General features: G+C 44.1%; 8 protein-coding genes and 1 pseudogene across 10 annotated transcripts in view; 5 read left to right on the top strand and 4 right to left on the bottom strand.

Annotated features, from left to right (window-relative positions):
• Positions 1 to 933: 933 nt before the first annotated feature.
• Positions 934 to 1,407, bottom strand: LOC101771099 (U-box domain-containing protein 8-like). Its single transcript, XM_022829673.1, has one exon. It carries the CDS (start codon positions 1,405 to 1,407, stop codon positions 934 to 936), a length of 474 nt encoding a protein of 157 aa, XP_022685408.1.
• Positions 1,408 to 9,433: 8,026 nt separating this feature from the next.
• Positions 9,434 to 12,143, top strand: LOC101759585 (putative receptor-like protein kinase At4g00960). Its single transcript, XM_014805791.2, has 7 exons — positions 9,434 to 10,197; positions 10,343 to 10,465; positions 10,623 to 10,744; positions 10,837 to 11,047; positions 11,154 to 11,397; positions 11,474 to 11,633; positions 11,741 to 12,143. The coding sequence occupies exons 1-7, from the start codon at positions 9,441 to 9,443 to the stop codon at positions 12,086 to 12,088; spliced, it is 1,965 nt and encodes a 654-aa protein (XP_014661277.2). The 5' UTR covers positions 9,434 to 9,440; the 3' UTR covers positions 12,089 to 12,143.
• Positions 12,144 to 16,136: 3,993 nt separating this feature from the next.
• LOC101770705 lies at positions 16,137 to 18,120 on the top strand (annotated as a pseudogene).
• A 6,779-nt stretch (positions 18,121 to 24,899) lies between these two features.
• On the top strand, positions 24,900 to 27,572 carry LOC101759180. The gene is made up of 4 exons (XM_004982463.2): positions 24,900 to 25,056; positions 25,346 to 25,416; positions 26,958 to 27,047; positions 27,277 to 27,572. The coding sequence occupies exons 1-4, from the start codon at positions 24,966 to 24,968 to the stop codon at positions 27,298 to 27,300; spliced, it is 276 nt and encodes a 91-aa protein (XP_004982520.1). The 5' UTR covers positions 24,900 to 24,965; the 3' UTR covers positions 27,301 to 27,572.
• Positions 27,573 to 30,139: 2,567 nt separating this feature from the next.
• LOC101758499 (formimidoyltransferase-cyclodeaminase) lies at positions 30,140 to 32,370 on the top strand. Its single transcript, XM_004982462.4, has 3 exons — positions 30,140 to 30,491; positions 31,141 to 31,582; positions 31,660 to 32,370. The coding sequence occupies exons 1-3, from the start codon at positions 30,468 to 30,470 to the stop codon at positions 32,169 to 32,171; spliced, it is 978 nt and encodes a 325-aa protein (XP_004982519.1). The 5' UTR covers positions 30,140 to 30,467; the 3' UTR covers positions 32,172 to 32,370.
• Positions 32,371 to 32,780: 410 nt separating this feature from the next.
• LOC101758085 (formimidoyltransferase-cyclodeaminase) lies at positions 32,781 to 35,227 on the top strand. The gene is given in 5 exon segments (XM_014804581.2): positions 32,781 to 33,361; positions 34,085 to 34,529; positions 34,609 to 34,926; positions 34,929 to 35,051; positions 35,054 to 35,227. Coding segments are annotated over 5 exon segments (957 nt in total). The 5' UTR covers positions 32,781 to 33,340; the 3' UTR covers positions 35,104 to 35,227.
• A 2,226-nt stretch (positions 35,228 to 37,453) lies between these two features.
• Positions 37,454 to 41,027, bottom strand: LOC101757276 (secretory carrier-associated membrane protein 4). The gene is made up of 13 exons (XM_004982459.4): positions 40,747 to 41,027; positions 40,048 to 40,113; positions 39,834 to 39,944; positions 39,658 to 39,720; positions 39,450 to 39,483; positions 39,223 to 39,345; positions 39,009 to 39,071; positions 38,753 to 38,846; positions 38,589 to 38,634; positions 38,429 to 38,496; positions 38,244 to 38,292; positions 37,983 to 38,048; positions 37,454 to 37,895 (listed from the first exon to the last, which is right to left on the bottom strand). Exons 1-13 carry the CDS (start codon positions 40,813 to 40,815, stop codon positions 37,809 to 37,811), a joined length of 939 nt encoding a protein of 312 aa, XP_004982516.1. The 5' UTR covers positions 40,816 to 41,027; the 3' UTR covers positions 37,454 to 37,808.
• Positions 41,028 to 41,307: 280 nt separating this feature from the next.
• On the bottom strand, positions 41,308 to 49,906 carry LOC101757675 (secretory carrier-associated membrane protein 4). Of its 3 annotated transcripts, XR_002675885.1 has the most exons (15): positions 49,561 to 49,906; positions 48,970 to 49,069; positions 47,197 to 47,432; positions 44,519 to 44,608; positions 43,923 to 43,985; positions 43,742 to 43,775; positions 43,533 to 43,655; positions 43,369 to 43,431; positions 43,179 to 43,272; positions 42,877 to 42,922; positions 42,712 to 42,776; positions 42,378 to 42,426; positions 42,076 to 42,169; positions 41,919 to 41,984; positions 41,743 to 41,798 (listed from the first exon to the last, which is right to left on the bottom strand). XR_002675885.1 is itself a non-coding variant. In XM_022823204.1 (14 exons), the coding sequence occupies exons 3-14, from the start codon at positions 47,260 to 47,262 to the stop codon at positions 41,718 to 41,720; spliced, it is 840 nt and encodes a 279-aa protein (XP_022678939.1). In that variant the 5' UTR covers positions 47,263 to 47,432; positions 48,970 to 49,069; positions 49,561 to 49,906; the 3' UTR covers positions 41,308 to 41,717. The 3 variants fall into 3 exon arrangements, 2 of the variants coding, with proteins under 2 accessions (XP_022678939.1, XP_022678941.1); XM_022823204.1 differs by lacking the exon at positions 42,076 to 42,169 and having other exon boundaries at positions 41,308 to 41,798; XM_022823206.1 differs by lacking the exons at positions 42,076 to 42,169; positions 47,197 to 47,432 and having other exon boundaries at positions 41,308 to 41,798.
• A 4,287-nt stretch (positions 49,907 to 54,193) lies between these two features.
• The window catches only part of LOC101770299, a 903-nt gene continuing 193 nt past the window's right edge, over positions 54,194 to 54,903 (bottom strand). Inside the window, exon 2 of the mRNA XM_014805790.1 lies at positions 54,194 to 54,880. Coding sequence (XP_014661276.1) covers positions 54,194 to 54,880 — 687 coding nt within the window. The remainder of the gene's footprint in view (positions 54,881 to 54,903) is intronic.

Here is a 54,903-nt window from a genome sequence, read left to right as displayed (position 1 = left end):
GCGGGCGAGGAGGCGGGGACGGGAGGAGCACGCGGGGAGGGAGGGAGAGAGTGCGGGGGAGGAGAGAGTGGCGGATGAGGGCGATGGAAAGATGCGGAGGCGGAGGAAGTGGCGGTGGCTCCGTGGGGCAGAGCAGAGGTGGTGGGGCTGACGACGCGGCGCCGGCGGCGGCGGGCGGAGGAGGCAGGGCCGGGAGGAGCACGCGGGGAGGGAGGGAGGGAGTGCGGGGAGGATAGAGGTGCGGATGAGGGTGAGGGGCAGGTGCGGGGGAGGATAGGGCGACAGGCAGGGGCGTGCCTAGGGTCGTGTGCGAGGGGAGGGGTATGGGGTGTCCAGGTTCACTTTTAGCTCCTTTTAGGGCCTCTTTGGGGGCTAAATTTTAGCTCCAAAATTTTAGCTATTCTACACTTTTAGCCTACATGTTTGGATCCCAAGAGCTAATTTTTGGGCTAAAAGTGCAGAGCTAAAAATTAGCCCTTGGATCTAAACAGGCCCTAAGGCTCCGTTTGGATACACAGTGTTAAAGTTTAGCACTGCAATTTTAGCACACTTTTAGTACTTGAGCATTCAAACATGTGTGCTAAAAGTGTTGTGCATCCAAACATGTGTGCTAAAAGTGTTGTGCTAAACTTTAGCACTCCATTTTCTTTAGCACACCCAAGGGGTGTTAAACTTTGCTAAACCCGCTGTCCCTTGTGCACTTTAGTCCACCGTTGCCCCCTCTTTCTCTCTCTTCTTCGCTGCCCCTCTTCTCCCTCCCGCATCTCATTTGCCCGCAGGTCCTCCCGCTGGCCATCTCCTGCCGCCGGCCATCCCCGCCCGCAGGTCCTTCCCTCCTGCCCACGGTCCACCCTTCGGAGGTGGCGAATGTGGGCTACCCCTGGGCGGTGGGGTTGGAGGTGGAGATGGACCCCTGGGCGGTGGTGGTGGAGTTCACGGCAAGGGAGCCAGGATCCTCACGGAGTCCACGCGCGCGTCGGCGCTCGCCCCGCCCTTCGCGAAGAAGAGGAGCGCCGGCACCGCGGAATCGAGGTCCACGGCGACGGCGGACGCGACGGACGCCCGCTTCCCCTTCTCCGGCGCGATCTTGGCCATGAGCGAGCGCACGACCTTCTCCGCGCCGCCGTCCGCGGCCGCGAGCTGCGACAGCACCTGCTCGGGTGATGGCGAAGGCGGTAGTGTGACCGCGTGCAGGTGGATGAGGCAGCGCAGGAGCAGGTTCGGGACCAGGTCCGTCGACGCTAGCGGCAGCCGCGTGGCGGGGCAGGTGCGGTGGCCGGAATCGAGCCACCACTGCATGGAGGCGCGGTCGTACGTGGCGCTGGTGGGGAGGCTGATCGGTGACCGCATCACCTCCAGGGAGATTGGGCAACGGAATGCGGCTGGCATGGGCGGCGCCACGGCCATATGAGCGGCTCAGGCGGCCGGATCCGACGCCTTGATGACTGCGTCCATGGCGAGGGATGAGAGCTGTTGGGTGGGACGGGGGAGGTGAGAGAGAGAGAGGCAGGCGTGGCAGAGAGAGTAGCGCAGGGAAAGGGTAGTGCTTCCATGAGGGAAGGAGGGGCATTGTTGTCATTTGGCATTAAAGGTGCTAAAGTTTAGCACACCATCCAAATACCCCAATGTGCTAAAATTTAGCCTTCCATTTGAGGGTGCTAAACTTTAGCACTGTGTATCCAAACAGGTCATAATTTTGACATCATATATGTAAAGTTGTAAACCTTAGCAATTAATATAAGGTGATGTTTGGATGCGAGGTATAAAAATAAGGGTCACATCGGATGTTTGGACGCTAATTAGGAGGACTAAATATGAGCTAATTATAAAACTAACTGCAGAACCCCTATACTAATTCGCGAGACGAATCTATTATGCCTAATTAATCCATAATTAGCAAATGGTCACTGTAGCACCACATTGTCAAATCATGGACTAATTAGGCTTAATAGATTCATCTCGCGAATTAAACTCCATCTGTGCAATTAATTTTGTAAAGACTATATTTAATACTTCTAATTAGTATCCAAACATCCAATGTAACAGGTACTAAACTAGTTTAGGAAGTTTGCAGCTAGCTAGCTGGTCAGAAGAACTCAAGAAAGTTTACATGGAAGCAGTTAGCCAATCGGTAACCTTGTCATAGTACTTTTCCTTTGCTTGCCCTACCCTACGCCCCTACGGATATCTAGGGCATAAAGCCCGTTGGAAGTTGGGGCGGATGCCTTGAACCACCACTTCCAGGGAATTTCCCAAATGAGCAACCAGCTGACAAAGTTGAATAACCTATTCTCTCTCTCAAGTCTTGACCTTTCAGGAGCCCGTCTCTTTCGTAGCTAGAAGCCTAGAACTGGAATATGGGCATCATCATCAACGAAGCCGGCAGACACCGTCTGTTTGCGATGTCCAATTCAAGTTTTGCAACTCCGGTTTCTAGGGTCGATCGCTGTGCTGAATTCTTCGATCTTACGTGATCGATCAGTTCTGCTGTTAAGATCCACATGGCAATTACAGACAAGCAGCTGTTTATCCTGTAAGTCAGAGCCTACCAACTCTGACCTGCCCGTCGGATCGGAGGTTTTCCAGGCAGTTTCTCTGTTTCATATTTTTCAAGTGGCCGAAGGTTCTGTAGTTTAGTTAAAAACTTCTTTTTTAAAGGTGAAAACGAATTAGTAGCAACAAGAAAATAAATCATCGGCTATTTAGTAACTAGTTCATCAACCCGTGCTCCCGCACGGCTAATAAATTATTCAAAAATTTATAATTATTCTATATACTTTTTCATCCATACTCGTACATTTTTCACTTTGCGTCGCAACATCATACATTGTGTTTAACATAAAAATCAATATTTTTCATCGCTTCCTCCCATACATATACAAATGGTCGATACGGTGATATCATGCATATATATCTTAACTTACTATTTATATATTAACAATGACAGAAATAGGTAAATTAGAATCAGATACTGGTTTACTTTTGGAAATTTCTAAATAATGTACATGAAGATAATTAAATTAAGATTTAGGTGTTTACTTTAAGTTATTTTTAATAACAATACACATGGGTAATTTATATACAAATTTACAAGGGAATTTTAAGTTATTTTTTATAATGACATGTACGGCTAATTTAGATGAAGATTATGGGGCTATTTTAGATTATTTTTATAATGGTAGAGATGTGCAATTTGGATATAGGTTTAGGAGTTTACTTTAGAATATGTTCATAATGTATGATAGTGGTGGGTAATATTTTAGAAACATAATAGACCAATGTCTATTGATTAGTAGGGTCTATAGGATTTTTTAACTTTTTTGAAAATTTCTATGATTTAGTTTTTTCCTAGAGCGTCTAATGAAATGATGCGGAGTCTCTGATTGAAAAACAAAATAGGTCACATAACTAACAATCAAAATACCTTGAGCTCTCTCATTTGTTAAATATTCTAATACAATTCATATATAGATATATATACTTGTTATCTTCATCAGATTGTGATGAAATTTAGTTAGTAATTACTCTATAACATTTTCATCTGCATTTATAATCTTTTTTCTACTTTGCATCGTAGGTATACGCTTGAATTTGTTTAATGGATCCTAAATTTGAGCTATATTGTTAATATGGAAATTCCTTTATATATTTATAGCTTAATTATTATATTCTATACCAACAGTTTATTATTTTTTCTATACCAATAGTGTAAGAAATAGACAACTTAGAATCATATATTGGTATACTAGGGTACATTTTCACGAAGCTGATTTGGATTCAAATTTAGGGTCACCTCGTATTATTTTTAATAATGGCATATGTGGGTTAGTTAGATGCAAATTTAGAGAATTATTTTAAATTTTTTATAATGGCATAGGTGGGTAATTTAGATGAAGATTAGGGATTACTTTAATTTAGTTTATACAATGGCAGAAGTTAGTAATTTAGATATAGATTTAGGGAGTTACTTTAAGCTATTTTCATAATGGCAGAGGTGGAAAGTTTTTTAAAAGTATAATAGATTAAATGGCTATGATGATTTGAGTCTACCGAATTGATATGATTTGCTTTTTAAGAGAATTTCTAAAAGTTCTCTCTATTTTTAGAGTGTCCACATAGAATCTTAGGTGGCTTCATGTAGAGAATTTAGGAAGTGAGCCTAGCTCAACTGGTTAGGGTGGGAGATATGGTTGTGCACTCTAATCACCTAGGTTTGAGTCCCATCTAACTCGAATTTGGATACCTATTTCTTCTTCTTAATAAAAAAATCGTATAGCTCCTCTTAGGTTGATCTATTTTTTTTTTCATGTAGAGAATTCAAAAAGGAGAATCCAATGTGTAATAGGAAGATAATCTTCAAGAACTATTAAAAAGCTCTTGGTTGTTTAAGAACATGTTAAGAAGTTTCTCTATTTTATTTTCCTATAAATTTGATTAAATTTGATTTAAAACAAATCTATTGTGATATGTAAGAAAAACAGAGGGAGTATTTGTGATCAAGGAAGACCATCATCGAGCTAACTCCAATCAGTCAACGCTTGGGTCAAATGGGCCCCACATGGAGCTGAATTCAGAACAAATCAGTATATTCAGGAAAAAAATTGGATGGACCCTGGGCTCATTGCGTCCACCATGAGCTCCCTCCCTGGATGAAGGACGCATGGAGACGCGCTGCATCAGACGGTCCTGGAATCGAGCGTGGCCGTCCGTGGAGTTAGCGGCTCGTTCAGCATCGAGGACGTCCCGGCTTGGCTTCTCTTTCCGTCGGCTTGGCTTCTCTTTCCATCGGGGAAGAGTCCGCGTTTGTCCACATCGCGACTCTCTCCTACGATGCCGCCGCCACCTCGCGTGCGACCTGCGCCGCCGTCCGACCTGGCCGTGCCTCTTCCCCGAGCGCCATGGCCGCCATCTGGATCTAGCCGCGCCCGGTGCTGGCTACGCCGTGGCCGCGCCTCTTCCCCGAGCACCCTTGCTGTGTACCGGCAGCCGTGCCCGGCGCCGCCTATGCCGTCGATTCGCCCGCTGCCTATGCCATCGATTCGCCGCCGCCTGGACCTTATACCCGGGTGCCCTCTGCGACAGTCTGCTGGCCTACGTCGTCGCCGTCCGATGCCGTGCTTTTGCCAGGTACGTGGCATTGGGAATTTAGTCTGAATGTAGATCTGAATTTTTTCCAGATCTGAAGAAAAATTGGGTCTGAAATTTGTCTTTGATTCATGTTTTGCAGTAACTAGAAGATGAGATGCCGTACTCCTTTGAATATACGATTTGTAGCAACTCTGAATGTGCTGCAGTATGACTGTTATTAGTTTTTTGCTGGAACAATATGATGATGTGTAATGTCCCTGTTTGATCCGGATTTCCCAAATGATTTTTCCATGAATCATGACTGTTTTACAGAATTACAGTGAAGGGAAAATACAGTGAAGGCGTGAAGCATGGCTCCCTTCAAAAATGCTGCAGTATGGCTGCCCAGCATCACTACAAGATGTTTCTGGCCTTCTGGGGGAGCATCAGTAGACTACATGGGTTTATGGCTTATTTCGGCAAGAAGCAAGGCATCCGGAAGATAGGATGGTGAACAAGATTTTTTGATAGGAAAGAGTTGAATCCGTGTAAACAATTGTATCAGTTTAGAGTTGATCTTTTTTTTGAGACAATAGCAGTTTGACAGGAACTATGAACAATTTGGTGCCTTTCATTTATGCTGTTGAAGGATGTATCAATAAAGAGTTCATTGATACTTGTAAAATGTGATTTTTATCTGAAATATATTTGGATGTTTTGAAATCAGCAGTGGAATGGATGTCTTAAGAATCTCATTGTTTCTCTGAATGCATTGTTCTAAAAAGCTCCTATTCAGAGCAAAAGAGACTTTCTAACAGCAAAGCAACAAAGTTACATAGATTCAAAGGAGACCAAAAGAGACTTTCTAACAGCAAAGCAACAATGTTACATAGATTCATTTTTCTTGCACTCCATCAAAATGTAACTTTCTGACAGCAGTTTGCAGTGTAGCATCTTGATCAACTCCCATTAAGAGATTTGTGTATCCTCCTGGTATGTATGGAGCAACCATTGTAGAAGGATCAACAAGTAAATTGAATTGTGGCATTGTGGAGATAGCGTATCCAGCTTGCACAAAAGGAGCATCCATGGCTGAAGATGGCCCAACATTAAAATCCTGTCATAGAATAAGAAAGAGTTCAAAAATCATGTTTGTAAGGGAAATTTTTGGAAAATAGGTAAATGTCTTACAGTTAATTGGTTTGTTTCAGCATGTTCATCTCTTGTTTGGACATCATTATTTCCCTGATCTTCACCTACAATGAATATATATATATATATGATAATACAATATTTAAAACATTATAGACATAAGCAAAAGGTAGTGGCCAGGTGAGTACCTTTTTTCTGACCACCCTTCTTCTTCTTCTTTCCTGACTTCTTTTCAACAACATTTTTGAAACGTGTATTCTTTGGTCCTTTTATTACTTCAGGAATTCTAAATGATATCACACCATTTAATGGTTGCTGGACACTTTCATTTGGAATTGGAGGAACCTCGTTGGATTTTTCATGCATCTCACTTAGATAAGTATCCGCTTCCAGGTTCAAGTTATGTATGGCTTTCTGCAATTTATCAAGCAGTTCTTGTGATGGCGAACACTTCAGTGCAAGAGATGTGGCCTGTCGAGATATAAGTGCTGCCTGTGTCTTCAAATCTCCTTTCTCAGTTCTTTTTTTCTCAATATAAAATCCAGTTTTCACGTATTTTGTCCATCTAGGCAATATATATTGCGATGGCAAATTGTATACTCTATTTGTATTGAAGACTCTGAGAGCATGCTTGCACAATAGACCTGTAAGATATAGTTGCCAATTACTACATATATTACATACAGCTTACAGTGTATAAATCTAAATGTAAATAGTACACATACCTATGGATTCAAACATCCGACAAGAGCATGTAATGGTGGAATCTTCAGTGTTCAATACTACCGTTGCTCCACGGTCAGACTCCATATATTTAACAAAGAATGTCAAGTTTGTCCTCACAGCTTCCAACAAATCACAAGTCAATGTAAATTGTCTCTTAAATTCTTCCTCAAACTCCGAATACATTCGCCTTGTATATGATTCAGCTGCAGTATTCAACATTGGTAGATTTGGAATATATGGAACCGGATTCTTTCGGCGTGACTGAAAATCAGCTTCCAACTCATTTGCTCGGAGACTAACTGCAACCTTCTCACATTCTACAAGGAGTTCCGAAAGACCAAGTCTCCTACGAAATCGTTTCTTGAAAACATTATTCATACCTTCACTCCTCTGGGTTGAGTTCATGTCTGCTGTAAAAGAGTCATGATATACTGCAGCCCATTTTGTCCTCAAAGCATATAGGTTTGCCATCCAAGAGTTATTCTCAAGATTGTATTTAGCCAACAGTTCTTGCCATTTCTCTAAGAAATAAGTCTCTGACCTGTTTTCGTAAACACAATTTTTGAAATCTGTTAGTAACTTGTTACCTTTCTTATCCGCCTCATGAATTTCATGACTAAGATGTTTAGCGGCATTTAAGCAAATGTGCCACAAACAAAGACGGTGGCTTGTATTTGGAAATACATAAGCAATTGCTCCTGCCATAGCCGCGTCTTGATCTGTAAAAATTGTGCTGGGGTGCTGTCCTGACATTGCTGTTAGAAAGGTTTCAAAGAGCCAAACAAATGATTCAATAGTTTCATTAAAGAGAAGTGCACACCCAAAAATTATTGTTTGCTTGTGATGGTTGCAGCCAAGAATCGGAGCAAAAGGCATTTCAAACTTATTAGTTTTAAATGTGGTGTCAAATAACACAGCATCGCCAAAGCATTTGTAATCCATGATAGACTGACCATCTGCCCAAAAGAAATTTGCTATGCGACCATCTTCCTTGTCTACCTGAAATGCATAAAAAAATGTAGGATCCTCTAACTGTTTATTTCTCAGATATTCAGATAGTGTTTGTGCATCATTGGCTTCTAAGTACTGCCTGCGCTCGCGACCAATCTCATTATCACAATCCATCTTAGCAAATGGTATGTTCTCTTCTCCTCCATAAAACTGCTTCATGAACTCATAAACTTAGGCTGGCTTCATTCCAGCTTCTCGTATCTGCCCAATTAATTTTCTATCTGCCTCTATAACCTGTCTTTGGGACCTCAACTTGTGTGCCTTATTTGGGCTAGCAAGATAGTGATTGTGCTGTTCTATGACCTTTTGTACCTTCCAAATCCCCTCTTTGCTGATACTAAACTGGACACGAGCATCACAACCTGTCCTTGTTATGTCCTTTTGCGATGCCTCATTTTCTCGATGTCCTTGATTACTGCAAACTATAAATTTCTGACATAGACTTCCATCTCGGCGGTGCTTTGTCTTGCTCTTTCTAATACTAAACCCAACCTTGCCGGCATAGGTGTTGTACATCTCATAAGCTTGATCCTCAGATTCAAATGTCATTCCAACTGTAGGAGTGATGAAATTTTGCCCACCTTTACGAACCACCTCCTGTACATATGAATTTTCAATTAAAGGCGTGCCAAAAATAAAACAAAATGTTACATATTCTGTAAGTTTGTTAAATATTTTTTTACCTCATCAGGTACTTCATTCTCTATGGATCCAGACGTCTGTAAAATGGTGCCGATGTTCTCTACTCCCCTGGTAACCATGTTGTTCTGTCAAATATGGGCAATATATCTCAGATACCAAACAACATAGAAGAAAAAACATTTGTCAAAAAAAAATGCAGAACGATCTAAGCAGATAACTAACCTGTGTTATCTGTTCGTCTTCTCGACCACCATCACCAACGGCATCAAATTCTAGTGCACGTGAATCCTCCAAGAGAGAAGAAAATGTCATCCGATCAACAGTTGTCATTCCATCTTCTTGGCCTCTAATGTCTTCCATGCAGGCCACTGGTTCATCCATGGAAGCAACAATGGAGGAGTGCAATTGGGCTGGTTCATCCATGGAAGCAGCAGTGGAGGCGTGCAATTGGTCTAGGGCTACTGGCGGCGGCAAACTCAGGGAAGATGAAACGAACGAGTTTGACGGTCTGACTCCCCGATTTAAAGAGAAGCCAAGCCGACGGAAAGAGAAGCCAAGCCGGGACGTCCTCGATGCTGAACGAGCCGCTAACTCCACGGACGGCCATGCTCGATTCCAGGACCGTCTGATGCAGCGCGTCTCCACGCGTCCTTCATCCAGGGAGGGAGCTCATGGTGGACGCAATGAGCCCAGGGTCCATCCAATTTTTTTCCTATATTCATCACTACTTCACTAGGACGGGAAATGTAACCGTAAATTCCACGCACACCATGGCCGCCGCCCTTCTCCTCCTCCTAGCTCTCTTCGCTCACCACCCAGGGCGCAGCCACGCCTTCAACCTCATGAACTACGTCTGCAACAACAGGACCTCCTACGGCATCAACTCCACCTACCAATCCAACGTCGTCTCCCTGCTCGGATCCCTCGCCACCAACGCGTCCAGCTCCACCGTCGGCTTCGCCACCGAGACGCTCGGCGCCGCCCCCGACCAGGTGTGGGGCCTCGCGCTCTGCCGCGGCGACGTCAATGCCACCAGCTGCGCGTCCTGCCTCTCGCTCGCCCCGAACATCACCTTCGGCTTCTGCAGGGGCGTCAGGGACGCGTCCATCTACTACGATCGCTGCCTCCTCAGGTACTCGGACACGGACTTCCTCGCCGACCCGGACGCCGCCGCCGCCGCCGCCGCGCCGGTACCGTTCGGTGTCAACAAGGACATCAACATCACCTCTAACCCCGGCCAGTACGTCGGGCTCGCCGCCGACCTGATCGGCGCCCTCGCCGGCTGGGCGGCGCACAACTCCACGAGGAGGTACGCCGCCGGGGTGATCACCTCCGGCGAAGGGTTCGCCACGACGAACCGCGACCTGGTGTACAGCATCTACGGGCTGGTGCAGTGCACGCCGGACCTGGCGCCGGGGACGTGCCAGGGGTGCCTCGGCAGGCTCAGGGACAGTATGCCCCGCTTGTTCAACGGCACGTCCGGCGCGCAGTTCACCGCGGTGTGGTGTAACCTCAGGTACGAGGTGTACCCCTTCTACGACGGCAGCCCGGTGGTCAACCTTGTCGCGCCGCCGCCGCCAGCTCCGGCAAGCCAGAACAGTACGCTCTATACAGCCTGCCTAATTTTGATTTGAGAAACGAGATTAGGTTCAGAGCTCACAGCAATATCTTGATATATCCACAACAATATAATGTTCCAATTTAAGTTCAGACTGATGAATAGCTTTTCTGCACGTAACTGCAGCAAACAGGACAAAGGGTTCAGGGAACGCAGGAACAGTGATGGCCATTGTCCTTGGGGTCCTGGTTGTTGTCCTTGCGTCCGCGTTTATCATCTACATCTGGAGAAAAGGACAAGCAAAACAATGTGAGTTCTGCAAACAAATCTTTAATTGATTTGAAGTAGAAAGAGTGATGTTCTGCACTTCTGCTGCCGTCAGAACATATAACTTCAGTATTTTAAGTGGCGCAAAGGAAGGGTTCTGGAAAAAATTAGCAACAAGCATGTCCAATTGTCTATGCAGATCCCAAGGAAGATGAGGATGCCGGGTCTCTCCTCTTTGACCTGACAACATTAAGGAGGGCGACGGCAAATTTTGCTGAAGAGAATAAGCTCGGGCATGGAGGCTTTGGCGCTGTATACAAGGTCGTACAATGGCTAAAGACATTGAAACTACACGCAGTATACTACCTATTATATTACTATAAGATCCAACCGCAAATCTTACCTATTTTCAGGGGTTCTTGCCAGATGGACGGGAGATAGCTGTGAAAAGGCTGGATAAAGCTTCAGCACAAGGCCTAAAGGAGCTCAGAAACGAGCTTCTACTCGTTGCCAAGCTTCGTCACAACAATCTTGCAAAGCTCCTCGGCGTTTGCTTGAAGGGACAGGAGAAGCTACTGGTATACGAGTACCTGCCGAATCGAAGCCTGGACACCTTCCTTTTTGGTACAAACTGCAATCCATCTCTTTTAACAAAAGGATAACAAACAAACACTGAAGAAACAAACTGCAATCCACACTAATTTATGATTGCTTTGCACTTAATTTGCAGCACCTGCAGCAGAGTCAAATCCATTGTTAGACTGGGAGACAAGGTACCGTATAATATATGGGGTAGCACGAGGTCTGCTGTACCTTCACGAGGACTCGCAGATCAAGATCATACACCGCGATCTGAAGGCCAGCAACGTCCTGCTAGACGCTGACATGAACCCAAAGATCTCGGACTTTGGCCTCGCAAGGCTTTTCAATGGTGACAAGACGACTACGGTCACGAGCCAAGTTGTTGGAACACTGTAAGATGATGTTCATCTGTGTTCTTCATCACACAGCATTCCGTGATCTGAACTTCATTGTTCTCTTGTCTGCCAGAGGATACATGGCGCCCGAGTACGCAGTCCTGGGGCACCTGTCGGTGAAGTTGGACGTTTACAGCTTTGGAGTACTTGTCCTGGAGGTCGTTACGGGAAGGCGAAACACCGACACATGCTTTGAATCAGAACTTGAAGAACCTGGCAATCTGCTGAGCTACGTGAGCTTCCTAGCTCCTAATCTTTTGTTTTATGAAGTGCGATGAGCCGATGAGATCATGTTGACCACTCACCAATAAAAATGCATGCATTGTGATCTTATTACTAGGTATGGGATCACTGGTTGAAGAGAACACCACTAGAGACGATGGATCCCTCGTTGGACTGCCAAGCCCCGGAGAGCGAGGTGCTCAAGTGCATCCATATCGGGCTCCTCTGCGTGCAGGAGAACCCGGCAGACAGGCCCACCATGCTGGACATACTCATGATGCTCCACGGCCAAGAGGCAAGCTTTGCGGCACCCTCGAAGCCGGCGTTCACCTTTGCATATAGCGAGATGATGAACTCTGAAGAGCGGGATAATGTGTCTGGAGGCTCGGGTAACCAAAGGGCAGCAGCTGCCGCTGCTGTGTTCTCTGTGAATGGGATGTCTGTATCAGAGTTCCAGCCTAGATAGATAATAGATACATGGACAATTTGTAAAGCTAATCTAGACGAAATTTTGTACAAGACCAAATAAGAATAGTTTGTAATAAGTCGCTACCAAGTACAAAACCTGACAACTGTGACCAAGATGGACGTGGATTTTCTTGTTGGAATATGATCTCCGATTAATCACAAAGTATTAATTAAATTTAATCCGGGATTAATTAGAGATAAATCACGAGATAATGATCATCTAAAATATCTCAGTTTATTGCTATAGTCGGCGCAATCCTAACTTCCTACAGTGCTATAAATATTAGAGGGACTCCTAATCGCAATTAATGAGTTAATGATGTGATTAGCCACCCAAAACAGGATCTGTTCTTCCACAAGAATATATCTAATCTGAATGCTAAGGGCACTGAAAGGGGTAGAAGCTCGTACCCACGTTCAGGCCACGGATCATCAAATTGGGAGTCTTTACTCTTGATTTGGTGGTCAGATTCTTCGCTGCTACTTCTACATCGGCATCTACATCAACTTTAGAGGCAAATCATGGAGGTTCAAGGCTCTGGTTAGTCTAATCTAAATATTCCGCACTAATTAAGATTAGTGATCATGATTAGGCTAAGCTAATATCCTGTTTAAGTTAATGATAGATTAAGTTAATCCTAACACTTCTTCGTTCTGTTTTATTTTCTACACGGGTTGTTTTGAAGCAAGCATTGGTACTAAAGATTGCACTGCCGCAATTGTGGATAGATTGGCCAAAAAGTATGTTGACGTTAATTCACGGCGCGTCACGATGCATCACACACTTAGCACCTCGTGTGCACTCACCGGTCAGCGTGGTAGTAGATCCGTGTAATGCTCACCCGGAAGAAACCCCATCAAGGCGTGCACACCAAAGGGTTTTGAGGTGAGAGAAGAATAACAGTTAGGATTTGAAAAAAGTTAGGGTAGAAAGAAAACGAGAAGATAATAAAGAAAGATATACTTGTATCTCCTCGTTGATTTATTTCCTTAGGGTAAATACATTGATGTTATCTAATAGGTGGTGTCATGCAGTGACACGTAATTTTGAGACGACTTAATAAACAATATGTACAATGTGTTGTCTTTTTTAATTATCTCATAGTAATTCTATTTTCTTAATTTGTGCATAGAAAAAAAGAAATATTATGAGTTGTATGGCAATCACAACTCGTACAATGGTGGGGTAGTCGTCTCATACTCCTAAATCCTATGAGGCAGTTGTTTCGCGAAACGGCAACTTCTTTCTCTCTCCTCACCCTCTCTCCTCCACATCAGAAAAATCTTATGTGATACTGCATGAGACGACCTATAAAACTGCTGAAGTGTAGCAATCTAACTGCTGTTACGTACCTTCGCATAAGCTGGTCTTCAATTGGACCACGGCTGAGTAATTCTGACGCATATAATATCCTGCAGCCTATGAAATATATATGCTCGGCGGGAAATGGAGCACACGGCAGGACCTGACTGTTGGCGACCAAAGTATAGGGACGACTCGAGATAGTGGCCACTGGCCAAGGCGCGTCTCGCATGTGCAACAAAACGGTAGCAATTGCGCTCTCGTACGTGTTCCTGGGGTCGGGCGGGGTCAACGTCAATGGAGCAAGCTGCTACAGTGACTATCCCTCCAACTCCAAGCAAACCTTGTTCGTTCGTGTGTCATCATTTTACACCTTTGTGATCTGGAGGATCATTGTTGGGTCGGCTGATCTCATTATGACGACCTTAAAGTTCTATAGTTTATTCCGATCTTACCTAGGATCTTCTGGTAACCTTAAACAACAGCCCACCTCGAGGAGAGAGATTTCGAGAAGGAAAGAGTGAGATTAAGTTCAAAACGTAAGTGAACAACTGCGATGCGTATACGCTTGCAACGGATAACAATGATGCTCAAGTTTTTCCTATCTTGTTCGTCCTCCCTGCAGCTGCTTAATATGCGATGCTTTCAGATTTCGATGACGAGAAACCGTGTGATGCGCATGCAGAGCTTAGGTAGCCGCTCAAATAATTCTGCGCTAAACACCATACTCAATCAAGCACTTAATCATCCGGCCACATTAATCATCTCAGAGCCGAATTAAATAAACCCAGTGACTAATCCAGCTATAAACAAGCTAAATATATTGCACCATCACTAGCCAAATTACTCAAAATTCGGCCAATTAGGCCAGTCTCAATGCGAATTTAATGAGCATTAAATTTGTTGCCACATCAGCAAAATTACTGACTTGGCAAGATCATTATGAGGGGAGTTTCATCAGGAGAGCGAGGAGTTTCATCCCCATGACACTCAACTGGCACAGTTACTAAATTTCTCAGTCTTGGTAACTGTGCAACAAAACTATGCAGTGAGACTGGCCTTAAACCCGTCATCATGTCTAAGTGACTGAGGGTGTTGAATTTGATCATCAACAGTGGCATAAATGGCTGATCCTTCTCCAACAATATGATATTTTAGATAATGGATAACATCCGGCCTCTATATCGACATTTGGATATATATAGCCAAAAAATTACAAGAGTTTTTAGATTTCAATTCTCACAACCGAGGAACACAACAAACAAGAGAAATACCAAAGGCTAAGAATGAAAGCTAGAAATACTAAGTTTCAAACTTCTTCTACGTCCTTGCTTCAAACTTGCTTTGTTCTCATGCAGCAACAAATCTTCACATCACTTATCTACTTAGAAACTCTTGATGTTAGAGACGTCCTGCAGTAAAACGCTCGACTGATGCTTGTCGATCCATGTCTTGTAGGAACCAAATTGAGTCGATCTTGATCATGGCCTCAAGAATCCTCACAACACACCCGCTGAGAAGACACGTAATGGGCCTAGAGTATCGATGATAGCAATCTGGCCTGATCTTCCAAGATGACACCTCCAGCGAGGGAACGACACAAAAGGTGTAGCCGTCGCCCAGCCACATAGTCAGGGTTTTCACCTAGGAAGCTCGCTCGGCAAAGAAGAAGAGGGGGCAAAAGATTGATGCCTCCAAGGAGGTAATGCGGCGCCCGAAGGCATCGCCATCATCGACCTGCAAGCAGGTAGAGGCTTTCAGCTTAGCCCCGTTCCCCTGAGCACAGCCCAGAATGACGTGCCACTGAAACTCATCGCATCTGCGAGGACATGCCTCCCCAGCGCACGAAGGTGGAGCCGTATAGGGTATAGCACCGACCGGTGACTGCACCTGCCAATGCGCTCCCCTCGCAGCCACGCCGGCCAAGCCGTCCGATCCTACCTAGGGACGCGGTGGCTACCACCGATGGAGGACAGCCCTAGGGTCCGCGGGATGCTCAGATCCGAAGGCAATGGTACTGACGCCCAGCTCCCAAGGAACAGTGGCCACACCGACCGGGCCCACCAAGAACGCGGCACCCACCGTCAATGGTTGAGCAAGGCCCCTAGGGTTAGGATGCGTAGATCACACATCCATCATGCCGCATCCCTGGCCGCCACCGGTCACCACGCCCGCACCATGTCGTCTCTACTCCACCACTCTCCGTCGCAGCCGCACCTCGCCCGCCTCCGTTGAGCCGGTCGTTAGTGCGCCACCGCGCGCCGCTGCACCCGCCTTTGCAAGGCCGGCCACCAAGGTGCCACCACCCGCGCCAAGGAGCGATAGGGCCACCATCACGCGGTGCCGCCGTGGCCGCCAAGCACCGCCTCCCACCTAGATCTGGTGCAGCTAGCCAGGAAACTCGGCAAAAAGACCCCACCGCCATCCTCCTTGGGAGCCGCGCGAGCTTCCGGTAGGTCCCTCTGGCGACAGCGAGGGGGAGAGGAGGGGGAAGGGGGATGGCGGCGGCTAAGGTTTGGGTCGCCACCCGAGTCACCCCAGAACTCCATCAGGTTGTTCCCAACTACATGTAGATGAGCTCACATCTCATACTTAGCTATGCAAATAAACTACTTATATAGATTAGGGTTGAACCAAATTATATTAATAGTAGCAGACGAGAAAAGGAGCAGCAATTGCCCCGCACACATCATTAGGGCCGTGCGCGCTCGATCGCGTCCATCGGTGGCAAGGAAATAAAATGATGAAGCTGTACCTCCTGCTCCACAGAGTGGTGATGCACGCCACCGCCGCGCTGGTGATCCTGCTCTACATCCTGCTCTTCCTTCCGGTGAGGCTGTTGTCCATGCGGGCGTTTGTGAGGCCGCTCAGGAAGGAGGACCTCAGAGGGAAGGTCGTGCTCATCGCTGGCGCCTCCTCCGGCATCGGCGAGGTCAGTAACATCTCACCCTGGTGGTGCAAACATCTCGTAGTGATGCTTGCTGAAATTTCCTCGTAAAATACATGCATGAACAGGAGCTTGCCTACCAGTACGCCAAGGAAGGAGCGTGCCTTGCGCTGGTGGCCCGGAGGAAGCAGGCGCTCAAGAACGTCGCCGCCGCCGCCCTGGAGCGCGGCGCGCCGGACGTCTTCGTCTTCCCGGCCGACGTCACCGACCCCGACCAGTCGAGGCGCGCCGTCGAGGAGACCGTCGCTCACTTCGGCAAACGTTCGCTCATGCTAAGCCCCCTGAATGCAATCTGTAGCTTCTTGGACACACACTAACACAGCCATGTCTCTGATCACTATTTCCTTCAGTGGACCATCTGGTTGCCAATGCCGGCATCTGGTCCAGCTGCTTCTTCGATCAAGTCACCAACATTACTGCCTTCACCAAACTGATGGTACTTAACATAACTTTGCATGTGTAGATGCAACTACTGCTAATTTGCATTATTGCAATTATGCAATACCAGTTGAGATATATCTGTCCTAAGTCACGTTTAGTTTGTCCTAAGTCAAAAAAAATAACAAATATACTACTTCCTCCGTCCTATCGTTTTGCTATTTCTAAATTTATAATTTTGCTATGTATGTAGATATAGTGTATATTTAGATAAATAGCAAAAATTATGAACCTCAAAATGGCAAAACGACCTACAATTTGGGACGGAACGAGTACCAAACATATGCACTATCAAAAGATATTCCATGGTGGTTTCAATTAAACAAATTTGGTATTACATATAAATCTACTTAAAATTAAATAGTTTTGACTTAGGACAAATTAAATGTGACGGGTAAAAGAAGCAGAGGGAGTATTATAGTAAGAGGCCATGTTTTGAGCATTCGTTACGCGTTCCAGGATGTGAATTTCTGGGGCTCTGTCTACCCAACCTACTACGCTCTGCCTCACCTGAAGGCCAGCAGCGGGAAACTCGTCGTGTCTTGCTCAGCGGCAGGGACGGTGGCCACGTCGAGGATGGCCTTCTACAACGTAAGCAAAGAAACTGAGATGGATCATTGATCATCTGCCATGTGTACATGTTCGTCGTTCATTTTGGATTACTGTTAGGGGGTGTTTGGGAGGAGGGGGCTAAACTTTAGCCCTGTCACATCGGATATTCGGATACTAATTAGGAGGACTAAATATAAGCTAATTATAAAACTAAGTGCAGAACCCCTAGGCTAAATTGCGAGACGAATCTATTAAGCCTAATTAATCCATCATTGGAGAATGGTATCTGTAGCACCACATTGTCAAATCATGGACTAATTAGGCTTAATAGATTCGTCTCGCGATTTAGCCTAGGGGTTGTATAATTAGTTTTGTAATTAGTCTAGGTTTAATACTCATAATTAGTGTCCAAACATTCGAGGTGACGGGGGCTAAAATTTAACCCCCTCCTCCCAAACACCCCCTTCATCTCTACGCACGACACGACACGATGGGCAGGCCAGCAAAGCAGCGCAGCTCAGGTTCTACGAGACGCTGAGAGCCGAGCTGGGCTCGGAGGTCGATCGGCATCACCATACTCACGGCAGGGTACGTGGAGTCCGAGATAACCAAGGGCAAAGGGATGTCCCGCGCCCCGTACAAGCAGGAGGCGACCAGGGGGAGCCGGCCGCTCGGGCAGAGGATCCTGGAGGCCACCGGGGCCAAGAGGCTGTTCCCGCCGTCCTTGCTGCACCCGGTTGTCAAGACGGAGTAGCAGGAGAAAATTGAATGTGCAGCATCAAATGTGTAGCATATCTGCATATGCACATTGTATCATTCACGCGAAAATGCGTAGACTCTTTTCATCAAAAAAAAAATGCGTAGACTCGTCAAGCCGTGCATCCGTTGGTCTGTAGACTCGTCACGCGAAAATGCATATGCACATTACATTCTTCTTTTTATAAGTTTGGGTGATAAACAATCGAACAATCAATGGTACGTACTCCCTCCGTTCCAAATTGTAGATTATTTTAGTTTTTTTAAATTCATAGACATTATTATGCATTTAGATATAGTGTATGTCTAGGTGCATAATAATATCTATGAACGTAAAAAAGTCAAAACGACCTACAATTAGGAACGGAGGGAGTATTCATCATCTCCTTGCGGTTGGTCTGTCTGTTGCCTCCTCCAAATTGGTTTGCTGGATGGGTTTTGTGTGCTGCTTGTTTCGTCCTTGGAGATTAGAAATATATATACAGCACTGTGTTTATTAACCTCGAGTTGTCGTGGTGTACGTAAGATACTTGAGGACCACCCCTGTACGTCGCACCGCTCTCCTCTCAAAACTGAGACCAATTAAGATATATAGACGTAGTGCTGTTCACTGATAGAACGTGACATAGCTAATAAGCAATGAGCACTCTTAATGTCATTTGAAAATTAGTAAGACGAACGTCCCTCAAAAAACAATACAAAGGGTCTCAATAGTTTTCTTTTGAGTGAACTGAAGATGGTAGGTCAGTGCTCAGTATCTCTACTACTAGTACTTAGCACGAGATCATGGCGTGGATCATATAAAATTTTTTTGGCAATACCAAACTTGATACTTTTCACCTTGAATTAGGATACGTATCATGGATACTTTAGTCCCTGTAAGGATTGGGTCGCTTAATTATATGGATTTTTTTCATTATGACTTTTTTTATTGAATCCATGGCTTGTTAGTTGGAAGTCTTAACTTCGACACACACAACCACATCACATTCCTTGTCCTCCTTTGCTTTATTAGGACACTGATTCTTGATCCTTTGAATTTATTGGCATAACTGCACTAGGGTTGAATGACATCCTGATTGTCGACACGTGGTGTCAATGCTTCTGTATAGCGTGTTGCGCCATTTGGTTTTGGTCCATGCACTATTCAAAGGCACAAAATAGCAAAGCAATGTACTTCCTCCGTTTTAAATTGTAGATCATTTTGGCATTTCTAGATACATAGATTTTATTATGTATTTGGACATAATGGACATCTATGTGCGTAGAAAAAGCAATATATCTCAAAAAGCCAAAACCTCTTACAATTTGGGATGGAGGAAGTATATATAAATTAATAAATATGTAGCGAGTTGAAAATATGTTTTGGTTATAGGACACGGTGGGAGATCTCGTTCCATTTTGAGGGATATGGTTGTCTCGTTTTGCATTTGGTCGAGGAGATAGAACCATCCATGATAAAGGCCTATTTGGCATAGCTACCAAATAATATTTTGCATAGAGTGATTCTAAATTGATTTTGAAAATGATTCTTGGATATAAACTACGCTAGAGCTGGAAAAAAAGTAGTTCCTCCTAATTCACTCCCTGAATTAGATTCTTCCTCCTTAAATTATATTGTAGAGAATGGAATATAGAATCACTTTTAGAAACAAAATCACTCTCCTAGATAATCACTTCTCGGAGAGAATCAGAAAGCAAGATGAACTTTAATAAACAAGCAATTAGGGATTGGGATGCGGCACCTGACATCCCCTTCTCTCCCTCCTCTGCCCTACTCAAAATTGTCCTCCGCTCTACGTGGTGGCCGCGCTCGCTGACGCTTGGCCTGATCTTGCCTATGGTTGAGAGGTTCGCGTTCGTTGGCCCTAGCTATCGTCGCCCGTAGTCACTTCATTCACCTATCCTTTCCCATGTGGCTCGCTGCCCCGTCTCACCTCACCCTCACCCGTGAGACTCGCTGGTGCTACCCACCCTCGTCATCAACACTTTGATCTCCGCCTTCTCTGCTCACCCACCACTAAAAGCTAGGTGTGCGCGAAGCTACTCCTCCCATGAGGGATGGGTTGATTTGGACAGATGGAGCGTGGAATGGTTTTGTTCCCCATCTAATAACTTCCAACCGAACACCTAAATAAATTGGTATCCCATTCCATCACATACTGTAGGCCATGTGCATTGACACCCATAAACGCAAGCTGGTGAACGGTGATAATGTTACTTGAGGCTATAAATAGTTTTTCCGGTGCATGATTCAAAACCATGAAAGATCAAAGGAAATATAGCATGATACAACTGAGCTAGAACAACAAACAAAGGATTAGGCAGAAACTATTGTTGTTTTATTAGGAATTGGAGGTTTGGGAACTTATCCATGTATAATTCATATTTTTCATTGCAATTCAATATTTGTTTAGCCTTGCTAACCTAGCGATATATAATGAAACAAGTATTTATATGAAACTATGCATGAAGTTGCCACTAAGAGGATGATCCTTGCACTCTCAGGTTTTGATCGATTAACCTTGACCGAAATCTCTTTCAGGTATACTCTAGAATTAAGACCGATGCATTATGGTTTAGATTCATGGGACTCTAATTTTCTTTACGTAAATTTATTTTTATTAGTTTTTGTTGATAATGTTTTTAATTTATCGATAATATTTCTTACTTAGCGCATGCCAAGTGCTTGTAGGTTAGCATCAAGATTGAGTCCTTATCCTTATCAAGTTTTGTAATAACTATAGATGGACTGCATAGACTTGTTTTCATTGCTAACATAGTATGGCGATTGATTAGAATTCACTAGGAAATAGGGAGCTGTTTCTATTGGGGATAGGAGATACATTGATTGTTCAGCTCCACCATGACAAAGCAAGCTAAATGAATGAAAAAACTAGATTTTTAAGCCTTGTAAAGCCTGAAAATCGATTGTTCCTAGCAACTGACACCCCTAAGCACATTAAGGTTTCATGGAATCTGGATCTTTAGAATTTGAGTCGTTTTTAAGCCTTGCAAAGCCTGGAAATCGATTGTTCGTAGCAACTGACACCCCTAAGTGCATTAAGGTTTCATGGAATCTGGATCTTCAGAATTTGAGTCGTGCATAGCCAATATTAAAAATTAGGATTTTGATAGCACGTGTATCCCAAAAGAAAGGTAAATGTCCGTATATGGCTAGAAAGTCCCTATAACAAAATTTATATTGTGCTCGTAATGGGTTGGATTTAATCCTACTACATCGACTTGTTATAATGAACATCAATGTGGTTCTTAACAAATTGTTATAAGCTAACTAGTTCCAATAGTGTTTGACACTAAAAAAGCAATGACATTGAGTGTTAGCTTCATCGATGCCCGTATAAAAAATGTAAAAAATGTGTTTAATGGTTCCTCACAAGATAAAAGGTCTTTCATTGCTGGTGTACTTATAATATGTTTCTTGCTAAATTTAATATATAGTAAGTAAGGCCTCGTGTTCCAATCGGGATGAGATGCATTGGGAACGTCTGGTTAAGGATGATGGTAGAAGGATGAGTAGAAGTTGTAAGTAATGCATCGTGATTTCATCGTAGTATAAGCTAGCTTCTTCCTTAGGCCGCAGGAGTTTTCCAGTTGGCAAGACCGACCGAGCAATAATGTGCAAGACTATATAGAGACACTAGCTTGCGGACCAGACTAGATATGTCATGTGATTCTAGCATACATTGGAATGCAAAATGCATGGTTAGAATAAAGTATAAAATGGGAAAAAATTAACTTCATTGCGTATATGCAATTTATAAAAAAGATTATGCAGATTTTTTCCATCACTGCTACAAAAACATTGCTAAAACTAAAACTATCACAGATATTTATCACTACTTGATTACAACGGGAGCTAGCAGTGATAAGCTCCCTAATTATTACAAATCAGCACGAATACCTCCGAAATTAAACTATCCATGCTACTGTACTTCGTTAAGTATCAGAGTTGATGGATAAGCAGACAGAAGTTGTAAGTTGTGCATTGTGCATCGTGATTCCACCGTACCATATGCATTGGGCCGCGAGAACTTTCCGGTGGATACGTAGGACCGAGCAATGTGCAAGACTCTTTACATATACTTCTGGACAAGACTAGATATGATATCCTTTTAGCATATACTAGTCAGGTTGGCGCGCGATACGCGCCTATACGAAAGATATTAACCTGAAATAATGATAAAAAGTGAACTTATTATCTTATTATGCTCAAAGTAGCATCGCATCATGCATCGAACCAAATAAAAATATAAAATATAATCTAAAATTGAATTGTTCGCATCCAATATTAAATCGAAACAATTTTTTTATCATAATGATCATTCGAGCACTGTATAACTTTTTGCGTACGAATTCACTGACTTTTGGGCGTTAGATATAGCTAAAAGATTGACAACCGATTCCTAGTTTTGATAGAAATAAAAGATAAAATTAGCAACGAGTGAACAACTCAATCATATTTAGCGAGTTTATAATATGAAAGTATTGTCAAAAAGTAGTAAGGTTATGTTGATGCTCGCTATTGACACACTTTTACCCTTGTTCATCTTCAATAATGACATAAATTTAATACCTAAACTATTGATCACACCTAATAAATCGGTCATTTTCACATGTGCAACATATTTTGGAGGATGTTATATTTTTGCAGGAAATTGGACCTAAAAGTATATTTTTGGATAAAGCACTGAACGAGCATCGAACCAGACGAAGACGGAGGCCAACGGGCCCAGGAAGGGTCTAGGTTGATTGGCGTAGAGGAGCCTAGGCTGATCTGAGCCTTCCGACGCCCATCTTTAGCAAGCAATCCTCCGAGAAGATTTAAGGACTAAGTTTGTGAAGATATAGCAAGAATCACTTCGGGATCAAAGACGAATCAAAGAAGATCAAGCGAAGATTTGGAAAGTCATTGAAGATCAATCTTATCCCGAAGCAACCAACGTGCCAAGCCCACGTGCAAGTGAAAATAAGACTTCAAAGTACCAGAGAAGACTTGGGGATGAAACAGGACACGAGAGGGCAAAAGGAAGGCCTAGGGCGATCGGCCTGGGGGTTTCCTTCACCCCCTCGCCTTTCAATTTTTGCCATGCACTCTCTAGACTATAAATACCCCAAAAATCCATCGAGCTCCATATATAGAAGATGACATACTCAACGTGAAGCAGCAGAGAAGCAGAAAGAGCTTGAGGGACACCTCTCCGGAGAGCCGAGGGCCGTGCAGTTGCTAGGGGCTAGCGTAGGCGAACCTCTGCTGGCGTGATCACCCTACGACGAAGACTACGCTGGAGTTCTGGAGCTAGAAGTCATCAAGATCAATGTAGAATCCTAGTGGTGATCTTGTGATGTACAATCACTCATGGTGAAGTAATATCTGTGTTCATGTTCTTAGCGATCTAAATATCTTCTTTGATGGTTTTATGCTTATTCGGGTTTGCTTGGTTTTCAATCTAGGAATCGATGATAGATTGTCTAGGGTGTTGTCGTGGTGACCAGATTTGCATGTCTGATCTACTGATGAGTATGACATGTTCTTATGACCATGCCCTTAACCTGCTTGCGCTGATAGAGGTGATCATGACAAGATCTTTCTTGTGTAAGGTGGAGGGTTTCGGGAGGTGTAGATTTAAAGATGTTTTTTACTGAGATCATATCTGTGTTGCTTTGTTATCCATGCTCATAATTACAACATATGCATAGTCTAGGTTGCTCTAGATTGGTTATCTTTGCTCTATCTGTTATCTGTCTGTATATGCTTAGTAGATTGGATCTGAATCTCTCATAAACACCAAGTTAATACTAACAATGCTAGTTGAAATAGATGTTGTGCTATAAGTTTCATGGATTGATAAACCTTGGGAGTATACTCTGAAGGAAGAGCTACAACTAATCCGTACGCTTGCGGTTCACAACTTGGCGTGCTAACAGCGGTTAACAGGCTACCATAGTTGAATATAGTATACAAAGTTTAGTTATTATTTTATACATGGAAATAAATTAAATATATTTTATACTTAACTAATATTGATAATTTTTTTAAGAAAGATCATGAGACCCACTCAACAAATACCGTGGGCCTCACTGAAGAGTACGTGGGTCCCACCTGAATGTGCGTGGGTCCCACCTAGGGATGGTAATGAATCATGGTCCTTCTGTCTCCTTCACGATCCAGCACATCTATTTTTAGCTCAAAATTGTATAGTGTATTTAATAACTCCAGCTCTTATTGAGGCCGATCCTTGAATTTGCTAGGCTAAATTAGATGGCTCTTTACCATCCTAGTCCCACCTCCCACTCGAGAATACGTGGGTCCCAGGTGGAGCCAGGATGTAAGAGGAGCCTTCAAACCTACTTCTTTCGTCCCGCAAAAAGTGTCCCATTGGTTCTATCCTAAGTCCATCTTATGTTTGACCAAGTTTATATAAAAATATATCAATGTTTTTGATGTCTAAGCAAGTTTTATTAGATTCGTTATGAAATATATTTTCATAGCATACCTATTTAGTGTTACAAATATTGATACTTTTTATTGTAAACTTGATCGAACTTGATCAATCTAAATGGACATTCTTTACGGGACGAAGGGAGTAGGAGTTTCAGAATATGCATATTCCACTCAAATTCGTATACATGCTCATTAAACCAGTAACCAAATCGTAGCATACCGAAATTTGTCTTTAAAAAAAGAAGAAGAAATATACTCGGACTAGCGTACTGGATCCGTTTCGACTCCCGGCCCAGCCCAGCCCAAAATAAAATCCGGGACCCTAGACGCTAGAAGAGCCTCCTCCACTGACTTGAACCCACCACAGCAGAAGAAGCGAGACACCCGAACCTGAAACGAGTCGATTCGTCGCGATGGCATCTCGTCTCGTTGCGGCGGCGGCGTCCTCCACTTCCTCCCCCCTCGCCCGCCTAGTCTCTCGCCGCGGCCTCGCCGGTGCCGCAGGTACACCTTCCCCTTCCCCTTTCCTCCCTCCCTCCCAGATCCGGGAGTCGCATGCGCCGGTCGTTTGGATCGGGGGCCCTATTGGGCCGTTCCTGGATCCGTTTCGCCAGGTCCCTTGGCTGCGATTTGATATGGGATTCGATGCGGTTAGACTATTAGATGTCCATGCGAAGATCGTCCTGCGATTAATCGGCGCTTTTTTACTTGTTTTTTTTCTTTTTTGGGCAACATGTCGTCGCGATTGATGGTTTACCTTGCTGATGATGGGTTCATTTCGTGTGCTTGCTAGACGGCCATGGGCCTGCGAAGGTGCCCTTATGGAAGGACCCGATGAGCCCGAGCAAGTGGAAGGAAGAGCACGTGAGTTTCCCCTATGAATATCTTGTTTTAATCCGTTGCAGCTAGTGGCATTTGAGTTATTGACGTTCATCGTGCTTGGAGTAGAGGTACAATTAGTGAAAGGAGCGTATGTTTTCCTTGCACAGATTATTTCATAAAAGTTGCATTTACCTTGCGTGATGTAGCATAAATTATGTATTCTTGCTTGTGTTATGACAACATGGAGGATTATATATCGTCCTGAGCAAGCACAGTTTTCCTTGTTTGCACTTTAGGAGAGTTGGTTGTCTAATGAACTCATGAATTCTCTTGATGAGAGTCAGTCACATTATTCATGAATTCATTTGCGTGCTTACGAAAAGCTGTAGAACCCTCGGCTGGCCGGCACCAGCAGAAGTTCAGGGAACGGGATAGTGTCATCCTGAGCTTCGTTTTTATTCCAAACGGTTGTTGATCTCCCATGTAATAGCTAACAAACTGTTAACCGTGTGCGTGCGCCCAGACGGCCCGCGTTGTACTAAGTTTTTACATCATCTTCTTAATACAAAGATACGCAGCTCTCCTGCGTATTCACGAAAAAAAACGAAAAGCTGTTGAATATCCTATGGGTGAAAACTGCATAAGTTCTGGTAGTCCTGTTCCTTTTGGTCTCACAGATATTACAGGTCTTATAACTGTTTGTTGCCTTTCATCACTGTGATCGATATTTCTTTTAGCTTGCGGTATTGATTCCTGTTGATTGAAAACAAGATTTGATTCCAATATTATGTACCTTAACAAATGCATTTCATAGTGACATTCATTAAAATGACTGGCACTGCATGCACTTTCTTTAGCTATAATTCTTCATTGCAGTACTAGATTTCTTACGTGCATGTATCATTGAACTTCTTTCTAGATGACGTTGATCCATCTTGAAAGTGTCATGTTTCATGTAAAGTACTTTGTCTATGCACCTCTGGTTGATTGCAATTACCCAACATGCATGCCTCTAGCCAAATTATGTTGACTTGTAGTGTTTCGAAAGCCAGTGAATGTTTCACCTCCTCCCTGTTTTCCCTGTCCTACCACTCCACATGTATGCAAGGCTAGGCAGGTTAGCACCTAGTGATTTTTAATTACTCCTTGTTGGTGTTAACTCTAAACAATAACTGACCAAAACCAATCTATACTTGCTTACCTTTATTTAAACATATTAATATGAAGCTAGACCTCTGGTCCAATTTTGCAGTTTTGCTTTGTAAAAATAAATAAATTTTGTGCTATAGTTAATTTTAGGAACTTCATATATGCTCAGGCTCAGCCAAGCATTGTCCTTGTGCAGTTGATTTATGTCTTACAGTGGTTTTGTTATATGATATCTGCTGCATTTGATTTTCTATATGGTTCTGTAATTTTGTTTACACGGTCTGCTTCTGATTGTGTTTTTACATTACATCAATGATAGTTGAATTTTGTTATCTCCAAAAGAATATAAGTTCAGTTTAAATAGTTTTTTATTTTTTGGGCACTCGACTGCATGTCTGTTGAAATTAGTTTTCTTGCTTTCTGTCATCATGCAGTTTGTGCTAGCCAGCTTGTCTATGTGGGGTGCTGTTATTTATGGTGGTATCAAGTTTTTCACTGGGGGGAAGAAGGAAGACAAGGCAGAGGTACTTTTGAACATTTAATTGTTTATAGTAAAGCTCGAACTAGTCTCTAGGAATTAATTAGTCACTTGGTTATGGTTATGGTTATGGTTAGTGATTGAGCAGAAATAGCTTGTTGAAACTAAAGTCTTGCTTCCTGTGCTATGAAAATTAAGCTCTGTATCTCAATGCACTAACTATAGCTTTTGTTTTTATTCTAATACTGTTTCAAAAATATGATATTCCATTACAGGCGGCTCCAGCACAGGCGGCATAGTTGGTTGCACCAGAGTTGTACCACCTTTCTGCGGCCAAGCAACTATGTCAAATAAAAAGAAATGTTATGTTGTGCTTTCAAGTTGTTGACGACAAATTGTGGCAACCAGAGATTTTGATTTATGTAGGCAAGATTTGGAGAAGCTACACTTACTCTCAGCCACCATTGAATAATCTTGCGGCAGTGTAACTAAATGTTAGCGGACACTGCAGGTGTTGTACTTGTTTTTCGCAATTGATTAATTGATGTTTTAATTTCTGTTGCCACCTACATTTTTTCTTGCTCCCTCTGTACTTGAAGCATGCTCTGCACGCCATACTTCATTATTGGTTTGTCACTAAGCTATCAGTTTGAGACTTTGAGTGGTGCGCCTGCGGGCTGCGATACGGACGTCTATACGAGCAAGGACAATCGTGACATGCTTTTGCCCAATTCATCTGCAGATCGAAAAATGCGAGCTGAAAAAGGACGAGACCCAAAGTAGAATTAGATTTATTTCACAAAAAAAAAAGCAGAATTGGCGGAGTCGTGCTGTGATAGCGATCGTATTCGCAATTTGCGGGGTTTCTATTCTTGAATTTGGGTCAAAATTGTTGAAACAAAATAATTTTCATTTTCGTGTGAAGAAAATACGTGATTATATATAAGGCTTTGGCCCATTGGCGAAGCCCGAAATGCTCTGAACCGGGTGGTTATATGTTGCGCCCCGGCGGCCCATTCTTCCGTTGCAAGATGCGAAGCTCGAAATGCTCTGAGAATCGATCGGGCGGGTGGTTACATGTTGGGCCCCTTCGACCCATTCTTCTGTTGCAAGGTGCGAGGGTTTAAGCTTGTCGGTGAAAAATTGCCCTAAAAAAAAGGCTGGCCAGTGAAAAAAATGCAATTTGTATTATAAACTCCATATAAAATTGCACGCACGGGAAAGACCAAACCAGTTATCTGGGCTGCGAAGTTATTCACGGTTAGCACAGAATTTAAAAAAACTATTTTGCCGATATGCACCGGAATGGCACGTGTTCCAGGGAATTTCAGCGAATTGGTCAAAGGCCACGGGGTGACGCACGGCTCGAGACGAGACGCAGTGCAAGCCACTTTTGGCTGAAGTAGAGCTTGTTTAGATCTTAGGCTTAAGTTATCACATCAAATATTCGGATACTAATTAAAAGGAGTAAATATGATCTAATTATAAAACTAATTGCAGAAGCTCTGAGCTGATTTGTGAGACGAATCTATTAAGCTTAATTAATTCATCATTAGCAATGGTTACTGTAGCATCATATTGTCAAATCATGAATTAATTAGACTTAATAGATTCGTCTCGCGAATTAGCCTTCATCTGTAAATTAGTTTTGTAATTAAAAATATAGGTCTAATTAGTATCCAGATATCACAGTTAGGTCCTACGAAACAAACGCCCACTAAGCGTGTGCACTGATCTCGCGGTGAGCGTGACCCATATACACACACGGGCGGGCACGGCCGCCGACGAACGCGGTGTGGACCAGCGCGTGGCGTATTGGCGTGCACATGATGGTGTCCGATCCGTGTGACCGTGTCCCCCTGGAACCCTCGTGAACGTCAACGCCACTGCACGTTTCACCCAAGTTTGTACAATACGCAACACAAATATTGGGGCCTGCATCATGCGAGCTGGAGATCAAAGGATCGCGTACTCGTCGGCCCTTGGCCCTGGAGATCAAAGGACAGTGACTCAACGACAGTGATTTCCCGTTAAAAAAAAACTATTGGTAGTTGTTACCACGACGACCTGCTAGGTAAAAGGGGAAAGAAGATGGGTCACGAGAACTCCTGTTGTCCTGAACGTCAGATGCATAGTCGTGCTGCTGTACTTGGGCGTGGAAAACGACAGTATGCGTGGAAAACGACAGTATGCTTTGAAGTAAAAGATGCACGTGAACCCCCCGCCCCGACCCCACGAACTACGCAGCCTCGCAGGCCCAGCCACTGGCTGGAGCACCGATCCTATCCACGGGGAGACGGAGCGGATAACAGCACGAGGCCTCTCCGTCTTTTCCGTTCCTTCCGTATCCCTTGTGGCCTTGTCCGTAGCGTCCATACACACATGATGCTTGTCCTCACGCCATCAGACTACTCCCCGGATGCCTCCGGGTCTGGGACCTGACACCTCTGAATGGCACGAGTCTTCCAGACTATCTGTAACCTTGGCAACCAGATGAAAATCAGGGTCAAATTTGGAGCTGAAACCGGATGAATTTCTGGAGCAGCCATCCCATTCGAAGCAGGATATTTTTTTTTCTCCAAGCGGTGACGAAATCAGAAGAGGTACAGCTATGCCATAGGAAAGAAGGGCAGCTATCAGTGACCTTGCTCTTGTCGCCATCGTCCTGGAATCCAAAGAGAGTGCAGGGCGGTCATGGACGTACACACCAACACCACACACACAGATCCAACTGCTTTCCGTTGCAAAGCCTTTACGGGACGGATCAACAGTTGATGCACACGAGGCGGCAATAACTACTACATTTAATGTTGAAAAAAAAAACTTACTACTACATTGCATGCGTGGCAAATCGAATCCATACAGCTTATTGTTTGTTATTTCGGGATGCACACAATGACACACCGCACAGAGCTATCAGCCTGTCGTCTCTTCTGGAAAATGGTTTTCTGCGAAACCGTGTGCTCAAGGTGGACAATGACATTGTACTGGCGGGCACTGGAAGGTAACGGACAAGATCCATGACTCATGATTCACGAACACAAGCAAGGTGCCAAGGGCTACACCACCAGCTAAAGATAATCATGAGCTTATAGCATACATATTCGAGTGATGGCATGCTTCTGTGGGTCTCAAGATAATCAGCCTTGTTAAGTCGCCGCATGCGGTTTGTGAATCGTGATGCAGGGGCCGGGCCGGGGTGGCGCTGGCTGATGATGATGAGTCAGAAAGCTGATAGGCACATGCTGCGTCCTACAAATTACATGGCGTTGGGATGCGACCTTGGTAAACTGACTTTGCAAGAAGCAAGTAAACAGAGCGCAAAAGGGTTTCCTAGCAAGTACCCCTCATGAGTCATGATGCATATCCCGCTATAAAAGGGCCCCTGTTCAGTCACCGAGCAGGAACAAGCACTCATTGAAGAGCCACACACAGAGAGAAAGGGGGAGATCAAGAGGAGCAAGGCATGGAGCCCGATCACGCAGACAAGGTGCTTTTTTTCTCTCTCTCTAGCATCTAATCTCCCACAGTTCAAAGATGATTCGGATCTCTCGGCATCAAACAAGAAACATCATATCCTAAACCTGACTCAAGAAATTATGCTAAAAGAGAGGCATGCTCCTCGAGAAAATTACCTGTTGATGTGCTGCTACTTGCATTGCTGTCTTTAAACTTGGTCCCAAGAATTCAGCTCGGTGGAACATTTTTCCTGCAAAAATATTTTGATTTGTCAGCAGAAAACTGGAGTAATTTAGCTTTTGCAGAAGAAAACTTAACTTACCTGATTCTTATCTGGGAAAGTAATCTAACATCGATATGACATAAAGGCTCAACTCCCAAGTAGCAGCCTGTTGTTAGGAATCACAAAGGACCTGTTCAACGAAATAATTCCTGTCAAGAAGTTCTTCTTTTTCTTTTTCTTTATAGAAACTATTACAGGTAATTTGGAAACAAGGTATTTGTCTCCGAGAAAATCCAAATATGCAAAGTTCGTCAATGTACTCATTCTGCTACAAACTGGCTAAAAACATCTTGTTACTGTCCGAACTGATGCCAGTAGACATAGGAACACTATGCTGGTCACTTCAATGTTTGTCCAGTCCCTACTTACAAAACCTCACGCACAACTTGCTATCCAGGTTTCATCTTCTCTGCCTGCTCCAAATGCAAAGGACAATCTCAGCATGATGTACTCAAAGTTTATTTGCTGCAAGCTCTACATTTCTGAAAGCCGCAACCCCACGGCTATTGATGCAATTGATCTTGCAGCAAAGACTGATCCTCAGGTTGCAGTGCTTAGCAAGTTCGAAGATTGTCTCTACAACCGCGTACGCTACACACTTGTCTCGTATATCATCGATGACAGCTCAACTGAAGTGATATATAGCCCAATCAGGAAGGTATTGTTGGCAATGATGGAGGCTGCATTTTCAGCCATAAACCTCGAATTGCACTCAGGAGCGCATCCTAGGATGGGTGTCAATGATGATCTGTCCTTCCACCCCTTGGGTCAAGCCACAATGGAGGATGCAGCTTCCTTGGCTAAGCAGGTGGCTTCTGACATAGGCAATGGTTTTCAAGGTATGTTAAATGTGATAGGCAACAATAAAAATCAGCCACACAAATATCTTGACCCTTCTGCCCAATTTTGTATGCAGTCCCAGTGTTCCTCTATGCAGCAGCCCACCCCACAGGCAAATCTGTAGGTGCAATACGGCGTGAGCTCGGCTACTACCGGCCAAATCACATGGGCAACCAATGGTCAGGTACCATGCTCCCTGATGTTCTGCCAATTAGCCCTGATGAGGGTCCAACCAATGTTTCTTCTGAAAGAGGGGCCACAACAGTTGGAGCAACACCTTTTCTTGAGGGCTACAATGTGCCAGTGCTCTCCAAGGATGTTGCGACTGTGAGGCGGATTACTCGAAGATTAACTGGACGCGGTGGAGGGCTTCCGACGGTGCAAGCCCTTGCACTTATCCATGGAGATGATTGCACAGAGATCGCATGTTTGTTGGATCCAGATCATGTCAGTGCCTATCAAGTTCAGACCGTGGTGGAGCAGATTGCAGCAGAGCAAGGGCTCGAAGTTGAGAAGGGGTACTTCACTGACTTGACTAAGGACAGAATGCTTGACAAGTATTTGAAGATAACTTGTGCTGCTGATTGATATGAATGTAATAGAATCATGCTGATTTGTGAGACTGACTGACCCAGACGAATCATGCCTGTTTGTAATTGCAAGCATGCTGCTCTTTAGTTGTGGCTCCAGACTGCATCAGGAACCAATCATGCCTGATTCTGCATATGTAAATTCTGGAAAACTTTAGCAATAATAGCACATCAGAAATGGGGAGCTCTGGTGCGAAGCAACGGGAGGGGCGTCAGGCAGGCAGAGGCAAAACATTTTCTCTGATGATTTACCAATCATGTTTTCAACCATCAAGAGCAACATAACATCAATAAGTTGAGTAGAAGCATCATTGAAGCAATATAGATTAGCAACACTGGCAGCAAGCTGGTTAATTAGCTGGTCCAACTTGCACAAGTATTACTCATCATAGTGTAAACAGCAGAGGATTTTGCAACCACCTAAAAACTCGCTGTATACTCTGAATTTAAAATACTTTAATTTTATCATGAATTATGTAGACTGACAACAGATATTGATGCTACTCATTCATCATGAAATAAGAATACTTTAAGTAAATAGAAAGGTTCCCTAGGATTCTTTGCTGGAATGTATCGATTCAGTCTACTACACTACATTATATCCCAATTCCATGGCCGGAGGTTGTAGTTCACACTTGAGCACCCAAATAGGCTGTTATTTTCATATATTATAGAAGAAAAACAATCAAGTCAAGATAATTCAATTTATTAATGGTGCCCTACTAACCAAGGTGAGGAAACAAACTATTTTTTACTATAGTAGTTCCTGTTGCATGATAAAGATAAAATGGATATAGATTATTGGAATTGATGAGGCTTCACACCAACAGTACTGAGAACTTTGTAAAATGCAAACCCTGTTGTAGTTTTGGCATGTAGATGCGGATCTGAAGATGCAACTTGAAAAGTTGCTGTCTCGTTCATGATGCAGAGGGACCCAGCAAGTCATGACTGATAAGCACATGCTACATCCTTGCATGGCTGGCACCATGCAAATTTGATTCACGAAAGAACAAGTGACTAGACAACAAAAGGGTTTGTTGCAAGGACCTTATCATAATCTGTAGCTCACTTAAAAGGCCCTTATCACAATCCGTAGTATCTCATTATTGCACTGAGAAGGCACGGACTCATAGAACCACACACAGAGACCAAGAAGAACAAGGCATGGAGCCTCACTCAAACAAGGTATGCTTTCTCTAGTACCTAGTCTCCCAAGGTCAAGATGATTTGAATCTATGTATTTTGCTCCAAAGTCTGCACCAAACATCCTATTGTACCTACCTCAAGAAATTCTGCCAAGAGATGCTCCTTGAGAAAATGTTCTGTTCATGTGCTGCCTGGATTGCTGTCTAGTCAATTATTCAGCTCAGCACCACATTTCTCCTGCAAAAATATTCCGTTTTCAGTTCGTCATCAGAAAACAGAGTAATTTGTCTTTTGCCCATCAAGTTCAGAACAATCGAAAAGTCAAACTGGAAGTCTGGAACTAAATTCTTATCTGGTGAATTAATCTAACACTCATATGAAGATCCAATTCTTATCTGGTGAATTAATCTAACACTCATATCACAACCAAACCCACTTCTCAAAAAAGTCTGTTGTTAGGAACCACATTAGGTCATTAGGACCTGCTCGTTGAATCCACTTCTGTGAAGTGTGAACAAGTTCTATCTTACTGGACTGTGTTTGAGTTTCCTTTTTTCCCCTACCTGTAAATTGAAAACAATTGAAAAGACTCAAATATGCATAGTTCGCCAATGTAACCATCTTCCTACAGCCTAGATTGATTTGAAAAGACTCAAATATGCATAGTTCGTGAGAGTAGACATAGGAAGGCTATACTGGCCACTTCACTGTTGACTTGTCCAGCACCTACTTAGAACACCTCACAAAGCTAATGCGATTCAGGTTCCATCTTCTCCACCTGCTCTAAGGGCAAACGACAATCTCAGCATGATGCACTCAAAGTTTATCTGCTGCAAGCTCTACATTTCTGAAAGCCTCAACGCTATGGCTATTGATGCAATTGACTGCGCTGCAAGAAGTGACCTACAAGTTGCGGTGTTGAGCAAGTTTGAAGATTGTCTCTACAACCGTGTACGCTACACACTTGTCTCCTATATCGTCAATGACAGCTCAACTGGTGAAGTGATATATAGCCCAATCAGGAAGGTATTATTTGCGATGATGGAGGCTGCATTTTCAGCCATAAACCTCAATTTGCATTCAGGAGCACATCCTAGGATGGGTGTCAATGATGACCTGTCCTTCCACCCCTTGGGTCAATCCACAATGGAGGATGCAGTTTCCTTGGCTAAGCAGGTGGCTTCAGACACTGGCAATGATTTTAGAGGTATGTCAAATGTGTTAAAGCTTCTATAAACATCAGCCATATAGATGTTTTCATCCTTCTCCCCCAACTTCGTGTGCAGTCCCAGTGCTCCTCTATGCAGCAGCCCACCCCGCAGGCAAGTCTGTAGGTGCAATAAGGCGTGAGCTTGGTTACTACCGTCCAAATTATATGGGCAGCCAGTGGTCAGGTAGCATGCTCCCTGATGTCCTGCCAATTAGCCCTGATGAGGGCCCAAACAATGTTTCTTCTGAAAGAGGAGCCACAACAGTAGGTGCTACACCTTTTCTTGAGAACTATAATGTGCCGATACTGTCTAAGGATGTTGCAGTTGTAAGGAGGATTACCCGTAGTGTGAGCGGAAGGGGTGGGGGGCTTCCATCGGTGCAAGCTCTTGCACTCTCCATGGTGATTGCACAGAGATTGCATGCTTGCTGGATCCGGATCATGTCAGTGCCTATCAAGTTCAGACAGTGGTGGAGCAGATTGCAGCAGACCAAGGACTTGATGTTGAGAAGGGGTACTTCACGATAGGATGCTTGACAAGTACTTGAATATTGATAGCGCTGCCGATTGATATGCATGTGACAGAACTTTTTATGATGCTGGCATGCTTGTAATTAAGAATAACTATAATAAACTCATTGCTGTTTAGTTGTGGCCTCAACCTGAATGAAGAATCAATTCTATCTGATTGTGTACACGAAATTTCAGGGAAAAAAGTTTGCAATTGTAGTAATGAGGGAGAAGAAAAGCAGAAGAAAATTTGTTTGTAGGACATACAGTGCATGAAACCATACAAAAATCAGCCATATATAGGCAAATCTTGCGCCAGATAAAAGACGTCTAAGCATATTGTTAGCTATTTCATATACTATATTGGTGCTTGGAAACTGGAACAAAAAAGGATAGTAATGCAACTGGAAAAAAAAAGTTGGAATTGTTATTATGAAGAAAATGAAAAGATGGAGGGCAGATAGGGGAAAATGCATAGAAAGTGATAGAGATGCTACCCAATCCTCCATAGGTGCATGGATATATCGAGCACAAGAAACATAACTCTGTATATCAAATCAGCTTCCACATTTAGATCACAGGAATCTGTTATTAAGCTCGACAAAAATAGTTATTTAGAATATATAATATCACAATAAATATGCAATTGCTTAGCTCGAAAAGGATGATGTTGACTAAGGAAGCATGCAAGCTGGATAAATTTTACACAAGTGCAAAAAATGATGATGTGAACAACACAGTCACCTGTCTTGTCTGAATTTTGGGAAGCACAAGTATAGTTGGCAGATGGTAGCCGAATCCCTGACTCCATTCCACCCTCCTGTAAGCAGCATGGTAATCATACAATGAATAGAGACCAACAAGTACATGCAATGTTTTGATATCTCCGATCAAGTTTTAGCACATATTTGGCTTTCTAGTTTAGGATAATGTATTTTCTGGAAATTCTTCTATAAAAGGTAGAAATTTAATATAACTAAGTTTTACATAAATTGCTAGCTGCTATTCCATGAAACATAAGCCATGCAAATATCATTGTTGCTGGTCAATGAGCATCAACTACTTAGGCACCATTTGGCATCCCCACGGCTTTCGAAAAGAACACCTTTTTCCTAGATTTTGATAATCAGGTGCATCACTGAGCCATAACACAAAAAGGCTTGCATGTTTTTGTAAAAATTCATGAAACTAACTGGACTCATAGGAACTGCAAACCAGCCCTTAAGCTTCGACTGCTTAACGAATGTGGCATCAATTAAATTCTGAGGAATCTATTCTTATTCCTTGACAATGATGAAGATACCCATCCCGCTACGTTTTTCCCTTCTCCGAAATGTGGAACGACTCAGCATAAGAAAACAAAGAATTCAATTCAAAGAGGGTAGTTACCTATCGTCAGGAACTCAGGATACATGATTATTCACCTATCACCAATAATCAATCACCACAAAGCAAGACGCATTGTTGAAATGGTGAAACTGGTTGTTTGTCGCCCAACAATATTGTCACACAAATAACAAGCCCAAACATTGTCCTTCTGCCTCCTCGTGTCTCTGAACATCTCAAATGCCTTGCCCCGCCTGATAAGAGCGCGTCGCCGGTGACGACGTTCCTCCGCGGCATTCTGTCGAACACCCGCAGCGCGAGGTCTGTGGCTCCCGCCACGACGCGTAGGCGTAGCGAGATGGTGCAGGCGTGCCGCCCTCGCCGCCCAGCCCAGAAACCCACCGCACGAGTTGAAAAGAAGCAAACTCGAGGTTAGGCGGCGGCCGTGAACGTGGCCGAAGATGGCCGGGACGGCCCTTGGGGGGAAAATTTCTTCTCTTTTCTCCCCCTCTCCTCCGGCCCATCAGTTTCATTCTACAACGGACCACAGTAGGCCCAGCATTCCATGCGAGGTTAGGGCTTAAAATTCAAAGTAAACTAGGGGGTGTTTGGATACACCCGCTAAAGTTTAGCAACTATCGTATCGGATGTTTGATACTAATTAGGAGTATTAAACATAGATTAATTACAAAATTAATTGACAGATGGATCGAGACGAATCTATTAAGCCTAATTAGTCCATGATTTGATAATGTGGTGCTACAGTAACCATCTGCTAATGATAGATTAATTAGGCTTAATTAGCCTAGTGGTTCTGCAATTAATTTTATAATTAGCTTATCCTTCTAATTAGCATCCGAACATCCGATGTGACACTGCTAAAGTTTAGCACCTAGTATCCAAACACCCCCTGGATTCCAGAATTTTTGTTGGACGCATAAGCTAAGGGCTAGTCTCAAATTCTTCACCAGAACGCAACTTCCAACATCACATAATAATATGATAATAGGAAAAAGAATTTCAAATGCAACAAATAGCTAAATGATGTCACCTCATCAATAGAAGTGGAGTATTTTGTGAAGGAATTTCATGACCCGAGGCGGCGAGGCCGAACAATTTTACACAAATGGGATTCTCAGAATCCTTTAGGTAACATTTTTACAACTTTATTTTTGCTGAAATCCGAGGAAATAATTGATAAAAGGTGAGAACAAAATCGCACATATGCAACAAACCATCTAGGTTCGTGTGTTTTTACTCCATTCTAATACTGTCATACTGACAGGACTGATCAATCTGAACTTAAAGGATCCAAACTCAGTGGAAAAGTAAGGAAATTCTGAAGATTTACAGTACACCGACCCTACTCTACACGCCTGTTGATCTAAAAACACTTCACACTATGAACAGTATACATGCTGTACTTATATGTACGGCTCATCAAAATGCTGCCCTCGCCGCGCTGCGTGCTGCTTCCCGCTTCATCTGTGCTTCTTTCCCACTGCCTCGGAAGTACCGGTAAACACGCTGCAGGCAGCAACAAAGCTTACAGTTCAGAAACCAAGTGAAAGGATCAAGAGATGAATGCAGAGCATGAGTTAGCAGTTACTTCACCTGAATGACCCACATGCTTAGCAGAGACTCGAGGCAGAACAATCCAAAGCCAACAAAGTAGAGGATCTGTAGTCAAAACAGTACACCGTACCGTGCAGTGGAAATTATTTGTTATGCGTCATGAAAAAACAGTATACATGTTGTGAGATATGAATTTGTTTTGATGCATGTATCACTTGTCTTTGTAGGAAATACAGATGCTCTCCTATGGATTTCTAATTTACTGAATTCAAATAGAACAATACAGGTAAATTCACTCACCCCAACAATGACGCTACTGCCTATCAAGCTGATTGCTGGAAAAATCCCGCTGCACGACGAGTAGTAGACAGGTGAAAGGAAATTACATTATAATTCTGATGCAGAACCTCAAGAAATAAAGATGTCGCAACGATAGTGGAAATAAAGCGGAGACAAAGTATGAGAACTAAATGCAGAAAACTTACGTCAACGACTTTCCCACAAAGAGAATTGAAGGAGAAACAGCTGCATACACGCAGAAGGCGATATGAACCTGTTGGGATCAGCATGCATGAACATGTGAGATACATATACCTAATTGCGGGCAACACATTCTAATACACCGAAATGTTACTGGAAGCTCACCAAGTAGAAGAGGAAAAACCATCCAAATTTCAGAGCACTCTCATTCCTGGAAACATGTGTTGTAGACAGAAACTATGTGAGGCTATCTGGTTACGCGATGCTTAATAGATTTCAAACCCACAAAAATGAGTAATTTTTCATAACTATGAGTACATTGCATTTACCTCATGGCACGGTAAAGTGGCCGGTACCAAAGGTAATAGGCACCGGGGCATCCAAGAATGAAGTATATGATTGCAAGAAACCATATCTTAGGACCTGCATTAGTCAAGTAACGAAATAGCACAGAATCTTTTCAGATATAAGAGAATAAAATTACCGTAGCCTCTGCATCATCAGGTGTACCGTGTACATGGCCATGAACCATACACATCAGTTATCAGTGCACGAGTAGAAAAAAACAAATTCTTGTTAACATACCTGACCCTTTTGCCCAGGCTGCACTAACACAGATGATGTTCCAAAACAGGCACAAGACCAATCCTACCAGATAGGATATATACACCAAATTAGTTACTTTTTGTATTGTATTGTATGGTATCATAATGACGGTTCCAATAGGCATTTCATGGACAACATAAAGCACAGGTAAATACGAATGGCGTTTTCAGGTAAAAAGTCAAAGAAAGCGTACCTAATAGTGAAGCAAATGCGACGTACTGTGTTCTTTGCAAATGAACAGGTATCTCGTTCCCAATATCATGATGAATGATGGGGAAAAACGGGGGCCAATTTTTCTCTTCCAATACAATTCCAGCTGCAACAGAAAATGAGTGAAACTGCTTTATTAATCAAAGTATTGGTGAATGACATTAGAAAAATATCAAAATAACATCCGAGGGATGAACACTGAAACACAACCTCGTGCTGCAGCCTCTTCCCTCCTTTTGATTTCCTACATGGAGCAGAACAAGGGTTAACACCAAAATCAACAGAAACTAGTGGAAACAAGGCAATTGTTTACATCTCGAGAAAACTTTCAAACACCGCTTAGGAAAAAAAGAAGGCTCCTCAAAACTAAGAAATGCATGCAAAGGTGAATTCCAGTCTCAGTTATGGATCCTGTTACCTTCTCACGCCTGTTTAACTCAGCCTCCTTGGCCAAAAGGTCCCTCTCCCTTGTCTTCATGTCCTGTGTGTATTTAGCAACCAGTAAGGGTTTAAGTTACTAGATTCACATCAGTAACACCCATCTAGTTGCATGAACCAAAGTACTGATCTCAAGAAGGTTGTGTAACTACCTACCTTGTTTGTATCCATGGGGATATCCACCGGGGTCGAAAAGTCATTGTAGAAGTCAGCAGGTTCAGGAGGAAGAGGCGAAAGGCGTGTGCTCGGAGGAGCAGGGCGTGATTGCTGCATCGACATAATAAGCGCATTCGCATGATCATCCAGTTAGGAAAGCATTAAAAAAAATTATTGCTGAAATCAACAGTGCACTGTCCTAGTGCAGACTCACCGTAGTGTAGAAGGCGCCACCGGAATAGCTGGACTGAGTGGTTGATGCACCTCTTTTGCCTTGATCCTGGGAAAAAAAAAAGAAGTATGAGTGCAGGGTTGCAGTTGCAGTTAACCTAATTCATGTTGTCCGATCGGACCACTCTATTCAAAAGAAGATAAGATTGGCTTATTGCTGGTATGGGTTCTTTATCCCCAAAATCAGGCAGATTTTGAACAAAAAAAAATGAGTTTCGAAAAGGTAAGCGATCGTAATCCACTTGTTTCTGACAGAAGTAAAAGAAAGCAGTAACACGGTGAAATTTCTGCCAAAGTTTTTAGACCATGTCCCCTGCTTGGTAGAGAGGACAACAAATCAATTGCACAAATACAAGAGCCTGTGATCATCGTCTATGTCTCTCCAACTACAACTGCAACCACCTCATCAATTTTATTTCTTTCGCTTTCTTTTTCTTTATTTTGGAGAAAAGGAACATCTTCCTCTTTTCATCGCCGCTAAACTTGGAATGAAGTATGATCGCAGAAGCCGGGATTCTAGTTGGCTTTAACTCAGCAGCAGAGGAAGCAGAGTATCGAAGCCCGAACGAACCGGCAGATGACAAAAGCCATCAAACGAAGCAGGGGAGTGGGGAAAAACAGGGGAGGAGGAGGTGCTGGAGCCCATGGCCGGCCGGCCGGCCGGCGAGAGCCGCGGGCTTACCGCGAAAGGGTTGACCTCGTCGGCGCCGCCCTCCTCGAAGGGGTTGTCGTACCGCGACCGCCCCGCCATTCTTCTGTCCCTCCTCACCGATCGATGCTCCTGTCCCTCTGCTCCTCGCTTCCTTCCTCTGCTCCGAGGTCAGCAAAAAAGAGGAGGACCAGAACGGGGTGCAGCACAAGAAGCAGCCCAGATAGACCTCAACGCGTAGAAAAACAAAACGGCCTGGAAGCAAAGCAGTTGGTACGGGAGCGGCATCGTCATCCATCGCGTCTAGAACGGGCAGCGGCGACGGAAAAAATTTAGCGGACTCCGCGTGGATTTGTCACCCGTCCGGCCGTCAGCTTTTACCTTTCTTTTTTTCTCTCTTTGCCGTCAAACGCATCATCAGCCGCTGCAACGAATGGAAGCACCGGTGGAGGATGGACCTTTGGTTTTGCCGCCCCAGCCACGCCATCTCGACAGCGACGGCCGACGGCGTTAGCGATATCAGAATCGCTGCCTGCTTTCGGCTTTCGCGGCTTACCTGTACACTGCCGCCAAACCTTTCATAAACTACAAAACTTTCGGATCACACATTTTTACAATTTTTAAATTTCATAAATTACAGCGTTCGTCACGAAGAAGGTATGTGTGTTTATAATCACAAAAAAAAAGAGGGGCACAACTAGTACTGGATCATGCTTTGACGAAAGGGCTAATGGCAAGCACCTGGTCCCGGCCAGACGCTGGGCCGTCTTTTCTTTTTCTGTTTCGCCTTTCGGGGATTTCAGCTTCAGGGAAGAAAGGAACCTCACACAAAGGCAAAATGTCACTAAGGCTGTGCACCTGGTGCCATTAATAATCGACAAGTCACCCTTCAACTGCTGCCATCACCAACTGTAAATCGGTGTCCCCTCGACCACACCAACGCAAACTGAATTCACACATGCTTCTTATCTCCCCTCCGGATTTTGCTGCTAGGAGAGAGGGAGTCAGAACGGCGGAGCACGAGACGCGGCGTCAGGCCTCATCTGCGCCTCCGTGCCTTTTCCGCGGAAGAACCAGTAGACTCTCTGCAACCACAAAAACAAGCATTTGCTAGAAACCATTCAGTTTTGCCTCAAAACAATGTGACCACCGGTTAGGGGCATGGTGGAAGAAAGTTTTCAACTGCATCTATGCTGTATTCCTACCTGGAAAACCCACATGCTCAGCAGCACCTCCAGAACAAATATCGCGAAGCCCATAAAGTACATTATCTGAAATAAAGGAAAAAAAAAACTTCCTGTAAGCATTGAAATGTATCAGAGTATAAGACTCATGGAACTAGTGCTACCACAAAAATTATACCCGAAGACTATGCCGCTACACGCAAAACATCCACAAACTCATGCCAGGGTTCAGGTCCCAATGGTAACTTGAAATTGACTAGTTCCACTGATGCCTTTTTATGGGATGGATCACTGTTAGAAAAAAGACGAGGCGAGCCTGATACTTTATTTTGTTAATTTACTATTCAGATATGGACAAACGAAACTGGAGTTTTAACCATTTGGTTCTGACTTCTGCCTAGATTTGATGTTATGTAAACATACTGTTCATTTCGAGTTACTTGTGTTTACATGGTACAGATATTGACAGAATTAACTCACCCCAACAGCAGCGTTCTCGCCAATCTCGCTGATCGCTTGCAAAATTCCGCTGCAATGATAAGATAAGACAAATGAAGCAAATTATAATCCCAATACCAATATAATGCACAACAGGGAAATCCAAAACAAATAGCAAGTTTATCACACTGAATTTTAAAAATTGGAAAAAGAAAACAGTTTTTACTTATAGTCGACATGTTCTGTGGAAAGTCTCCAGTAGTCCAGTTTGATAATAATTACTTCATAAAAACTTTAATTCATCTATTTGTAAAATAAGAAACATGTAAAAGTTGAGTATCCATGTGAAAAGAACTTAAGCTGCTAAAAGACTTACGCTAATGCTCTTCCCATATAGAACGGTGGAGAAACAGCAGCGTATATGCAGAAGGCAATGTGAAACTGCAGAGACAATATATACAAAGTTATTAGCACATTTGCTTCTCCATGGAACAAGTAGACCATACAAAGATCTATATGAGTCCTTTTACAGAAAACTTACAAAGTAGAATAGGAAGAACCATCCATAGCTGAATGCACTATCCTTCCTAGTGAAAGTGTTACAATATCAGGTGAATCTAAGGTTTTAATCATGTACTCCCTCTGTCCCAAATTACTATTCGTTTTGGCTTTTCTAGGTACATATCTTTTGCTACGTATCTAGACATAATATATATCTAGGTGCATAGCAAAAGCTATGTATCTAGAAAAGCCAAAACGAATAGTAATTTGGGACGGAGGGAGTACTTCATAAAATACTTAAACTTTGTAAAATAATTTGGACGATCATTTAGAACATAGTACCTCATGGCACGATAAAGAGGTCGGTACCATAAAAAGTAGGCACCAGGGCATCCAGTAATGAAGTATATAACTGCAAGAAACCAGATCCTAGCATCTGCATGGAAGATCATATATAATAACTAAACAAAAGAAATAACAAATTTAAATTGTATGAGTATTAGCAGCCCAGAATTTTTTTCTCTGAACATACCATGCCCTGTAATCCAAGCACCAGTAACACATAAAATATTCCAGAAGAGGCATATGACCAACCCTGCAAGATAAATGTGCAAAAGTATTAGCCACCAGTTCCTTTTGAAAGCCAATAACCCTTAAAGAGGGAATTTTCAAGTAATTGGTGCCCTAGCTTATTACCTAGGAGTGATGCGAAAGAAACATACTGTACTCGCTGCAAGTGCACAGGTATATCATTTGAAATGTCAACATGAATGATGGGTAAGAACGGTGGCCAGTTTCTTGGCTCTATTAAGACTCCAGCTGCATGTAAGAGAAGGATGACAATATAAATTCATGGGACATTTTAGAGAAAAAATGGCACATGCATGAAATGAAATAAAGGTTACCTCTTGCAAGAGCTTCTTCCCTTCTTTTTATTTCCTAGAGAAAAGAACATAAGTTATACAGTACATATAATCAAGAGAATAAATCGTAAAGTTCACAACTGTGTAAAATTAGCTGCATACTTGATAAAAAAAAAGTAATGTGCAACTGGCAGGACATAAAAATTATTTAACTAGTATATACCTGTTCCCTCCTGTTTAGCTCGGCTTCTTTAGCCATAAATTCTCTCTCCTTTTTCTTTAGGTCCTGGATTATGTAGATGAACTCATAAAAAGGATCTGATAATGATATCAAAATAAAGAAACATATAGGAAAACTGCTGGGGAAAATGGAAAATTCCAATACTAACCCCTCCTCAATGGCATGAGACTAACTTCTAGCCTTTTTATCATCCTTAAAAAATCTTTGTCCATTGTATGACTTGTTGCCAGACAGAGTTATTGAGAATATTATAGATTTTAATCACATTTTGATTTCACATTCGTACAAACACTTGCAAGATAGACTTTTGTAATTTTTTTAGTTATTTTCTGCGGAACTGCGACATACTGCACTTATATACACTCTGTACTGGTGACTTTGTAGGTCAAATAGTAAGATTCAACAAGCTCGACCAATTGAAAGATACCAAACTTATTTGTGGAAGTATGGAACGAACGTCAGGTGGACATATATCAGTTTGAAATTTCGCAGAATGATTGAAAAATAGTACAAAACCAATGCATACAGATAAAATAGTAAATGATAGTTAACTCAAACAATTCAAGCAGTCAAACTACCTTTTTGTTATCAAGTGGGATATCTACAGATGCACCAATGTCATTGTAGAAACCAGCTGGTTCATGAGGGAGGGGAGATGGGCGTGAATGCTACACGAATAAAAGGATATGAGTATATGATCAGATTCTTGAACAGTAATGAAGGGCTAAAGCAAAGATAATGAAACACATATAAATAAGTTTGGCTCCATAACTCCATAATAAATTGCAACTTTGGATTCAGAACTTGGCAAGCATGCGCGCACGTGCGCTTGCTAATTTGCTATGCACAACAGATTTTCACCTTCTCTTTTGTTACATGATTCTGCACAAGCATTTGATCGGTTTCTATGGAATGGTACACTGCAAGAGTCTGAAATAATTTGATACATCAACGATATAAATGGGCTAAAGAATAGAGTGATAGAACAAACGACATCGTGAAAAATATATAGGTACGATATATATAATTCACTGGTACTCACTAGCAATAACGGAACGAGTTTCAGAAATTTATCCCATATACCATATTAAAGAAGTGAGTTACTAATCTTTTTGCCAGCAACAAGTCGGTGGCAGCCAAAAGCACCTGAAAAGCCTAACTTGGGTTTAAATGGACGGGCAGGTTGGTCGGGACTCAGGACAGTCGTCGGACACGCTCCGGAGGTAACAGTACAGGGGGAATGCTGGCTGAATTTCACCCCACTGATAGAAGTGGCACTGGAGCTGTTCCGTATCACGAGCAAGGAAGAACATGACGGTTAAGTAGAACTAGTTGTTAAGAGGAACAAATGGCTAACCGACTTAAGGAGCAATGTGTTAGGTGTTTTGACACTGAAATGGCTGTTCAGGTAACACGGCCAAAAACAACACCCAATCATATCATCTGGAAATGGACATAGTATATATGGTGGATACATGACGAGGTTCTTCTCTCCAATACCGAATCCCGCAAACGACGTACCTCCGGCGCCGCGAGAGGTGACGACTGTTGCGGCGGCGCGCGCCGTAGTGCTCGACCATTCTCCAGAACGCGCGCCGCCAATCCGCCGCCGGCGCCAACGTGCGGAGGGAAGCCAGTGTCTGAGATGGGCGGGCAAATAACTGGCTAGTGCTATGCACGGGCACCGCGGTCTGCGGATCGCCGCCGTGCGCCGGAGCCCGGAGCCCGGAGCAGCCGCCGCCCGCCGGGCTGGGATGCGAGCAGGCAGCTGGGCCGGCGGTCTGCTTGACCCCGCATTTGTGTGGGCTTGCGCCTGAAAGGTAACGAGTCCGTGCTGCTGTCGTCTTAAAGAAATGACTTTTAAAAATGATTTTTTTGTCTAGAAAGAAATGTCGTCTTAAAGAAATGATTAAGAGGAACCTATGCATCCTTCTACGAGGGAAACTTATAACCATATCATTCTTTTTTTCTCAAAATATAGATATTTATATTAGAGTTAAATGTGTCGTTAGTATATAAACTGGCGAGTGGGTGCGCTTAGATACATCATCTCTCAAATTGTTCATTTGGAAACAACGACTTAGGTGGGTGCGAATGGATCATCGGGATGATGTGTTGGAAAAAATAAGCTACCTATGTGGTATTTCTTTTACCTACATGTCATCCCGGGGACCCATCCGCACCCACTTCCAAATTGTTGTTTTCAAATGAACAATCTGAGAGATGGTGTACCTAAGCGCACCCACCTGCTAAGATTATGTACTAATCATGCGTTTAACTTTTATATTAAACAACATAAGTAATAAAACATAGGAGAATGAATACAAAGGGCAACATGAGTAAATGACATGGAAAAAATAATAACAAAAGATAATCTCCACGGGTGAGCTGAGATAAAATAATGATGCCTGTGTTTAGTTTATAGTGACAAAGTTTTGAAATATGAGTCCTTTGAATACAAGGTTTACCAGATTCGAACCTATTTGGATGGAGGAAAAATTCCTAGGTGCTTGTGATCTTTCGCTAAACACTTCAATATTAGATTACAAATGCACACATTTGCTATAAACAACACACGCCACGGGGCAAGTGTATCTCCTTGTATTGCCCGTAACTAGATTTGAGCAAAACAAGCCCGGGCCGGCCCGACCATAGTTTATAGCCGGGCATCGTGATGAATTTTATGGCTAAAAAATCACACCATAGTCTATTGAAAAATAATGGCCAGTCTAGCTCGAGCCTGGCCCGACTTAAGCCTGAATTTGCGGACCAATAGAGTTGATATGGACGAGCTTGGTTGGTGTTTTTAGACCCGAAATAAACCTGGTCCGCAAAGTGCTTAGGTTTCCAACAAGATGTACTAAGTAAATTTTCCTTAAAAAAGATGCACTAAGTAAAATTTCCACGAGTGACAAAAAAAAAAGTCTTGCAACCAAAACATGATTTCAAGTTTTAGGAAACAACCCGAACATAGAAATTTGAAAGTACATAACTTTATTTGAACTAGGAATTAAAATGGCTACTTTCAACTTTCTTGTTCAATGTCTTTCAAACAAGCGAAAAGTGTTGAACCGTTCAAAACCAAATATTGCAACCATCAAAGCTCGATTGTCAAATTCTAGGCTTCTAGCTAAGGTTTAGAGGGGGATATAATTTTCAAACTAGAGATCGTCGGAGGAAAGGTGGAAAATAGAGAGAAACCAGTGAACACTCGATGGTAATGGAATCATGGAGAGACACGCTGCGAGAAGGTTACCGAGAAGGGGTTGACGTCTCCATCGCCCTCCTCAAACGGGTTGTCGTGCCTCCACCTCCCCGCCATGACTCCGCTGCACTTCTCTCTCTCTCTCCTCGCTTCTCCTCCTTCCACCTCCCGCGTCGTCTGCTCTCTGGCCGGGGACTACCTCATTCACAAGGATATAGAGTACCCGCATTTACGGTCGCCTCCGACAAGGTGCCGTCCGGTATGGCGCCCCGGCGACAAGCCACAACCTGACAAATAATGCCAACGATTTGATTACTGTGATGCGTTAACAATGAAGCGGATGTGGGCACTCCGCCTTACACGGTAAACCAAGACGGATATTTGATTTTAAAGTGTTGGTGACGGTAACAATCTCCCCAATCACATCGTCCTTGCTCATTCCTTCTGGATCTTGTCTCGACATCGATACGTTCCCGCGCCCGTAGCTGCCGATCATCGTCTACTGTATATACATGATATGTCTAGCTTGCCGTTTGCACAATGGCATTTGGTTATTGGTGGGAATGTAATGCACTGCCCTTGCGCTGCGCCTGCAGGCATTGGCCATTGTCGCCCAAATGGCAGCATATCTTTGATCCTGGCATAGAGCACTGGCCGGTGCTAATCTTTTTTGGCCCTTCCTTGTCGATTATCTCGTGGGGATGCGGGGATCAACAACAGATGGCTGGCGATGGTAAACTTAAATCGCTGAGCGTGCTAATAAGTGCGGTGAGCTCGATCAACATTAGTGCAGGACGTACTCAAACAAGACGCGGCCAGATTTTCTTCAGAAAGCAAATGCTTAAGGCATCTTCAAGGCCCCTGTTAGGACCAGGAGATCGATGCCACGCTGGCGATGGTAAACTTCGCAGGATGTAACAATCCAAAATAGTTAATCATGTCATGGAGCATACATGTGCATCATCTCTAAGCATCATTGCATCTTTTGAGCCCAATTGATTTACCATTGGACTTAAAATTTATTTAAAAACTTGTGTTTTGACATGTACCTTGTGAATGAACTTAGATTTCTACCATTGAACCTATGCTAGGAGATGACTTGATAAATTAGTACTTCTCCAAACATAAATTTAGGTTACTTCTCCTGGATTTTTAGGGACCATCTTGAGGCCAAATAGCTTACCTGAAAACTCCAAAATAGCCTTCCGGGAAGAATTTTCATTTCAAACCTACAATAGCTATGTCAGTTATGAGCAAAATGGTTTGCCCTTGTTTTGTACTACCTCTTTGATTTATTTCATGAATTTTTGGGAGATCTCTAGGTGGTCCAATTTGAATTGCCATGTTTAATGAGTTTAGTCTGTTTTGTTTCAATCCCGACAACTTGTTCTTCCTTTAAATCATAAGAAATCCATCCAAAACTCTCAGATTAGTTGTTGTTGATGTTTTGTGCGGAGTTTCTACAAAATTTTGCAAAATTTCCGCAAGTTTTTATGGATTATATGGAGATTTTTGCGAATTCTCCGTAGTTTTCTCTTTTGTGGGAGAGTTATCCGTAACTCTTTACGGAAAACTCCGTAGTTTTTTGAATCTGCGCAAAATTGTTCGTAATCTCCGTAGCCGCCATTTTTCCGCGTCAAAATTGCCTAACGCCGTAAAGTGCTACCCGTTTTCCGGACCACGTGCTCGTTTTCCATCGCCTACATGCCGTGACAGCGTCCAAGCCTTCCGTCCCCTCCCCACAGAACTCCTGAGCTTCCCCCTTCCATTCTCTCTCCCTCACTCTTGTTCTTTTCCCATGCCGTGGCTCCTCCTCCTACTCACCTGCGCCATCGTCCTAGGCAGGAGCTGGTTGACCAAGCCTTGGCTAGGCTAGGGACGAGCTCCCCCTCCTCCACGTCGACCTCCCCACGCAAGAATCAGCCTGCAGCGAGTTGTTTGTTAGGTTCTTCCACATTAATCGTCAGAAGGAATATGCTGAACAAGACACGTAAGTTCCAAAAGATAATATTAAAATGTGGTTGTTCGTCATTTCTGGTTTAGCAATAGAAGTTATTACACTCTAGAATCATATAACATCTAGGGTCATCCTGACCCACGTTCCCTTCCAAGCGTGAATAGCTGAGATGTATCTAAACAAATAAAAACTGATATCATACTCACTCCGTTCATATTTATAAAACGCGATATGATCCCAGGTTATATTATACTGTTTATGATTATAAATTAATAATCATTTGATTACGTGGGTTCCATATAGTGTATGCATTTAGGTAAGAATTAGGCAGCAAGCACTTATTTAAGCCGCTAAGCAACACACATGCTGGGTATGTTGCGAGTGTGCATGCATGCATAATGCGATAATTATGTATTAGGCCTAGGCTGTGCTGCACGTCAGGCCGACGTTGAGCAGACCTTCCAGCCCGAGGCGCCCGAGGTCCGAGGATACCAAGGGCAGAAGAAGTGGACCCTCCGGCAATAGAGCAGACGCACCGGACAGCATCACGCACGCTCAGGCTCAAGAGTTGACGAGCGATCTCAATGAGCTGAAGACGCGGCAGTGAACCTATTGCCCTGAGCGGTTTTTCAAGGCCGAGGGGGCATTGGCTGCTGGATGGTCCCGGTGCCGGCGCTTGGGCCAAGGCAGAAGCCACCGCGAGCAGGAGAACCGTGGCGAGGAACAGGGCAGCAGCGGACGATCTGGTGGTGGCCATTGCTAGTTTTAGGTGTATGCTCTAATGTAATCACTCTCGATGGCCCGTGCATTGAAACTATCAACCATGCATGCTGGGTATTTATAGGCACTAACCCTCATGATCGATGCTTGTCAACGTTTGTTTTAGTGCTCGATCGACGGGTCACCAGCACCATGTAACTCCAAGAGTCCTTGCTCGCCAGGCCGTACCGGACCAGCGTAAATTCAAGAGCAGAACGTGGGCTCGTTGACATCTGGAGGCTTTCCGAGAAATATGCACAAATAATTAGCTTCTTTGGTGCTCGATTGTCCAGTTGCGTGCGCAAGTAAATCAAACCGTACTTGCTCATCAGGCTGTACGGAGCAAGCGCTAATTCAGCCGGCAGAAGGAACGCACACTCGTGGACATCTGGAAAACAATGGTTTTCATAAAGAACACGCCAGTCAAAAAGATTAGCGTATTACTAGATGGAATATGATAAAAGATCCAAAGGGCTTTCATCGTGGCCGTATTGGCCTCTACACGCTAGAGGGATCTAACACGACGTGGGTGGAAATACTTCACCCAACATGCCTGATCAGTCACGATGTCGTATCATCATTGGATGCGTTGTCGACAACCATGTTGAGATAAGTGGTCGCGTGGTGCCTGACAATCAAACAGTTGTGTGATTGTTGCGCAGATCTATGCAAAATATTAGTTTACAGCTGGAAAGTTACCGGCCGGCCCCATGTTCTCGTATGTTCAAAGAAAAATTTGATGATTCAGCGAAAACAATCCATCCATCGTTATTACCAAAAGTAAACATTCTTTTTCTGTATATTCACCGCTAGTTCCATTAACATATGAGGCTCACGGTGAAAGGTCGTGGGGGCTCGCCTTTAATCGGTGATGGACAAGGGAACGAGGTAAGAATTCATGAAGAAAGAAAGGACCGGCAGGCCTGGGCCACGCCATGGCTTTGTTGGCAAGAAAAATGCCAACTTGGAGGGAAAAACACCCGTAAATAGCATGTTCTAAAACCACTAAAATGATGTAACGGTGAAAAGATGAATGATGCTGCAGGTAGTTGTGGTGTTAGGTTTAAAAGGTGTTGCAGTGGATAGAACACAAAGAAGTGGAAGAATCCTTTCTCGTCAGGCGGTACTGGGCCAGTGTAAATTCAAGAGTAGAACATGCGCTAGTTGACATGAGGAGCCTTTCCGAGAAAATGCACAAATAATTAGACTCCATACCTATAATTTGTTGGATCAAGTTGTGTCGTGTTCCTTTCCAGGCAAGAAGACTTGAGATGTATCTAAACAAATAGAAACTTCTATCATACGATAAGATTGAAATAAAATAAAAGGAAGGAAAGATGGGGGAAAGGAAGAAGCCAAGAGTAGAATGCGTCCTTGAGAGAGAACACGTACACGTTTGCATTACCACATTGATCCTCGCACTAGGAAGGGATCCATGTATTCACGATCGATAATAGGAAAACGATTCCAGTTCAACCATGTAGAATTGCTGGAAAAGTTGAGGTAAGTGTGGCTTGCCACACCGATCTTTATTTGCCTCCACAGCTATCGCTTGTGGCCCCACCGCCGGCCCTTAGCCCCCACTAGCTGAAAAACTCTACCATGGCTCACCTTAGTTGAGACTGAGAGTTCGCTAGAGTGATAAAACTAGGGATGGATAGCTAGGTTGAATCATGCATTGCTGAAGAGGTCAAAATTTTGAATGATTTCCCTCTCAATAATATGTCAACACATAAATAGCATTCCTCTTAGGGGCTTTGTGTTCTTGCAACATAATTAGTTTTTTTTTCAACAAGTGTGACTTTCTCTCTACCTTTTCAATGAGTTTGCCCCTGTTTTGTTAAGAGGACTTACTAACATTGTCAATTCAGCTGTGAAACAACAACTTTGCCCATGCAGATTTGCCCCTACTTTTCTAACATCTTTGTGATTTTACCCCCATTTTAAACATTTAGACAGAATTTTGACATGTTTTAAAATAATTTGACAACACTTGATAGAAGTTGCATATATTTCAAAAAGAAAAAAGCCATTTTTGACCATCCAACTATGATCTGAGTTTGGCTTCGACCATTAGCTTGTGCAGCATTCCAAAGTTGCATTGGCGCTTCAGTGCATACCACTTGAATTAGTTTTTCTTTAGGGATAGCGTCCTTTCTAGACGTATATATTGTAAGAATTACAAACGCCTGCTGGCGGCTCTAGGTACCACACATGCCTGCCTAGAGTTTCGTATAGTGAGCTCCTAGCTAATACATGCGCGCTGAAATTCGTTTCTCTTCTCTCATGGACAAAGTCCACGGACTGAAAGTCGGACACTACCCTTGCCTTGATTTCCTTAATGATGCCCATCGCTTCCTCGTGCGTGCTCCCGATCACATTCAAGCAGTCACTTGCTACTCTGAAGCTCCCTGCATGCCAGGGCCTCCACCGTCTCCGGATTCGTTATCCCTTCAAGTGTTACTGCTGAAGCTCCTAGGAACGACCCCGTCGAGTCACGTGCAACGGCTGCGGCAGCCACAATGCCGGAGTTCTTTGACACTGCTGCGTCAACATTAATCTTCATGAGACCTGCCCCACTTCATCATTCGTATGTACAGCAGCTCTCCCTTCCTTATCCGGCTTTTTGATCATGCCTAGGTCGGATATGAAACGCTCCACAAATTAAAGCAATGTGTGGATAATGGGCTCTGGAAGGAGTTTTCATGGATTGCTTTTCTTCTCGCATGCCATATTGCCCGCACATGTGATATTGGCTTCCGGCCCAATGGACATCATTTTTCTGCCGGAACCCTTCAAACGGCCCATGTGCGTGTGGCCACTGTACCTAGTTGCATGCGCACAAATAGCTAGTTTTAGATGCCACAGGCCCACAGCTAAACAATGAACTCTCCCCTCTCCCCCAACCCTAACTTAGCCACAGGTATCAAAGGAGGAAAACATTGATTCTGTCACGCAGGCAGAAGACAAACATAAATAAACCAAGCACGGTCATCGTGTTCCTCGTCTGAAAACCACGTCAAACCTTTGGTTCTTCTGATCGGATAAAAATAGTAACACTGTCTTCCAGCCCTGCACCGGTAGAAAACTGATCTTCCATCAGATGCTTTTGTCCCAGGTTAAAAATAACACACCAAAAGACCACCGACGGGAGAGATTTTAGTCCCGATTATAAAGATCTGGCACCGACGCTCCCCCCCCCTATCCCGATTGGAAATTCCAACCGCGACAAAAGCCCCCTTGTCCCGGTTGGTAATTCTAACCGGTACAAAAGATTTAGTTCCGGTTAGAATTTCCAACCGGGACAAAAGGTGGGGCGTCGGTGTGCCAGATTTCCACGCGGCCCTCTCTCCACCTTCCTTATCCTCCCAGGCAGCGCTCTCCTCCTCTCCACTTATCTTCTTCCTCTCCTCCCTCTCCTCATCCTCTCCACCGGCGCTCCCCTCCTCCCTCTCTGCGCTGCCACTTCCCCTCACCTCCCGCCACCGTCGCCCCCTTCCCCTCTGCTGCCCCTCCCCTTCCCCCTCTGCTCGCCCTCACTAGCAGTGAGGAGCAGCAGCGGGGCGAGGGCAGGGCAGTGGCGCAACCGGGTGGCCGAGCGGCGACGGGCGCGGGTGGGCGGGCGGCCGGTGCGGGCAGAGGCAGGCGGCGGCAGGCGGGCACGGGCGGAGGCGAGCAGCCGGCAGGTGGCCGGCGGGCGCGGGCGAGCGAGCGGCGGCCGCGTGGGCGGAGGCAGCGGCGGCCGGCGCGGGCGGGCAAGCGGCAGGTGGCCAGCGCGGGTGCTTTGTTTTTATTTTTATTTTTTTTTGAAACTTTTAGTCCCGATTGGTAACATGGGGTCTTTAGTCTCGGGACTAAAAAATTCTTTTTGTCTCGAAAATTTAGTCCCGGTTAGATTTTCGGGATATATGACCCTATCCAACCAGGACTAATGCTGCATTTTCCACCGGTGCTGATTATACATCTTGCGCAGAAGGACCTATAGCATTATATCGAGAGGTACGGTCTAAAAAAAATAATGTTTTAAATCTACCGCTATATCTCTTTCAGGCAGGGTGCAACGCAACTATTTGTAGTCATGTACATCTTAGTTGGTATAGCCTCATTTAGTTCCATTATTAAAACATGTCACATGACATGTGCAATACTTGGGACGACAAACCGTTGCTTACTGGCCAAATGATCACCAAGAAACACTTTAGGACGAACAAGAGGCGGTACGACGTACGAGACACACGACAGAATGAGCATACGACAGATATGGAAGGCAGGCAGGCATGGATGGATGCGTGCGTGCGATGAGCCATAACGATGTGAATGCGGAGCGCCTCCTTACATGGGAGGAGGGAAAGAGAGACCAGCAGGATCAGCCCACGCGAACCCGGCACCCATGTTGCCAAGCTGCGGCGGCAGCATGTCTGCCCCGGCGGCGCTGGTGCCGGCGCCTCCAACGAAGCTCCCACGCCCGCCGCCGAAGCCGCTGTAGGCCAGCGCGCCGAGGTCCCCTCCAGCCTTGGCCACGTCCATCAGCCAGGCCGCCTGCTGGTGCGGCGGCGCCTGCATCATCACGTCCCGGCTGCCGGGCGCCGGCGGCCCGATGCCGCCGCCGCCGTACGGCACCAGCGGGAGGCCGGTCACCTGAGGCAGCTGCAGCTGCAGCGTCGCCGCCGCCGGGCCGTCCTGCCCCTGCCCGTGGAGGCGCTCGATGGCGGTCCTGACGCCATGGATGCGGTTCTCCACCATCCAGCCGAGGCTGGCGATCTCCTCGACGGAGAGGCCGGCGAGCCCCGCCGGGCGGCGGCCGGCGACGGCGTCGTGGAGGAGGATGGTGGTCTCGCGCTCGCGGTTCTCGCGCTGCGCCTTGTGGAGCTGCTCCCGGAGCTTCTCGATGCGCTGGTTGAGGAAGCCCTCCATGTCCATCATCTTCTTGCACTGGTCCAGCTCCGGCATGGCCTTGAAGCGGGCCAGCACCTCCGCCACCTTGGGGGCGCCCGGCCACACCTCCGGCTGCGACTCGCCCTCGCCGTACACAACGACGCAGG

This window comes from Setaria italica, chromosome IX, assembly GCF_000263155.2.
Source record: "Setaria italica strain Yugu1 chromosome IX, Setaria_italica_v2.0, whole genome shotgun sequence".
Lineage (NCBI taxonomy): Eukaryota > Viridiplantae > Streptophyta > Magnoliopsida > Poales > Poaceae > Setaria > Setaria italica.
This window is presented reverse-complemented; position numbering and strand designations above follow the sequence as displayed.

Bases quoted from the DNA above. Each gene is read 5' to 3' on its own strand.
- LOC101759180 (XM_004982463.2), top strand. From the start codon at position 24,966: ATGGCATCTCGTCTCGTTGCGGCGGCGGCGTCCTCCACTTCCTCCCCC. The intron at 25,417-26,957 runs GTGAGTTTCCCC...GTCATCATGCAG, and splicing joins GCAAGTGGAAGGAAGAGCAC to TTTGTGCTAGCCAGCTTGTC. The intron at 27,048-27,276 runs GTACTTTTGAAC...ATTCCATTACAG, and splicing joins AGAAGGAAGACAAGGCAGAG to GCGGCTCCAGCACAGGCGGC.
- LOC101757276 (XM_004982459.4), bottom strand. From the start codon at position 40,815: ATGGCGGGGCGGTCGCGGTACGACAACCCCTTCGAGGAGGGCGGCGCC. The intron at 39,484-39,657 runs GTAACAGGATCC...TGCTCCATGTAG, and splicing joins AGTTAAACAGGCGTGAGAAG to GAAATCAAAAGGAGGGAAGA. The intron at 38,497-38,588 runs GTGAGCTTCCAG...TGATCCCAACAG, and splicing joins GGTTTTTCCTCTTCTACTTG to GTTCATATCGCCTTCTGCGT.
- LOC101758499 (XM_004982462.4), top strand. From the start codon at position 30,468: ATGGAGCCCGATCACGCAGACAAG. The intron at 30,492-31,140 runs GTGCTTTTTTTC...CTTGCTATCCAG, and splicing joins AGCCCGATCACGCAGACAAG to GTTTCATCTTCTCTGCCTGC. The intron at 31,583-31,659 runs GTATGTTAAATG...TTTTGTATGCAG, and splicing joins CATAGGCAATGGTTTTCAAG to TCCCAGTGTTCCTCTATGCA.
- LOC101771099 (XM_022829673.1), bottom strand. From the start codon at position 1,407: ATGGCCGTGGCGCCGCCCATGCCAGCCGCATTCCGTTGCCCAATCTCC.
- LOC101759585 (XM_014805791.2), top strand. From the start codon at position 9,441: ATGAACTACGTCTGCAACAACAGGACCTCCTACGGCATCAACTCCACC. The intron at 10,198-10,342 runs GTACGCTCTATA...ACGTAACTGCAG, and splicing joins AGCTCCGGCAAGCCAGAACA to CAAACAGGACAAAGGGTTCA. The intron at 11,634-11,740 runs GTGAGCTTCCTA...TCTTATTACTAG, and splicing joins CTGGCAATCTGCTGAGCTAC to GTATGGGATCACTGGTTGAA.
- LOC101757675 (XM_022823204.1), bottom strand. From the start codon at position 47,262: ATGGCGGGGAGGTGGAGGCACGACAACCCGTTTGAGGAGGGCGATGGA. The intron at 42,777-42,876 runs GTAAGTTTTCTG...TTGTCTCTGCAG, and splicing joins GGTTCTTCCTATTCTACTTT to TTTCACATTGCCTTCTGCAT. The intron at 41,799-41,918 runs GTAGGAATACAG...TTGTGGTTGCAG, and splicing joins TGAGCATGTGGGTTTTCCAG to AGAGTCTACTGGTTCTTCCG.